Source organism: Actinia tenebrosa, unplaced genomic scaffold (genome assembly GCF_029948245.1).
Source record: "Actinia tenebrosa isolate PJP-AT-01 unplaced genomic scaffold, QUT_ActTen_1.0 PGA_scaffold5__44_contigs__length_20552954, whole genome shotgun sequence".
Classification (NCBI taxonomy): domain Eukaryota; kingdom Metazoa; phylum Cnidaria; class Anthozoa; order Actiniaria; family Actiniidae; genus Actinia; species Actinia tenebrosa.
In genome coordinates, this window is record NW_028292582.1 from 5,681,857 (window position 1) to 5,753,945 (window position 72,089).

At 38.0% G+C, this 72,089-nt stretch overlaps 4 protein-coding genes, 2 non-coding genes and 1 pseudogene across 8 annotated transcripts in view; 2 read left to right on the plus strand and 5 right to left on the minus strand.

The window, feature by feature from the left end:
• The first annotated feature begins 18,377 nt into the window (after positions 1-18,377).
• LOC148906380 (delta-actitoxin-Aeq2a-like) lies at positions 18,378-42,653 on the plus strand. 2 transcript variants are annotated; one of them, XM_089038315.1, is made up of 3 exons: positions 18,378-18,471; positions 42,111-42,180; positions 42,380-42,653. In XM_089038315.1, exons 1-3 carry the CDS (start codon positions 18,466-18,468, stop codon positions 42,532-42,534), a joined length of 231 nt encoding a protein of 76 aa, XP_088894441.1. In that variant the 5' UTR covers positions 18,378-18,465; the 3' UTR covers positions 42,535-42,653. The 2 variants fall into 2 exon arrangements, with proteins under 2 accessions (XP_088894441.1, XP_088894442.1); XM_089038316.1 differs by having other exon boundaries at positions 42,383-42,653.
• LOC148906381 (uncharacterized) lies at positions 18,830-19,779 on the plus strand (annotated as a pseudogene).
• LOC148906382 (uncharacterized) lies at positions 37,305-39,073 on the minus strand. Its single transcript, XM_089038306.1, has 2 exons — positions 38,959-39,073; positions 37,305-38,142 (listed from the first exon to the last, which is right to left on the minus strand). Exon 2 carries the CDS (start codon positions 37,863-37,865, stop codon positions 37,455-37,457), a length of 411 nt encoding a protein of 136 aa, XP_088894432.1. The 5' UTR covers positions 37,866-38,142; positions 38,959-39,073; the 3' UTR covers positions 37,305-37,454.
• Positions 42,654-55,761: 13,108 nt separating the features above from the next.
• Trnat-agu (transfer RNA threonine (anticodon AGU)) lies at positions 55,762-55,834 on the minus strand. Its single transcript has one exon. It is a non-coding gene; the product is annotated as a tRNA-Thr (tRNA).
• Positions 55,835-56,664: 830 nt separating this feature from the next.
• On the minus strand, positions 56,665-56,736 carry Trnae-cuc (transfer RNA glutamic acid (anticodon CUC)). The gene has a single exon. It is a non-coding gene; the product is annotated as a tRNA-Glu (tRNA).
• A 7,900-nt stretch (positions 56,737-64,636) lies between these two features.
• Positions 64,637-65,256, minus strand: LOC148906383 (uncharacterized). The gene is made up of 2 exons (XM_089038015.1): positions 65,102-65,256; positions 64,637-65,060 (listed from the first exon to the last, which is right to left on the minus strand). Exons 1-2 carry the CDS (start codon positions 65,254-65,256, stop codon positions 64,637-64,639), a joined length of 579 nt encoding a protein of 192 aa, XP_088894141.1.
• Positions 65,257-69,747: 4,491 nt separating this feature from the next.
• Positions 69,748-72,089, minus strand: part of LOC116308851 (hatching enzyme 1.2-like) — a 13,611-nt gene continuing 11,269 nt past the window's right edge. The window contains exons 12-13 of one of the 2 annotated variants that reach the window (XR_016121238.1): positions 70,624-70,683; positions 69,748-70,067 (exon numbers count right to left, since the gene is read on the minus strand). The gene's annotated coding sequence lies outside the window, so the exon portion shown is untranslated. Of the gene's footprint in view, positions 70,068-70,541; positions 70,684-72,089 lie in introns of those variants that run through there. The other variant, XM_089037348.1, reaches the window with a different exon arrangement.

A 72,089-nucleotide genomic window follows, 5' to 3' on the forward strand; every position in this document is an offset into this window, starting at 1 on the left:
AAGGTCATTCAAACTCTGCAGTATACTTGCATTGGTTCTTCATATCTATTTCTTCGCTCGGGCTTACAGCACAGCTAGTCGTCATTATCAGATGCCAAAAGACGTTTCTCATTTTTTATACGCAGTTTAACGTTTTGCTGCTGAAGTTTGATTGAATAATTTCCACGGAACTCAGTAAAAAAGAGAATCGTAATCAAACCACTTGACTAAGTCAAAGTCAAAGTTCTTACCTGAACCAGTGCTATGCGCTATGGAATCTTAAAATAATCCACTTAGCAATGTTTCGTTTGCAAATTCTTTTATCACTCTCTTTCGTTTTAATTTTTTCTCTGCAACTTCATTCAACTGAAAGCGCGCGCAGGGTAATTGGTTGATTATCTGATTGATGACGTAATGCGCGCTGTCGTATCCAGTATCTCGCGTCTCTTTATTGGATGATTATTCTTACCTGAAAAAGTGGTATGTGCATGCTATTGAATCATAAAACAATCTGCTTGACAGTTTTTTACTAGCGAAATCTTCTATCACTTACTTTTGCTTTTTGTCTCACTGAACAAATTGATTCAAAGCGCCCAAGGTAATTGATTGATTATCTGATTGATAACGTAATGCGAGATCTCTTATCCAATATCTATCGTGTATTATAATCTTTATATAATTTAGACAACTAAGTTTGACGTTTTACGATTTGAACATAGAATATCGTTTAAGACTATTTTGTATTCTAATTTAACATTTGTTATATTTATTATATACATTAAGGTGGCTGGACCCCCTCACGCTTGACCTCTACCTTCCACGTTTGGAACGCTAGTGCATAAACGTGTTTTTCCGATTTCAAATCTTTTTTGCACATAAGTCACATAAAGATTGAATTAATGTTTGATGCAATTTTTAATGAGATCGGACGTCATAACACGTGATTATGATGAAATATTTGTTTTCGTTTAGAAAACAATTTTAGCCTTGCAGAGCGTTCAACACTAAAATGCTTCGTACCACATAATTATATACTAGATGCCTCCATTTGTAGGGATTTTTGAAAAAATCTACCTAACTAATTATGAGATATTCGAGATGCTTTAAATATAGTGCATAATCTACTTCAAAACTAAACAATGGATTTGATACGGCCGAAATTAATTTTTTAGAGCAAGGGCACTAGGACACCGAATGTGGTTGGATTTTATAGGTTTTTTTTTCCTTTCGATTATTTGAATTAAATCAACGTTATACTTGTTTACTTATCTTGCGCCCGTGTTGCTTCGTTCGCTGTTGTAATGCAGACGTTTTCATTCCAAAGGTCAAACAGTTTGAATAGCCTATGAGCGTTACTTCTTTAACGGCCGTTCCGTACTTGACTCTGTTTGTACTATACCAACAACAACGCGACCGCGCGATGCTCCTTATGTCAGTAATATTCAACCGTCCAGAGTTAATATGGTTAATATGGAGTTCGTGTTACCCCTGTCTAGGCTCGGCAGTGGTTCGTACACTAGCGTTGTTGCTGCATCTGTCATCGCTGTGTAAACACACTGCCACCCCACCTTTCAAAATAATTGGATTAAGCGAGCAGACGAGAGAACAATGGCAAGCAGGCTAGTAGCCTACCCCGGGGCTCTATATGGAACTTAAGGTGAATTTGATTAACCATAGTAACTCTGGACGGTTCAATATTACTGACGTAAGGAGCATCGCGCGGTCGCGTTGTTGTTGGTATAGTACAAACAGAGTCAAGTACGGAACGGCCGTTAAAGAAGTAACGCTCATAGGCTATTCAAACCGTTTGACCTTTGGAATGAAAACGTCTGCATTACAACAGCGAACGAAGCAACACGGACACAAGATAAGTAAACAAGTATAACGTTAATTTAATTCAAATAATCGAAAGGAAAAAAAACCTATAAAAATCCAACCACATTCGGTGTCCTAGTGCCCTTGTTTAGAGCTATATACTCACAAAAGTCATTGCTCATTTAGTTTTACTCTGTATCTAGTTTTAAAAGGAACATTTTGAAGGTAATCGACTTCTGCGATTTTGTGAAAACGTATAGTGCGTAAGACGGGGAAAACATTTGATGCGCACTTTTCATCGCAGTTTTCTAGTCAATCTTACTAGATCTTCCATTATTCTAAAATTCGCTGATAATTTCTCTCAAAACGACGTCAGGATACAAATTAGAACTTAAACTAATATTACACAAAATTGCAAGACTATTGAACTCATTTAAAGCGATCTAGAACGGTATCATCTCGCTTGGTAATACACAGGTTTTTTTATTCAAACGTGGGACGTTTGTCACAACTGTGTATTACCATGCTTCGGGAGTAAATCGGAAAGCGCCCAAGCGAGATCAGACCGTGCATGGTGCGAAAGAATTTGTTGTTATGGTTATTTGCAAACAATAGAATTCCCAGAGCATCAAATCGTTGGGAAACGATCAATGTTTCTGCATTTCTCGTTTCCTTGAGACCGCTTTAAATGAGTTCAATAGTCTTGCAATTTTGTGTAATATTAGTTTAAGTTCTAATTTGTATCCTGGCGTAGTTTTGAGAGAAATTATCAGCGAATTTTAGAATAATGGAAGATCTAGTAAGATTGACTAGAAAACTGCGATGAAAATCTCTCATTTTACGCCACAAAATGTAATAACTCGCACAAAATGTAATAACAACGCAAAATGTAATAACTTTTGACGCAAAATGTAATAACTTCAATAACGCATTTTAAATATCCAGAAAATCAATATTTGCTCGGTATACGAACCATACCAGATGACTTTAACTTGAATTTCGCATGAATCGTTAAGATAAATATTCATGTTGAATACGCGATTTCAGCGTGTGGATTTTACAAGGCAAGTCCACTCAATCCAACAGTAGTATATTTGAGGGGAAAATCAGCAACTCTTTATAAATATCACCAATATCAAGACAACTCAGGATCAAAATACTTCAATTATTTTAATGATTGAAGTAAGTTAAAACTATGCTATTGAATCTCGACATGTCTCATGGATAAGGGCTAGTTTATTATGCATTATTGTCAACTTGTTAATCATTTTATTGAGTAAATAATACTTTTAAAAAATTACCACATTATGGTGAAAAACGTACCAAATAACATAAATTAATTAGTCAGAATGTTCATCAACTAGCAATAAAAAAATACATAAAAATTAGCATTTAATCTTAGCAAAAAGTCACGGCATTTGTTTAATATTTCTTAATTTGAATGTAGTCTAACCAGTTTCTTTCTCCAGACGATTCTCTATTCTGTTCTGTTCGGTTCTACTGTGTCGTTTACGTCCATTCAGTAAACATTGATTTTAAAATGCGTTAGAGCAGTTATTACATTTTGCGTCAAAAGTTATTACATTTTGCGTTGTTATTACATTTTGTGGCGTAACAGCCGGCCCATAATAGTCTTCGTGCGTGTCATTTAGCTGTCAGAGTTTTGGACCTAATCCAATCACATGCAATGGGAAAATGTAAAACATTTCACCATGCGGAGTATTTCGGAGAGTAACTAACAGTTGATATATATTTTGTGACGCCAGCTTCCCATATGTCGTAGCTTTGTGTGCATCTGAAGACATGTTTTTGGTATCAGCTATTAGTCTAGGTTCTAACAACCAGTGCGTACTTTACGACTTTAAAGATAGAAGTCTGAAATCATCAGTTTTCATTTATTAATACTCTGATTTAAAGTATTACTTTCTTGGATTCGGTAATACTTTTGAAGCACGAAAACTGAAATGTAAATTGTGAGTAGATTGGTGACGGTGCACTGGTCAAAGACAAGCCTTGTGTCTTTTCGTTCGAAAATCTTTTAAAGGTATGGTAAAAAAGCTTAAACATTTATCATTAAATGTCAAAGCGCACAATGAAGGTTTAAAAAGTATCCTACATTCAACATAACGCGTACAGTAATGCTCATGCGCCAAAGTATTTTTGCACTTTGTACTCTGCTCTGTGCGATACTCGATCATTGTTTATATCTATTGTCGGGATCTCTCATTTGTTCGGCGAGACGTTATATGTATGTACGTTGCCCTGATTTTCCCCAAAACACTACGATGTTTCAAAGCAAGAACCACTAAAATCTTCAAAAAACTTAATTACGATGTGTTTCGTCCAAGAGAGTTTTATAACAAATGTTTCCATCGAAATTTGCGTAAGACTTTGCAGCGTGGAAGCGTACCGTGTGATCGCTCTGGTCTGCCATTTTCAAAATACAGGAGGCCCAATCATTACCACAGCAAGACCAAAATTCTTTTCAGCAATGCCACACAATAAATAGATAACCGGCCTAAACATCATCCCTTTTGAAGCGATATAGGCTTGTTAGACACTATTGTTATCGAGTTGTGAAATTAACTCTGTCACGCGTAAACTATCAATTAATTAAACAAAGCATATTTTCATAACTTATATCTGTTAATCACCAATACAGAATCACATATAAAGTAGAAGAGACCTCAAGGGAAAATTTATCTAAGGCTGGGAGAACATTGTGGCTTTTTCATCGAGAAAACGGGGAAAACGTTCATAAAAATATGATCGCCATTTTGTTTCAGACACGGAACAGTTACACAAAATGAACCGGCATAACACAGGAAGCCCAAATTAATCAATATCACCATGTAATAAAAAGCTATACCGAAACATTTACTTTCAACATTTATGCTCTTTTCAGCAACACCACTATTTCAATTACCTATATATACTTTATATATCTCAATAGTTAGCTACCAACTTCCATTCCTTTCCTGTATAACAATAATTTCTTATGGCAGTAGCCACATGCGCTTATTGAGCACCTATTTTTTGTATATTGGTTTCCTTAATAAATTCTAAGTAAGACCATTCCTTGCATCCAGTATTCGTTCTCACTTTGCCTTATCCTAGACTTCGGTTTATCTTTGCCCGATTTTACTTCGGCTGGTGTCAGATCCTGATATATACATACTTCCAATTTGTATCTATTTTCGCGTGTTGCGCTCCTAACGCTCGTTCTAGAGTTTTCCTTTTCATTAACCATGGGATTCCACTAGTGTGTGTCTCCCCACCTGTTACACTATCAACCAAGCCATGCTCTATAAGAAGAAGGAAAAAGAGTATCTTTAAGGCGGAATTATGCCTCCATACATACTTAGTTTGCGCCAAAGTGGAAAATCCCGCTATAATGTGGGGAACACTTTCTAGGTCAGTTCTGCACAGTCTACACTTCAGGTCGTTTTCAGGTGCTGAGCCAATCTTCTTGGCATAATACAACTTAGTTGGTAGTAGTTGGACATAAAGTTCATGCATACCTGCTATGACATGCGAGGGGCATGAGTTCCACTTCTTCAGCCACCCAAAACACTTATTTACGTTGATATTGTCATAATTCCATCGTTCGATCATTAGTTTACCTTGCCACTTTTCTTCTTTTATGGTGTTTCTGATGTGCATGCTGATCACTATGTTTTTTGATTGCAGTGCTAATTTGTTTGATGGGGATTTCTTTTCCTTCCGTGTTAAGGCATGATGGGTTAGGATAGAGTAGCTATAATGTTAGTCCCAACTCCTCCGCATACGTGTTTGCATCCTTCATCAGAGAATATGGTTGCCTTTTTTGCCTGAGTTCTCTTCAAACCGTCTGACTGCATTCATTGTTGGGTCGCTTTTGGAGTATAACTTCACTGCAGTTTTGATCTTGGTTGCTTTGTACATGTTCTCTACAGATTGTAAACCTTTGCCACCTTGCTTTCTTGGGAGATGTTAACAACAATCTTTCTAACTTCTCTGTCAATTCTCCTTAGTTCTGCAAGTGGTCATGTCTGCGTCCACATTAAATAGCTTAGTATAGGCATTGCAAATTGATTCGATGCAATTACTCTGTTCTCGTCAGACAAAGGACTTGACCATATTACTGACATCCGCTTCAAGAATACCTTTACAGCACACTCCAGGGACAGTTTCTCTTTTTGTTTGACGTTCTCTAACACGCCTAGAAACCTATTCAGTGAAACCCCTATATACCGGAACCTCAGTATACCGGAACTCTCTCTAAACCGGACAATAGTTTTGGTCCGGAAATTTTTCCCATATATCTTTTGTAAAATACACCTCAGTAAACCGGAACCTCTCTATTCCGGAAACCGGACGATAATTTCGGTACCAAACGCTATTTCACAATAGAATTCAACCCCGCTAGTCCGGAAGAACGTACCTTTGTTTCGGAACTACCGTCACTAGCGTATTTGCGGGTGTATAAATTGAGTCTACAGGGGTAGCTTCTAAACTCACAAAATCAATGAAAATTTTCTTTAAATAGTAAATCTTGTTCACAAATAGACCTATAAAGACTAATTAATTGTTTTCAATATATAAAGGTTCAAACAGAATGCATTAGGAAGGTTTAATAGTATTGAGATACACTAAAGATCGAATGGTTCGCGAGGTTGCGGCCGCCATGTTTTTTCATGTCACATGGCTTTGCGGTTATTCCCAGTCCATTTTACCGGGGATTTTGTTCAGATCGTATTTAGAATGTTTCTTCTTGGCGTTCTTTTAAACGTTCGTTTACGTGTTTGTTTATACTGACGCCAAACGATTAGACACAAACATATTTTCAATAGGTGTGATATCGCACCTATTCAAATCGAAAACAAAAGTAATTTGCAAAAACCTCAGTATACCAGAGCCCCCGCTAAACCGGAAATTTTTATCGGTCCCAGCACTGTCCGGTATAGAGGGGTTTTACTGTCACTGCGAGCCATCTTATAAGTTCTTTACCACTTCTTCTTTATTTAACTTTACATCTATACCTTGTACTTGTTGACCTCTTTTGATGTTGATTACTGAGCATTTCTTTGGATTCCATTTCAAGCCAACATCTCTATCTTATCTACGACTATGATGTCTGGTCTTCTTGCTTCAATCTTCTTATCCGTGTAAACATTAAAATCCCATAGGATCTTGACCTTTTCGTTTTCCTCTACTTTCTCTGGTTCGTGATCCCACCAATTGACTGTAGTACATTGTATTTGGTGTTTCCTACATAGGTGCCAATGTATTGTTCTTGCCACTTTGTCATGTCTGTCTCGGTACTCTCTCTCTCTGCCAGTATTTTGCATCCAGCTACAAAGTGGTCCACAGTTTCCGTCTTTTCATTACATAACCGGCACAGCGATGAATCACTACTGTTGTAATTACTTCTCAAGTAGCTGGTAGGTAGTGCTTGGTCCTGTGCAGCAGTGAGTAGTCCTTCCGTCTCCATTTTAATGTCTCCTTTTTTTAGCCAGAGCCAAGTGCTCTCCTTATTCATCTTGTCATCGCACGTCTTGATATAGTTTCCGTGTAAACGCTTGGCAGTGCAGCTCTCAAGTCTTTCGTTCTGCCTGCGTTGTTGGTATTCTTTTTTGGTCTCTTCTGATTCCTTCACGGTATCCTTTACAATGTTCCATATAATTTCATGTTGGCTAACATATTCTTTCAGTGAAAGTTCTTCCTCTCTTACAGTGTCCTCTACGGTCGTAAGTCCACTTTCACCCATAGATCTTGGAAGATAGATGCGATCTATATCCGCACGTGGATGTAGCCCTCGATGCATGGTTACTATTTTACGCGTCTTTCTATCTAGAGAGTGGAGTTGTTTGTTTGACCAATTTACTATTCCAGCTGTGTATCTTATTGCTGGAACCGCATAGGCGTTATTAATGGCGGAAATCTAATTGTTTCTTCCTGATAACTTTGACATAAGAATTAGTCTTAATCTCCTTTTGAATTCTAGTTGGACGCTATTCTTTACTTTCTGATGGTTGATATCTTCCTTCTCTAACACTCCAAGATATCTATAGTGATCATTACCGTCCAAGTTCATTATCTGCTGACCATAGGGTAGCTTTGTCCCATCCCTCTTTACCTCCTTTCCTCTTCTTACTCCTGCCCTGGCGCACCTCTCTACCCCGAATGTCTTCCCAATGTCTGTACTAAATGTTTGTACAGAGTGTAGTAGTGACATAGAGCTTCATATCATCCATGTATAACAAATGATTCAGTACATGACCATTGTTCAACTTGCAGCCTTTCCTTGTGTTGTTCAGTATGGACGTCAGTGGTATGAGACATATGATGAATAATAACGTTAACATCGAGTCTTCCTGGAATATTCCACGCTTTATCTCAGAATTATTATTATTATTATTATTATTATTATTATTATTATTGTTATTATTATTATTATTATTGTTATTATTATTATTATTATTGTTATTATTATTATTATTATCCAGATTCTTGCTATAAAATTTTGCAGGAGTGATCTAAACAAATGCGCTTTCAGGTTTTTCCTGTGTGCAGAAAGCATCTAGCCACACAGCGAGATTTTTATAGTTCATTTCATTTTATATATATCAAACATCTAATCAAGTAAACATTTCTTTTTTCGTGTCACTGCATTTTGATATTAATAACAATATTTTAAATCCATGTTTCTCTAAGAACGTAGGTTAAAATATCGCCTTCTAATTAAACAAAAAGCGATATAAAAACCTGAGGATGCATTATGAAGGGTGTTTAGAGAAGAATCAAGAAACATCAATTCAATTAGCGGCGTTGATATCGTGGGCGCGATCTATCTCAAATTTATATTATATTATTCATTAGAGTCTTGCCCTAATTAGTTTTTTCAAATTACCTAGCTACGTGTCTTTAAATTTCAAAGCGACAACACCGAAATCACTTCTCGGTAGTGGGGAAAGAATGTTTAAGCTTATAGCACGTACACAATGCAAAATGAAAAGCCGTAACATTGAAATAGTTTCCCATAACAATAGTTATCGTACGCTTGGGAAACATACGGTAGTGGGGAAAGAATGTTAAAGCTTACAGCACGTACACAATGCAAAATGAAATGCCGTAACATTGAAATAGTTTCCCATAACAATAGTTATCGTATGATTGGAAAACATACGGTAGTGGGGAAAGAATGTTAAAACTTACAGCACGTACACAATGCAAAATGAAATGCCGTAACATTGAAATAGTTTCCCCGCAATAGTTATCGTACGATTGGGAAACATACAGTAAAGTCTTACAGCAAGGATGCCGTAACATTATTTTTTACATCCATTTTGAAATCACAAGCAAATCCTGCAATCTGATTGGTTCCCTGCAGCAGTGATTTCAGCATAAATTGCACGATTTTGAGCTCTAAATTGCACGATTTTGCACATCATCTGATATGAACCAATCACAAGAGAGACATGTCATTTTCTAGCCAATTATATTAAGGAATCCATTTAAGTGTTGAGCTCGCCGCTTCTTGCGAAAAAAACCGCCACGGCTCAAAAAAAAAAATGTAAAAAGTCGTAAAAAAAGACTTAAAAAGACCAACTGAGAACTTAAAATTGTCAAAGGCATCTTTGTAAAGTAACTGCTAAGTGAGTTGAAGATATTACAGCGAAAAGCAGTGGGGAAAATGCAATCGGCATCTTTTGAATGTGACTTCTTGGCGATTGATCGTGGAAATTGGTTTCCTTTTCAATCTTTAAAGCATAAAACACATCGACAATGCAGTCATTAAAAAACGTTTTTCTTAAGAAGAAGATTATTGCTGAGCTACGTGACTTCTTAAGAACAACCGAAGGACTAAACAACCTTCGATTTTTGCTGTTTTCTCGGCACAAAGTGTGATCTTAAAATGTTGAACAGAAATCGTAAAATACAAGCAGTGAGCATTGGCTGTATGGACAACAGCCAGTTCATTACAAGCCTTTTGGGCAGGATTGCCTTGCTATTTAATGTAAGTAAATGATGCTTAATACATGTAATGCCTTTTAGTCCTCTATAAATTTATTTTAGTTTTGGATTGAAAGTGTTGGTTTTCAAAATGAGAATCATTGCTCGATCAGTAGAAACAAGTTCTCTTGACCGCATGTTTGAATCAACTGCTTGTAGATCGTAAGTCATGTCGGTTTAACTGGGGGAAAAAAACGTCTTTTTCAAAAAAGATTTCAAAATGGATATAATAAAGTGGTAACTGAACTTCGTGTCGTGCAATTTTGGTCTGAAATCAAACTTGCAATTACAAATCGCACCCCCGCTACGCGGTCGTGCGATTTTGTTATCGCGCGTTTGATTTCAGACCAAATTGCACTCCACTCAGTTCAGTTACCATTATAAAACAGCCTTTCTCATTGCCAGAAAGAGCGATTAACTATCAGTGAATGCAGAACGTTTGAATGGCATAGCAGTAAAACTCCCTAAGATATTCGAAATCAAAGTTGAAGAGTTTTGTATAGTGTACTGAGGATTGTGGCCTTGGTGGCCTCGTTTTAACGTTTTTTCCAAATATTAATGTCCATATAATTCTTAAACAATTTCAATATTTTGTATTTTTTCAAAACTCGACATGTTATTTTAACAAACACATTCTATCATATGAGAAAGACAAATTGCCATGAATAATTTTCAGGGTAAGATATTGCCTTAATAGTGAAATATGTCAAGCTAGCAGTATTAGAAAAGTGTAAGTAACAATAAAGAAATGCGGCCTTGACTAGTAAATTGTGCAGTATTATTTAATTTTAATTTTCATGAGCGGTCTCAGAGCAGCGAAATATGACCAAAAATGTGCTACTCGAAATACATGAAATCAATGATACTGCAAAACAACCTTGAACAAAGGAAAGGCTAATAATCCTAAATTCAGGTTGCTATTTCAGCCGAGTAGGATATTTCGGTCTCTTTCAAACTTGGAGGTCTTATTGATAATTGCCTGGACTGCCAATAATAAAAAATTAAAAATAAATCTATTACGGAGTTTCTTGGTGATACTTTCAGAAGTAAAAATGACAATATTGTAGAAAAAACGAGCAACAATAATATTGTGTCTCATACCCTTCTCAATCAAAATCGAGAATGCCAATTTTCTTGAAATTCACAAAGAATGCAGAACTTTGAATGGACAGTCATATCTGGAAGCAAGTATTTTGGCGTATCTTTTCAATGCTTATTTATCGTAAAAGCAAAACAATCAATTTTCGTTTTCTCTCATATGACTATCTTTTATATTTAAGGAATGGATAATAAGTAGCGTGCGTCCATCGAGTTATGGATGCACGCGGGAGGTTGCTAAGCACGAAGGAAAGCGTAAGAGTTGCACGACGCGAAGCACAGCTACTTATGATCCATTGCTTTTATAATATAGTAGATGGTGAGCGTGATATTTATAGTTAATTACTTTGGAAATACTTTCGTTGAATAAATACACGATAACAATATTTTTGTATTTGTTTAATCATTGCTAAAAACCTTTAAATGTAGACACCGACCAATTTGTGGTTTGCTTTGTCTTTTTGGAGTGACGCTCTGACACAATCTTGTCCAGCTCACTGTTTGAAAGTGATGCAAATCTTGACGTTTTATTACTAGGCTGATCAAATGACAACTCTATACTAAATGTCGGAGATTGATGAGTATTTTCGCTAGTTTTTTCAGTCACTTTCAGTTATCTTTTCTAGATAAATTGTCAGCAAAAAGATACAAAAAGTTTTTTTTTTCGCCGAAGCAAAAAAAGCTGACGTGAGCGTGCAAACCATGGGCAAATGGTTCATGCTTTTCAACCTATCATATCGCGCGGATTTACTTGACTATATTATAATGATGGGTTGCCAACTTCACTCACCTAAAAATAGTGCTTCGTCGGCAACCCGGTAAAGGAAAAAGCCAAATATACACTCGAAAGCTGTAATAACCTGCTTTCTTTTGTCAATCTTCGAATTTCGAAAACAGCAAACGCTGAAGCGAGAATAAATATAAACTCTGGACCCCAGGGTAAACCGCCCACCCTTGCTAAAAAGACGTTTGTCTAGACATATGCAAATTACTAACAAGGGGAAGTTCTCTTTCTATGATCTTGTTAAATTGTTAAACCTGTGAAGTTTGAAGGAAATAAGTTCCAAACTTGCCAAGATATGAATGTTTCAAAAATCGAAATTTCGTAGGAAAACATTCGTTTATAGGAAAAGTCTGCCAGCAAAGGTTTTATTACAAAATTAAATTTAAAAAATTAATTGAAAATACCCTAATGAAAGTTCATTACCTCATTAGTTGTTTTGATACTATAGTTGCATACTAATGTGGTTAATTTAAACCCTTCGTTTGAACATTGATCATACAAATAGCAGTACCTATGACTATAGCCTTTAGTTGATATTTCAACATCAAGCAGTGCACACCAGCCATCTTCTAAAACCACGTATCTGCAGAGACTCTTGAAGGTAATATTTAATACTACATTTGAAATACATTAATGCTTCGTAGAGCACAAGGCACATGGCACATGATGAAACATAGAAATCCTTATTATTTTTTCCATTGATACTCTACTGTATACTTAGAATACTTGGAAGGGTTTGTTTTCTGAAATATTATTTTAAATGCAGAAAAATTATCAAAACGTGACTCGGACCCGAGATTCGTGAAATTAGCCAAACAAAAACATTGTGTGAAATAGCCTCTCGTAAACTTCGCTCTGTTCAATTCGTATCGCAGGAAACATGATTTTAGTTTTGAAATGTGTTATTAAAATGTTTGTGAAGAATTTGAGTGCAATTATAACCCTTAAAATTATTTAAGCCTTTATAGAGGTTTTGCACTACCATGTGACCACAGCCATGTTAGATGGCAGGAACAATACGTAGTTTTACATGAGAAAGAGCTCAATTCCCAAGAGCAAAGGGATTTTATTGTTCTGGCATCTAACCACAGGCAGTCCAAGCTGTATTATGGGCGCCGACACGTGATGGCGCAAAACCTCTATTGACTGCTTGTTCGAATCCAACAGCTCTTTAAAATCTATTATCTACTAATATATATATTTAGGCACTGTCTAAAAGCGGAGCTTGCGATACGGAAGAACGGAAGATACAGGGAGAACAATTTGAATGAAACTGAAAGGTAAAAATAAGAATCTTCAATTATTTTTTATTCGAGATGAAGATAATTTCTCCCATAATAAAAACCATGCAATGAAATTGAATCGAAATACACTACATTGTTTTGTTTTGTTTTGTTTTCGCGAGTATACTCTCCCATTTAGGAATTTTGTATACAACTCACCACCACCCCCAGGGGCTAGTTTTGTTCTTGGAAGATTCATCGACAAAGTTTTCCAAGGCCGACACTTTTAGGCTTTTAATCTCTTTTGCTTAAAAAAAAAAAAGAAACATATCTATAGATAATCTAATACAATATCAAGTTTAGTGAGACTTACCTCGGATGCTTTTCATTGAAAAGGAAAATCTGGACATTTAGGGCAAATCAAAACTAAAAAACAGACTTGAAAACTGTTTAAGGTGGCTGGACCCCCTCACGGTTGACCGCTACCTTCCACTTTTGGAACGATGGTGCATAAACGTGTTTTATCCGATTTCAAATCTTTTTTGCACATAAGTCACATAAAGATTGAATTAATGTTTGATGCAGTTTTTAATGAGATCGGACGTCATAACACGTGATTATGATAAAATATTTTATTTCGTTTAGAAAATAATTTTAGCCTTGCAGAGCGTTCAACACTAAAATGCTTCGTACCACATAATTATATACTAGATGCCTCCATCTGTAGGGATTTTTGAAAAAATCTATCTAGTTAATTATGAGATATTTGAGATTCTTTAAATATAGTGCATAAAATACTTCAAAACTAAACAATGGATTTCATACGGCCGAAATTAATATTAATAATGGTAATTGAACTGAGTGGAGTGCAATTTGGTCTGAAATCAAACGCGCGATAACAAAATCGCACGACCGCGTAGCGGGAGTGCGATTTGTAATTGCAAGTTTGATTTCAGACCAAAATTGCACGACACGAAGTTCAATTACCACTTTATTATATCCATTTTGAAATCTTTTTTAAAAAAGGCGTTTTTTCCAGTTAAACCGATATGACTTACAATCTACAAGCAGTCGATTCAACATGCTGTCAAGAGAACTTGTTTATACTGATCGAGCAATGATTCTCATTTTGAAAACCAACACTTTCAATCCAAAACTAAAATGAATTTATAGAGGACTAAAAGGCATTACATGTATTAAGAATCGTTTACTTACATTAAATAGCAAAACAATCCTGCCCAAAAGGGTTGTAATGAACTGGCTGTTGTCCATACAGCCAATGCTCACTGCTTGTGTTTTAACGATTTCTGTTCAACATGTTAAGATCACACTTTTGCCGAGAAAACAGCAAAAATCAAAGGTTGTTTAGTCCTTCGGTTGTTCTTAAGAAGTCACGTAGCTCAGCAAAAATCTTCTTCTTAAGAAAAACTTCTTTTAATGACTGTATTTTCGATGTGTTGTTATGCTTTACAGATTGAAAGGAAACCACTTTCCACGATCAATCGCCAAGAAGTCACATTCAAAAGATGCCGATTGCATTTTCCCCACTGCTTTTCGCTGTAATATCTTCAACTCACTTAGCAGTTACTTTACAAAGATGCTTTTGACAATTTTAAGTGATCAGTTGGTCTTTTTAAGTCCTTTTTATGGCTTTTTCAGTCTTTTTTTACGACTTTTGACGGTAAAATCGTTCTTCAGAAAATTTTTTTTGAGCCGTGGCTCTTTTTTTCGCAAGAAACGTTGAGCCCAACACTCAGATGGATTCCTTGATATAATTGGCTAGAAAATGACATGTCTCTCTTGTGATTGGTTCATATCAGTTGATATGCAAAATCGTGCAATTTAGAGCTCAAAATCGTGCGATTTATGCTGAAATCACTGCTGCAGGGAACCAATCAGATTGCAGGATTTGCTTGTGATTTCAAAATGGATGTAATAAATTAGTAAATCGGAAAGCAGCCAAGCGAGATGAGACCGTGCAAGGTGCGAAAGAATTTGATATTATGATCATTAGCAAACAATAGAATTCCCAGAGCACCAAATCGTTGGAAAACGGTCAATGTTTTCTGTATTTCTCGTTGGCTTTAGATCGCTTTAAATGAGTTCAATAGTCTTGCAATTTTGTGTAATAATAGTGTAAGTTCTAATTTGTATCCTGACGTAGTTTTGAGAGAAATGATCAGCGAATTTTAGAATAATGGAAGATTTAGTAAGATTGACTAGAAAACGGCAATGAAAAGTGCGCATCAAATGTTTAACCCGTCTTATGCATTATACGTTTTCACAAAATCGCATAAGTCGATTACCTTTAAAATGTTCCTTTTAAAACTAGATACAGAGTAAAACTAAATGAGCAATGACTTTTGTGAATATATAGTTCTGAAATATTAATTTCGGCCGTATGAAATCCATTGTTTAGTTTTGAATTATTTTATGCGCTATATTTAAAGAATCTCAAATATCTCATAATTAGCTAGATAGATTTTTTCAAAAATACCTACAGATGGAGGCATCTAGTATATAATTATGTGGTACGAAGCATTTTAGTGTTGAACGCTCTGCAAGGCTAAAATTATTTTCTAAACGAAATCAAATATTTCATCATAATCACGTGTTATGACGTCCGATCAAACATTAATTCAATCTTTATGTGACTTATGTGCGAAAAAGATTTGAAATCGAATAAAACACGTTTATGCACCAGCGTTCCAAACGTGGAAGGTAGAGGTCAAGCGTGAGGGGGTCCAGCCACCTTAAGGTGAGCAGAAAATACGCTTACTTAATTACGTCTTTTACAGAGCGAGACGAAGTTTACATTTAGTTAAACTTCACAAGAACAACTTCAGCGTTTTTAAATGTTTTTGAATATTTTTTTAGCTTTTTAAAGTGAAAGCCTAGGTCTTTATACAATAACATCTCTCAACAACACAAATTCAAGCTCATTTTTTGTTTATAGATCGTAATTTGTGCTTACGTAATTAAAGCTATAGCTCCCAGCATGCATTGCGCTACTATGTTTGCCTCGTGCTTGTAATTTTACAAGATAGCGGAATAAACACGAAGTTCCTGTTTTTACTCCGTTTCTTTTCGTCTTTAAACGCTACTTAACCTACGCAAATCAACAGTTTTATGATCATACTAGCTCGAACAGCTTAATAAACAGTCAAATATTTGGTGTAAATTTATATTTCAATCAACAATTAAATATATTATCTGCAGAAAGATATAAAATTATTGAATGAAATTTTTCTTTGTATTGCCGATAGTACACCGCGATAGGAGGCGAGCAAAGCTGCATTTTTCTTGAACGAAAAACATACGATAGTTGGTTAAAAACAACCGAATTATTAAAGATTTACAAAGCTACATAAAGCTACATAAAGGACGAATATTTGTTGTCGTAATATACTCTCCGTATTATATTTCCTCCAGCATTAAAATCAATTAAGCTTATCTATAGAATTATAAAAAGTTTTGAGAGAAAGTCTTTGATTTGTCGATTCGTCGAGAAAATGCTTGTCAAAAAAAAAAAAAAAAAAAAAAAAAAAAAGTATATATACATATATAGATTGTTTGGTAAAAAACACACACCTGTATTCTTGAAGAACACTTCTTGATCCATCTTTGACTACATGAAGGTTTTTTTGTTTTATAATACTGAATATTGAAAAACTATTAAAACAATTGCTATGAAAGCATGAAAGTAAAAAAAGAACACAGCATTTATTGATTAACATCTTATTCAATTCAGTAATAACAGGAAGTAACAACAACAGCAAAAAAATTTTATAAATTAAAATAATATTGACAATAAAACTACTGAAAGTGCTTACCGGTTCAGTTATGTATGAGCTATTCTCTTCCATTTCGTGCAATTGATGATCTGATTTTTGATTCTTAGCACATCTGGCTTGTGTACGTTTAATAAGAGTGATGTAGGTAAATTTGGAATAACAGTTCCTGTGATAGCGTAAATTTTCTATTGCTTTTGAACTGGCGTCTTCCATACCGACTTTTTCTTCTAACATTTCTCTTGCTTTTTCGTTGCTGGCTATCGAGAGAAAGCCAGAGTTGTTGACTTATCTTGAATTTATAGAAAGAGATAAATGAGAAACATGTTAGAGAGACCTCCTCCCCTATAAAATGAATTAAACAAGAAGAAGATGCCATTTTTGCAAGCTTTGTTGGTTTTCTGAGCCAGCCATTTTCAGCGGACTTCCCATCTGAAACTACAACTGCGCATGTCAATTCAAGATGGCGGACATCAAAATACGAAGCAGATTTGATGAACTTTGAAGTCAGCGCGAGCGGAGCACCATACTTTAGAAAAAATGGTAAACTATCGAGTTAATTTTTCATGGCTTGACTGACGTCCCTTCCGTCCGTCCGTACGTACGGCCGTGTATACAACACAGGAATCCCGCTTGATGTCAAAGTAAAAATACTTACAAATGCGGCTCTCAGATGCACAGAAAAAATCGCTCTAGGACAAGTTATAGACCAAAAACAATTAAAAAAACCTTCATGTAGTCAAAGATGGATCAAGAAGTGTTCTTCAAGAATACGGATGTGTGTTTTTTAGCAAACAATCGTATATATATATTTTTTTGACAAGTGCTTGTCAAAAAAAAATATATATATACGATTGTTTGCTAAAAAACACACATCCGTATTCTTGAAGAACACTTCTTGATCCATCTTTGACTACATGAAGGTTTTTTTAATTGTTTTTGGTGTAGAGCTAGCATTTTCTCGTCGAATCGACAAATCAAAGACTTTCTCTCAAAACGTTTTATATTTCTATAGATAAGCTTAATTGATTTTAATGCTGGAGGAAATATAATACGGAGAGCTTATTACGACAACAAATATTCGTCCTTTATGTAGCTTTATGTAACAAGAAAAATGCAACTTTGTTCGCCTCCTATCGCGGGGTCCCATCGGCAAAACAAAGAAGACTTTCATTCAATAATTTTATATCTTTCTACAGATAATTTATTTAATTATTGAATGAAATATAGATTTACACACATCTTTTCATTTTTTATTTTTTATTTATTCAACTTTTTATTAAGCTGTTCGAGCAAGTATGACTATAAAAATGTGTTGTTGAGAGATGTTATTGTATAAAGACCTAGACTTTCACTTTAAAAAGCTAAAAAATATTCAAAAACATTTACAAATGGCAATTTACTGACAAAGAAATTCGTCATTTTGTATTTTGCATCGGCCTTTTGCATTATTTTCTATTTTGTCTTAGTTGTTCTTGTTAAGTTTAACTGAATGTAAACTTCGTCTCGTTCTGTAAAAGACATAATTTAGTAAGCTTATTTTTCGCTCACCTTAACCAGTTTTCAAGTCTGTTTTTTAGTCTTGACTTGTCCTAAATCTCCAGATTTTCGATTTCAATGAAAGACTTCCGAGGTAAATTTTACTAAACCCGATATCGTATTGAATCACTGTAGTTATCTTTATTTATTTTTTTTAAGTAAAAGAGATTGAAAGCCTAAAACTGTCGGCCTTGGAAAACTTTGTCGATAAATCTTCCAAGAACAAAACAAGCCCTTGGGGATGGTGGTGAGTTGTGTACAAAATTCTTAAGTGGGAGAGTATACTCGCGCAAAACAAAACAAACCAAACCAAACCAAACCAAAACAAAACAAACAAAAAAAGAACAACAAAAAACAAAAAAACAACAACAACAACAAACAAACAAACAAGACAGTGTAGTGCATTTCCATAATTATCTTCATCTCGAATAAAAAAATACTCGAAGGTTTTATCCCTGATCTTATTTTAACCTTTAAATTTCATTCAAATTGTTCTCCCTGTGACTTCCGTATCGGGAGCTCCGCTTTTAGGCAGTGCCTAAATATATATTTGGGTAGTTAAATTTTAGTGACCGCCCCATTGTAGCGGAACTGAACGATAATAGAGAGTTTAAGATAAGACCGCTACGGTAGACTACTACGGTTGAACGCGTCTGGTGAATACTGGATCGAGCATACCGTATACGGTTCAGTGGTCGCAAAAAATGATATATTTTGATTCGCAACCGAGTGCTATCCGAGTGTTGGCTAGCAGAAATGTCGTTTGAAGATATAAGAAATGCAATCGTCATTGCCTTTGCTGATGGTATTTTGAGAGAGGATGAGTTCTTGATTTTATATGAAGAATATAAACCCTCTAATCCTTCTTATCCATTCTGGAAATACGACTCCTTTTGCTTGGATGACTTGAGTTCTAGCGAGTGCGAATCTAACTTCAGAGTCGCAAAAGAGGATATACCAGTGTTAGGGAACCATCTGCAGCTACCTGTACGCTTCGTTTGTTCTCAAGGGACTGTCTGCAGTGGATTAGAGGGCTTGTGCATGCTGCTAAAGAGATTGGCCTACCCTGGTCGGTATTACGATATGATTCCTACGTTCGCTCGTCCAATACCCGAGATATGCATGATAACAAACACTGTGCTTGACTGGACTTATGAAACTCATGGTTTCCGTTTATCCTCCTGGAATCAACCTTTTCTCTCCAGAGCATCTCTTCAACGATATTCAGAAGCCATATTAAGAAAAGGCGCTCCTCTAACGAATTGTTTTGGCTTCATTGATGGGACTGTCCGTCCAATATGCAGACGGCTTACACCAAAACGTACCATACAACGGACACAAACGAGTTCACGCGCTAAAGTTTCAAGCATTAGCACTTCCAAATGGTTTGATAGCCAATCTTTACGGTCCAGTGGAAAGGTGCCGACATGATGCAGGGATGTTAAGAGACTCGGGACTCTTGGGAACCCTTGAAAGAATAGCTTTCAACCCAGCAGGGAACGTTCAGCAGCAGGTAGGGGGACTCGCGATCGATGCCAAAGATTTAGGGGTTTAACCCGCGGAATTACGAAGATGGGTACAGCAGATTTACGGGTATTTTACCAAGACCTAAAGTTATTTTGGTATCGCAAACGGAGGTTAAAATATTCCTTAGATATACATGGCCACCATCAACGACATTCAAAACAAAACTGTGCGCAGGCTCGGAAATCAGGTGATGGATAACTCAGACGCTGACTTTGTCTTCGCTACATTTATGGAGGGAAAGACAGACAAAACTATGAATCACAAAATGGCTGAAAAGATAATCAACAGAATGCCGGCCGGTGACTACCGTTTGGAGTTGACATTCGTAAAGTACTTAGACGGTGAGTGGATAATAGAAAAGGGTCGTAATCCTATCAGAGCGTCTGGTAAGCAGAACCTGTTCGTTTTGAATAAGCACACACGACCGGGAGCACTTGAGGGAATAGACATGCTCTTCTACGAGGTCGCTTACCCGGTTACCGTGGTCATTTACGGTGCATACGAGATTAAGAAGCCGGACGTTAAGAAGTTGCGACCAATGCGACATCCTGGTAACTGCGTTGGGAAGCTGGTTAGGGAGTTTTTCGAGGATTCCTCTCGGGGTGGTAAGCTTACGCCAAAAAGAAGAGAAGCCATCAGGAAATGGGAGCATTCTACACGTAAAACTGGAGGCTCCATCGAAAACATCAAAAAGTTAGAAACTGCCTTAGAACGCCGCATACACGTGAAGGACATCACCGACGGTTTCATTTACGGAGGGACGAAAAAGTATGGAGGCCGGGGAGCGCCTATTGTTATCTATCAACACAACGCGCACGCATGGAGAGAACTTAGGTTTCCAAGAAAGAAGGAGAAAAAGGTCTACGAGGGGTCACCACTCATAGATTTGATCCACGAGAATTCCATATGGCTAATGGATTCGGAAGGAAATCAATTCATGACGCAAGACGGCACTCTTTACCGGCCCGAGAGCGAACACCAGCGCATCCAAAGCGCCTGCGAAACCCTTGGTGAGGACTTTTCAGATGAGGTCCTTAGCTCCCGCAGTTTGGACTTCCTGGCCGCAAAGAAAAGAAACGGCTGGAAACCCACCCCAAAAGAATTCGGAGACATAGCCAAAGCCTGTGTAGAACACGGCCATGGAGGTCTGTGGAACATGGAGAACGACGAAGATCAATACGTATCCCTGGATATGAAACATTGCTACCCTGCCAGTTTTAAAGGCCTTGGGGATTGTAAGGAGTATTACGATAGATACGGGCATCCCCACTCACAATTCTTTCGTGTCGCGTTAGACTGTAAATACGACGCACCAGCAACAGGATTCGTCAGACTAACCACATGGGAGTTGGCAGAAGACTTACATCCAATAATGTACGCGTGGTACGGGAAACATCTACAGGAGAAAGAATGGATCCCCGTGCCCCTGCTGAAGTTTCTCGAAGAGCGTAAACTCCTCACATACACAGCGCATGAAGCCATACTTTGCCATAGCGCCTTCACACAATGGCTCCCAGAGCACAACCCCACAGCGCGGGTTGTCATAGGAAAGTTCACACAGGGCGCTAAGGAAGGAGAAAAACACATGCAACGGCGTTTGATAACAGACGACGGTGAGTTGAGCTTCTTAATAAAACGCGCGCATGAGCAAGGAACCATGGTGTCCGTAGAGAAGTGGAATTATTTCATAGAAGGCCAAGGGGAACGGCAATGGAATGCGCTGTGTTATTACCAAGATCATCGCCCGCAATATTACCATCTTCGGGCCAGCATGTTAGCATATGCGCACATTAATCTATTGTCAATGCTGTTGCGGTTTGACAAAGAGGATATCCCACGCGTAGCCACGGATTCTTTGTATGTAAAGCCAGAAGTGTTAGAAAAGATGCAGGAATTCTATACAGAGGACGAACTTGCAGAGAGCGGTCAATGGCGCGTCAAAGACGAAGAAATAAAGGCCTGGAGAGAACGCGTAGAATACCACGGGGAACACACACATGGTTCAATAACGCCCACTGTGGAGCCTTTACCGTCGGTTGCCAATCCAATATCTTACAAACGCTTCTCTTACCTCTACGGAACCGGTGGCAGTGGTAAAACTACGCGTGTCTTGAAACTATTTCCAAAGATAAAGGTGTTAACACCAACGCATCGTCTGGAGCGAGAATTAACGGAGATGGGTTACGATGCGCAGACGTACCACAGCTTCTTCCGCTGGAATGGTCAAAAGTGGGTACCAGAAGCCATCCACGGCATACCCCCGGTGATACTTTGGGATGAGGTTTGCACCGTTCCTTTAGAAATCCTGCAGGAGTTCGTAGAATTCCTCCGTGGAAAGTGTCAAGTGATATTCGCCGGAGATCCTTGCCAGCCTCCTCCAATAACCGGAGAGATGCCCCATAAATGGTTAAAAGAAATGGTAGACCACTCCGAAGAAATTAACACCGACTACCGCAGTAAGGATCAAGTAAGAAACCTAAAGGCGGAACTTCGTGGCCGTAGCGATGCCGGACAAAACAAGATACTTCGCAAACGTGTACGAGCAAAGAAATACGAGGAATTCCTTCACGCGTGGCATCCAAAGGATTTGGTGTTGAGCAGCAAGCGCGCAGCACAATCACGCATACAGAAAGACCTGCTGAATATACACCGCGAGCGATTCCCTACATATCCCGTGCCCGTCTGCTATAAACCCCACGACACCCGAATGCAAAAAAGAGACGTATGGGTGCCAGGCACCGACATCCAACTGCAGAATGCCGTAACTCACGATAAAGCCTGGGTGCCCATAGAAAAAGTAGAAAGAATTACCTCACACCCCGATTGGCGCTTAGGTTATTGTATGACAGTCCATAGCGCGCAGGGACTTACCATAAAAGAAACCTTATGGGTCATAGACCAGCGGCTGTGTTGGAGCAACCTTATCTACACCGCCGTAAGTCGTGTGGAGTATGCCAAACAGTTAAAAAGAGCCTGGGGGCCACAAATGCGTTACGACCGCACCCCAGAAGACGTAGCCAAAGAGAACATTGCTAAGAAACTCCTTCGCTACAAGCGCCACGACGAAGAAAAGAGCGAAGATCCCCGCTATGCGGGGATAAAGTTTGACCTATGCGTGGACGACGTCTATAAGAAAGGCGCCCGCTGCGCAAAGTGTAACATACCTCTACTATGGAGGTTTGACCCGAATGACGATCAGCAGTTCTCCGTGGATCGCATAAATAATAAACGCGGCCATTGCAGAGGTAACGTAAGGTTGACATGCCTAGAGTGTAATCGGGCGCGTGGAGCAGCACTACTCTGAGTCTTTGGGGACTATGAGCAGCTCTTCCATGACAAATCCACGACTTGGGCCATTTAGGTAATACAACACGGGTTGCCCTTCCTTGGTGACGGACTTCGAAATCTCATACGTTTCCAAAGACCAGTTAGGATCCGTGGCTCTCTTTCTGCCACCTTCGAGTTCCCCCGGCTGATAGAGGTATCTGACCACTATGTCGCGGGATAGCTTTTTTTCCTTCAGTCCGACCGCCCTTGAACTTCTGACGTAGGACTTGTGTTCCACGTGTTTCTTTTTTATGGCATCCTTGGGTTTTATTCCCGTAGCCCTGGCCGCCTCGTTGTTCAAAGCCGCGACGACCTGGGGGAGCCTCTGAGTCCATTCCCTGTTGCGTTTGGAGGGATCTTCCAGCTCTTTCCAATACTGGTACCCAAAGAGACGCTCGGCCAGGGTCTTATTGAATCTTTCGACGATGCTCTGACCCCTGTGATACTCAGCTTCAGCTCTCCTAATCTTAGTGTCGTGGTCTTTCAGGGTCTTAGTAACCACGCCCATGAACTCTGTCCCCGCATCCACTTGCAGCAGCTTAGGCCATTTCAAGACGCGCTTATAAATCCTACCTATGGCTTCTGCGACTTCTCCAGAATCCTTGCTGGTTATGGGTTCGGCGTCCTTGTATCTGCTTGCGATATCAACTACGGTCAAAGCGTACCTATAGGTCTTCTTTCTCACCTTGTCGTGCGGTAAGAAAAGCAAATCCGCCTGATGAACTTCATTGGGGGTATTTACGGTAAAGCTGGGTCTGGGAATGTACTTAGGCACGGGAAGATAAACCTGCCAGAGGGTTTGTTTTCTTAGCCAGTTCTTAGCCGTTTCTTCTGATACCCTGGCCGCGGTCGCGAGTTTCTTGATGGCCGACGCTCCTTTCCAATAGCCTTCAGGCCCATAGTAAATCCTCTTGAGTTTGTCCTCTACGCGGCCCATTATATGAATTCCAGGACAAGATTGATCTTGCGTCCGTTGAAATCCGCCGTCTTTCCGTCCACTTTAATGGTGATGTTTATGCTTTCTACCAAATTAGACAAGTCATAGCTCAAAGAAATGGGAGTGTATTCTACTGGGTCAAATGGATTACCTTTGGGCAGGAACTTAGACATAAGAGAAGACTTTTCTCCATTGTTGTAACTATGGACTAAATCGCAATAGACTTCGTAAGAGGATGCGACTTTCCATTTCACAGGTATGGCTGTGTTGGTAATTGTCTTGCCCGAGGCACATAATAAAGATCCCAATGGGTCAGACTTTCCAAAAGTCATTGAATAATTTGACATATTATGTTTGAGGGTCATTTCGTGCGGCAATCCTGTGGTGAGAGTATAACCGTGTTTTGCTAATTCCTTGGCCAGTGTGATTGGCGAATAATGTCCATCGGGCAGCAATACGGCTTGATAGTTAGATCCTCCTGTATGCTCAGTGACTATGCCCCTAATCAGGTTATACCAAGAATTGTACAAAGAGCAACTTATGAGCCGAACCTTATAGGCTTTAATGGGGGGATTTAAATAAGTGGTAAAGTTATTTTTATCGCTTTCCAAAAAGACGATCATTATATTAGATACGCCAAAGCTACGCCTCCCGCCAGCCCTGCGACTCCTACGAAGACCAACTCATTGTCTTTTTGTTTCTTAGAAGGCTGGTAGTAATTCTTGAACTGAGGCTTTCTCATTCTAAAGTCGGGATGCGCCTGCGCATAGAGCTTAAAGGCGTAGTCTGTGTTTTCAAAGTTCTTATCCGCCTGCATCTTGTCTTGGTAGTTCTTGTCCAACCAATCCCTGTAAGCTTGTCTTTTTTCATTCCAAGCCGCCACGTCTCGCTGATATTTCTCCAGCGCTAAGTCGTGTCTCTTCCTTTCGGCGGCCAAATCTCCGCTGCGATCACCTCTAACTAATCTATCCAAATATTGACCACCATAATTAGCTCCAGTGAATGCTAAGGCTGCAATAACTCCACCTGCGACCACGCTAGCCATTTATATGTTAGGTAGGTACTTTTCCTTCTGTAGGTAATTCTTTGCCATGATAGCCCCGCCTACGGCAGCGGTCATCTTAGCAAAATTAGCGAAGCTCTTGCTTGGGTCTTCAGTAAAGTCTTCTTTGAGCACTTTCTTACCTACCCAACCAATACCCGCAACGATGGAAGTAATGATAGCTGCTTCTTCAACAGTTTTCAATAACGCGGTTGACATTATATTACAAAGCGAGAAGGAAAATCTAGGTCGCCGCGGGTGATAAATTTACTCCATTTCAGGGATCTTACTTTTTCTAACCTCCACAGGTGCGTGCACGGGCGCGTGATATGTTGGTGGTTCTACTTTTGGCTTTGCTGCCCGCCATTGTAAGTAAAGGCTGCCTGCTGCTATAGCAACTCCTAACGCGCCAATGACGTATCCCGGATTAATAAAGGATTCCTCTTCTTTTTCCTCCACCTTTTCTTCTTTTTTGGCTTTGTTCTTTTTATTCATCTCCGCGAGCTTCTTTCCGGCAGCGACTCTGCCTGGAGATTTAGCCTTGGTAATCTTGGTATCTTCTACGGGTGGTTGTTCTTCGGTGCCACTCATCTTATATTAAGGGACTTGAAGGACTTGACAAGTAACTTGATGACGACTTGACAATGACTTACGGGCGACTTGACAACGACTTGACTAAGTACTTGAGGCGACTTGACAACGACTTGACTAAGTACTTGAGGCGACTTGACAACGACTTGACTAAGTACTTGAGGCGACTTGATCAGGTTCCTGGAAGACCTTTTCGACTTCTCTGTCCTTCTTGAAGTCCTTCCAAGACACCAGTACCTCCTTCAAGTCGACATGCTGAGCTACGTGAAGTGCCGCAGAGGCGACTGCCATTAACTTACCGCACTTCAAAGACAACCACCCGCAGGTTATCTTAAGTTCTTGGGATATGACATAGTCATCTCTTATGTCCTTCCGCAGTTGCTCCACGTCGTCTATGGGCAGTGCAAGTCCAAGCAATTTAGTCGCAAGTCGGATAGCGGAATCTGCGACGGCGTCCGTGGTCTTACTTGCAAGGGCGGCCTCGTACCTCTTATGGAACTTCTTAACTTCCTCTTCTGACAACTTATTAACTTGCTCATGGGTAAGTTCCTTGCCTATCATTTCTTTACACTTCCCCGAAGACACAAGGATGTTAAGTTGTTCCTTAAGGTTACTTCCGTCTAACTGCGCGGGGACTTCATCTAAGAGCTGCTCAATGTCCATATATGTTAATGGAATACGGAAACCTCAAAGAGAAGATCATCTTGGAATGTTGGTGCGTTTTTAAATGCCGCATGTATTTGTGTAACTGTTCCTTGGATATCTCACCGCCGTAGTCGCTTAAGATGGTTTCCAGGTCAGACTTACTTGGAGTATAAAATACTACGAGAGAGCCTATGTTTTCCCTGAAGGGCTTAGAGACACTGGTAAGCTGCTGGGAAAGCAACCAAACGCTGATATTGTCGTGTCTACCGCTGAAGGCGAGCTTAACGAGCTCGGAGGTGCGCTTTTTTACGTCGTTCCCGCAGGCAATGTCATCCAATATGAGGAGCGTCTGCGTATCTTTAGGGAATTGCTTATGCCAGAACTTCAAATGGCTGGATAACTCGTTAGGGTCTAAGATATCTACAAAGAAGTCGTCATCTTTCACTCCTATGCCCGTCCAGGTGCGGTTATTCACGTAGGTGGGGCATAATAGCACGATGTAGTCGAAGCGGTATCTAAAGGGTCCTAATAGCTGCTCCACGACGAACTGGGTCTTTCCGCAGCCGGTGGGTCCTACTATCAGAGCATTGCAGGGAATATGGTTCGGATCCATTATATATACGATGGACCCAGTGGACGCAGTAAGAAGGATTGCCACCGACGCAAAAGATAAAAGAGACACCATAGAAATGCAAAGGGAGGAGATCGATCGGCTGAAAGAGCGCGTGCAGGAATTGTACGATGAAATGTGCGGTCTGAAGCGCGCAGAACGGTTTGGTGCGCTGATAACTATGGCAACGTGGGCTAAGGAGTCCGTTAAGGACTTCATGCGATATCCCCTGTAGAATGTTAACAATAAGGTTAAATCTTTGTTAAGTATATGTGGAAACTATTCCAAAGAGTGTCTCAGAATGTTGACGTTTAGGTTAAATCTTTGTTAAGGATGCCTGGAAACTATTTCAAAGAGTGTCTCAGAATGTTGACGTTTAGGTTAAATCTTTGTTAAGACGTGCCCTTCAAAGGGGTTATTATTTTTATTTATTATTATTAAATATCCCTAATTATTCTTAATAATAATAAATAAAAATAAGAATGGGATTTGAGACTCTTTGCACGAACCCTACTTTACTATTTTAAGCCGCCTACTAATCCTTACGGGCTTTCCACATATACTTAACAAAGATTTAACCTTATTGTTAACATTCTGAGACACTCTTTGAAATAGTTTCCAGGCATCCTTAACAAAGATTTAACCTAAACGTCAACATTCTGAGACACTCTTTGAAATAGTATCCGGGGCAAAAGAGTCCATTAAGGACTTTATGCGGTATCCCTTATAGTGGTTATTAAATCCTTATTATATATGGAGTGCGTGCACTGCAACAAGGAGTTCAGCTCGAAGCAAATGTTAAAATACCACCTGGAAAAGAAGGTATGCGCTAAGAAGGCACGCGAAAGGCGTTGTAAGGAGTGTAATCGACTCTTTAGCAGCGCGCAAATGTTGGATTATCACGTGGATAACCGCGTTTGTCTAAAGAACGTATGTGAGCGCTGCGAGGAGGACAAGAACGACGAATGGCATCGACATCGGTGCCGCGGCAATTACGACCTACTGAGCGTAGCCTGTGAGGAACACGGCGACGTTGCTGCACGATGTTGCCCAAAGGAAACCCAAAGGAAGTTAACGCGCCGGAAGAAGGAAATTGACCAGCGCTTTGCGGAGTTTGACTGCGTCGAAGGCGTAAGGTGGGAGGATAGAGAATATTGGGAGGCGCCCTGCGAGCGTTGCGGCTGTCAAAGGAGCGGTCAACATATTTGGCAGTGCCTTTACGACGGCCAGGGCGGCTTTAAAGAGTACTTAGATCGCTTCGAAGCTTGGCATGCCAGCAATGAGGCCGCAAGGAAAGCCCGTAAGGATTAGTAGGCGGCTTAAGATAGTAAGATAGGGTTTGTGCAAAGAGTCTCAAATCCCATTCTTATTTTTATTTATTATTATTAAGAATATTCGATAATAATGAATTAAGGATATTTAATAATAATAAATAAAAATAAAGACCCCTTTTAAGGGCGCTTGCATAATCTAATAATAATAAATAAAAATAAGGACCCCTTTTAAAGGTATATGCTAGCCTACGCAGCCGCCTTCTTAGGAGGATTCCTAATCGCCCTTTCAATATATGGACTGTATTACTTGCGAACTACCTGCCGACTGCATTACCCCTTGTAAGCCGCCGCGTAAAAAATACACCTGCCTTCATTGCAACAGGGTATTCTCCGAAGGATCCTTTGTGGGGCATTGGTGCTCCGCGGATCCTAAAGCGCAGCGGACTTTAGCAGACGCGCTTAACTACAAAGAGGAGATGGAGTGACTCTTCTTTCAATGTCAAACTTCCATCGGCCATTTACCTTACCATAGCTGCGTAAGTGGGTGAATTCCTCGCCCTGAATTACGTACCGCACGCAATCCGGCGCCCAAAGGGAATATTCCTTGCCTTCTAAGTCTTTGAGGACTAACCGTAAACGGTCGATGTCTTCGAAGACGACGTAATTTTTTATTTCGTATGCTTTACCGTGGGCAAGATCACGCCAATGAATTAAGTTGAGCTTCATTATACCTATGAAATATTTTTAGGTGCGTTTTCAAAGTGGCGTAGGATTTGAACCGCTTTACGCAGCCCTTACAGGGAATACGAATGCCATCCGCGTAATCCATGAGGGCACGACAGATGACGTCGTAATCGTTGCTAACCATAGTTAGGTAACCATTTACGTCAAGCTGTGAGATTTTCTTAGATTGCTTCGCGGATAAGACGCCGTTTCCTTTTGGGGTTTTCAACTCAATACACAACCCGCGGTATTTCTTATGCGCATTTAGGATTAAGAGGTCGGGTTGACCGGCTTGGTAGCCTTTTCGCCAGCAGGTTATTCGCTTGCTGTCTGAATCTTGAAGCTCGCCAAGACCCGGCGCTATGATGAAATCGGGGTAAAACCTACGTATGTAGTCGACTACCTTCGCGTGTAGGTCGGCTTCATTTTCGATCTTGAATACTAACTTGTTTGGACCGTCGAAGCGCTTGTTCATCGCATATTTACCCGTCTTTCTCAACGCGGGTAGGACTTCTTCGAGGACCCAATCTTGGAATTCTTCTGCCTTTGCCATCTTCGAGGAGAATATCAACTGATACAATCCGGATTCGTTCACATACAGGGAATGTGGGTGTGAATTGGAAGGGAGGCGATTCACCTCCATTCTAAGTTCGCTAAGCCTTACCTTGTATTTATCGCGAACGTGCACCTTAATTGCATCTTTTGGACGTTCGTAGCCCAATGCGGCCGCTACTTCCTTTGCTTTGAAGTACAATTTATCGCCTTGCACGACTTGCAGTTTCGTACCGTTGCTTTCAAATACGCGAAGCATTGTATATTCAAGAAATATTTTAACATTGACGACTTCATTCCTCAGCCGTCCTAGTAGGCAACGCTTTTCAATTGGTTCATTTCTACGCTTAACTGCGCGTCAGACACGACGAAGACGTAGCAGTTTATTTTATCACCGTCGCCCGCGGAGGCATTCTTGGTGCGTTTGATCTCCAATGTTATGCCATCCTGCGTATTTACTAGACGGAGGCCTTGACCATGTAGGTCTTCGTCGTTAATGGTGCGCATGTCAATCCACAGCGCATATTTGTCCTTAAAGAATTCCTCAGGGCTAATTTGGTCGCCAAACTTGCGCATGGCCTCTCTGTACACGTCTGCGGGCTTTATCCCCTGGGAGTAGACCTTGTTTGGAACGCCGTTTATGTTGACCCCCACGTTAGTAATGTTGGGGTTGTGAAAGGCCTCGGAGTCGCGCTTACCGGCTTCGTAGGGTTTGGCAAACACCAACATCAGCCCCGTGAGACTTCTTCGGGGGAGGTTAATGCTTTGGTTGATAACCTCATCCGTCTTATCCAAGAAGCTAAACGTCTTATACATCACTACGTGGTCGTAAAGGAATGCCTTGCCAGAGCTGTATTCCATGCCGGCGCTACGGGCCAGCTCTTCGCTGTACACGGTCTCATACTGTAATTCTAGATTAGTGATAGAATAAGGATCAACGGCCCCGCTAATTGCGGTGTCCATTCCTCCTATGACGTTCGTAGTGTCTGCCAAGGTTACTTCAAACTGTAACTCGGATAACTGTCTGGGGTAGTACACGCCATGACTCGTAATCACTTCGAAATCCAAAGGGATAACGTACTTGCTACCGTACGCAGTTACTACCCTTGTTGCGTCTGCTACTGCGGTTGCTCCACTGGAGTCTGTAGGCGCCGGGTTGGTATCGCTGCGAAGCTTACGAAGAATAACGCTTCCAATTCCCTGCTCTATCTTTTGTGCACGGTCGAAGGCTGTTAGCCATAAATCTTTATACGTGGTGTACAGATCGTACCTATTTAAGTCTAAGAGGGATTCCCCGGCGAACTTGATTCTCATCTTAGAGACGAGGTTCCTACCCACATTATTGACGGTATAGCGTTTGTCCTTGGTGCTGGGTTGTATTGCTAGGTCGAACCTTAAAGCCAAGGTACCAGGAACCAATACTAGGTTATCTGTTAGGCGGGGCACGCCTACGTACAGCGTTTCTCCAGGCTTTGCGCTACTGGGGGTAAAGGTGACCCGGTGAAAGGTGCGTTCTGCTTTCAGTCCGCCAACCTGCTTAGGTAATACGTTGGGATTTAACTTTGAGCTTATCATATATAATGGAAGTAGAAGGAACGGATTTTGACCCCCTTACCGAGGAAGGCCAAGTCGATATTAACGATGAAGAATACGATGCATGGACTAAAAACGCGGGGGCAAAGCCTTTGCTTTACAACATAGCCTTGATAAGCAAGTATGGCAATAGGTGGAAAAGCTTCAAGGCAGCCTTGAATCGCATGTGGCAATCAAGGAACCGCGGCAGCCCCGTCCCCGAGTACTTGGAACTTCAAAACACAGACGAAGCAGCCGCGCGGGAAACCGTAGAGTGGGCAATGCAAGAGCTAACGCAGCGCTACGACAACTTTGATGCTGACGACGTAAAGCTTACGGAAAAGGGAAACAAAGTCCTCATAAGCGTCCAAGACTTAAGATTTCCCGACAAAGACCGCTGGACAAAACCGCAACCCCTCTTTGATGAGGAGGGCAACGTTAGGGGCGACGTCTCAAGATTAAAAGGCTTTCAGCAGGCTACTAGGAGCATGTTAGAAAGGTTGCAAACCCTGAATGAAAAGGTTGCGCTAGAAAGGCGCGCTATCGAACTGCAAAAGGCGCTGGAAGAAAAAGAGGCGGCGTACGAAAAGCAAAGTCGACTACTTGCTAATGCTGAGAAGAAGTTTAGTCAACGAGACGTAAGAATGGAAGAAATGACGAAACACTTAGATCAGGCTTTACGTGATCGGGATAAAGCAGAAAGGGAGTTGGAGGAGGCTAAGAAATCACATGCTCCGACGGCGGCGTTAGAAAAAACGCTAAAGGAAAGGGAGTCAAGCTATAAAAAACAATTGTTGCGGCTGGGTCAAAGTAAAGACGAAAGCATACTGCAAATTAAACGAGAAGCCGAAAAGGCTTTAGATGAAAGGGATACAGCTCGACAGGCTTTTCGCCTTGCTCTGCAGGACCTAAACATGAGTCAGGAGGAAGTTAGGAAATTACAAACCACCATAGAGGGTTCTTTGGTGGAGCGGCGGCAGTTAGTTGCTGAAATCAACATTAAAGAAGAGCAAATCCAGCAAAAAACTCAGGCCATCGAAGACCTGGAAAAAAACATATCCGAAAAGCAGGAAATAATTGCGGACCTAACTCGTACCGAAGAAGAAAGGGAGGCAGCCCAAAAGGAAGTAGAAACCCTTCAGGAAAGAGTCGCGGAATTACAAGCGCAAATAGAAGGTAAGGAAAAGGAGCTGGGGCTTACCACCAAGGAAAAGGTAAAAAGAGCCCTTTTGAAGTATGGCGTTCCACTGGCATTTGCGGTCGCTATTTCAAGCGTAGTAGGCGTGATCTTGTCCGCGCTTAAGGCTACAGGCGCGGGCGTAAAGAAATTAGGCAATGGGCTGACGGACTTGGGAAAAAAGATGGCAGCCGGTCTTCCTGGGCTGCTGGGTTCGGTTGTTTCCTTGGCACTTAGGGCCGGCGGCGAACTGTTGAAGTTCGTGGGGAATAACATTTGGATCTTGGTCGTCGCTATTGGAGTGGTACTCCTGAAGAAGATGAAGAGGTAACTCCTATCCGACAGGCGCCGCCTTCTTAGATGGTTTCTTGTCCTTCTCATTGGGGGCCCTGGGCATTCTCGGCTGGGGATAAGTAAATATGGTATTAGCCCCGGGCTGATAATTTGGTGTTAAAGGTAAGACGCTCATGGTGCTAATGGCCTTATGACACCAAGCAGCGTCTACAGCCGTTTCAAGCTTACCATTTATTCGGAGGTTACCGGGGTTGGCGCCAGAGTTGGCGGCATCGCTGGGGCGAACCTGAAGCTTTGCATATTGACAATTAGCTATCATATGAAAAGTTATGGGCGTTAGATCTTCTTCGCTAAATGGATTGGGTTCCGACGAAAAATGGACTGAATGCCTATTACCTTTTGTCCTATAAGGCGCCAATGGGGTATTGGTCTCGTCTACGATTCTAAAGCCGGCATTACAACTCCACCCCGTGTTAATGCTAATAGTACATATTATCATTCCTAAGCCCCCAACCTTTACCCACAATCCGGCGTCGTACCAATTATCATTTTTGTACTTTCTCTCCTCTAAGTCATGAAGAAACCAATATTCCTTTATGTGTGGGTTCATATATTCTAGGCATAAAAGGCGTCATCTTAGAGGCTTAACACCGTAAGAGTGCTAATGGTTGCGTGATTATAAGGTCGATCCCGCTGATCTTCTATGCTATTTACCGTAACCGACGCCGTGTCATCTACGCGTATTTGCAACTTTACCTTCCCGTGGCAATCGGTAACCATGTGTAAAGTCCAAACCGAGAGATTTTCGGCGCTGGCGTCGGTCGGTTCTACTGAGAAATGTACGGGCTCTCTGTTGTTTGTCTTCGTGCGCATGGGCTGTAATACTCCATTATCGTCACAGAAACGAAATCCTACGTTTGCATCACTCGCCGTACCAATGCAAATACTGCATATTATCAACTTCTTTCCTGAGTAGTTTAAATTCACTGACATACCCTCAACGTCCACCCAAGACGCCTGGGTGTATTTTTTCTCGCCTGTGTAAGTCGTATAAACACAATCTACTCCAGCTACGTAGGGGTTGTTCATCGCCATATATAATAACTCAGACCAACACCCGCGGCGGCTAAGCCGGCTTTTAGTAAGTTATGGTCGTATTCCTCAGGTATCGTAGGCATAACATGGGCCTTCTTTGATGGTTTCTTAACTACGGGTAGCTTCGCTTCGTGTGACTTTTTTGGCTTCTCTACGAAGTGAGGAATGTTCCTAAGAGTGTCAGAGTTCACGTCATTCACCCCAAACTTCATATCCTTAGTAGCTCGCTGCAGCTTGTTGTTATAACCCACAACGGAATGGGCGTTGATGACTAAATTACTCGGCATTAACCAACAACCAGGCGATAAAGCGTAATCCAGTCGCACTTTAGACTGCTGCACCGCTAATTGATATCTCTGCACCGACTTGGATATGTCGTTCTCTATTATTGCTGACTCAAATAAAGTTAGGAATTCTTCTTGCGTTTCCCGCGAAGCACCTTGGGATCCAACGATGGGGCTGCGGGTATTTACCTGCGCTCCTAAGATGCAGTACACAAATGCTTCAATGCTGCGGTTAATCCTGGCTAGGTTCCTTAAACCTTTTCCTTTCATCAACACGAATGGATCCCAAGTGCCGAGGTAGTTCGATTGGATTCTGGTAATTAATGAATTATTGCTCTTATCACCACCCATATCACCTTACTCTAACTCATTACTTGGGTATTCCTGATGCCCATAATCGGCCGGCTTCTCACCGCTGGCACCCCAAACGTAAACGATGCCAAGGCCATGCGTCTTACCCTCTTTGTAACGAAAGTCTCTTTGCTGTGGTTTGAACTCATTAATTAACCTTTCTAGGGCTGCGGCGTTATATCGGTTATTCATTGGATTAAATGCCTTATCTCCCGGTAAAGGTACGTTAAGCTCCTTCAACAACCTCCTTACCGTAAAGGCAACGTGAAACCGCATGATCGGAACGTGAAACATATCCGCGGCAACGCCACAACCTTTAGTGGCGGCCCAGACAGCAAAGTTTAACTGCTGCGGCCAATATCGCATATTGGGTCCTGCTAACCATTCCCTGGCCTCTTTACCCGACGTATGCTTTAACATCGTATCCCCATAGATATTCCTTACTACTACATCAAATGATTGCCTACCCACTGAAATCTTCAGGAACGTTACCATCGTTTCAAAGTCGTTTACACCACCTTCAGCATCGTAAAATGGGTAATCTTCCGTGGTTAACAATAAGTTTCTAGGAAAATTGGGCGCTTTATGCACGGGTGCCTCCTTCGTTATTGGCAAATGCTGTGCCTTTTTCCTCTCCTCATGCGGCTCCAAGTCCGTATTGCTGTACATTCTTTCGCCGTTATAGTAAATCCCATCGGGTCTTCTTTCGAACTTACTAGGGTCTGCATGCGGAAACATCTTCCTAAAGGCTCTCCAGTTGGCATAATCCCGGTTGTCGTGATGTGGCTGCTCCTCAATATCATCCCCAAAAGCGTCGTACATTAGTATATATAATGGATGTTATACCTTCAGCACCTCAGTTGTACCCAGATGTTCCCAATTATCACGCTACCACTAAGGATACAGGTCCTAACGAATTAAACGCTGAAAACTTTAGGCTCAACAAAGTGAACTTAATCCTGGCTTACTTGGAAGGGCAGGCAAAACACTATGAAAAAGTTAGAAAAAAGTACGTTAGAGCCCGGAGTACGCTACATAAGATTGCGATAACTTCAGGATCCATATCTGTTGTGTTAACGGGCTCTGGCGTTGCTACTTCGCTTACTGGGCCGGGAATAATCGTTGGAGTTCCTTTGGCCGGCGTTGGGGCAGCTTGTGGTATCATTTCGGCTGTTGCTACGGGCATTATGAAAAAGCTATCCACGAAAATATCCAAGCATGACACGACAATAGCTCTGTCAAGGGCTAAAGTAAATACAATTACCGATCTTGTCTCAAAGGCTTTGCGTGACAGAAAGATAGACGACGTAGAATTCTCGCTTATTCTGGCCGAAGAAGACAAATACGAGAAATTAAAGACGGACATAAGGAATAAAAAAACAGTCGTAAAAGATCTTTCCGAGGAATCTCGCAAAAAGATCTACCAGGAGGCAAAAGAAGAGCTTCAAAGAAAGCTTGCTCAGTAAATATCGTGACAGGATTCTATTTACATATCGAACGACAGTCTGGAAATTACGCGTAATATTTATGCTAATTCCACTATCTTCTCGGAATCCATCCTAACAGGGGGTGGTTGGGGTCAATTTCGTAAAATATTTCGTAGATTACGTCAGGGTAATAAGGAATATCCTTATCCAGCCGACAAAACATCCACTCGGCTTTTGTCATATCAGAAACCTCGGGAATAGACTTACCGGTAATTTCAGACAAAAGATAGGGAATAGCTTTGTAATATTTCCCTAGTCTTAATTTTTTCAGCGTTTTCCGTAGGCTTTGTGGCGTTGGTTCTTCTAAATAGTCTATGATTTTCTTCTTTACTTCGTCGCTTAAATATATCGGATGTAAACCTTGGATATGACTCATCCAGTCCCTGAAGTATTTTAATCTCTTATATGGCGTTTTCTTACGACCTCCATTGGCGTAATATTGCTCTCTGGTAGCATTTGGTACGGCATTACGAATATTCTTACCACACTCGTAACACTGTGCTGACGTGTCATCTTCTATTTGCATTTTTTTACCACAACACCAAAAGGGTTCTGGCTTAGGTACGATAACTTTAGGTCTTAGACAAATTATGCAAAAGTCGTTAACGAACTTCTTACATTCGTGCATCGTATATTTATAAGATATTTTTTACCTCCGTTTGCGATACCAAAATAACTTTAGGTCTTGGTAAAATACCCGTAAATCTGCTGTACCCATCTTCGTAATTCCGCGGGTTAAACCCCTAAATCTTTGGCATCGATCGCGAGTCCCCCTACCTGCTGCTCGTTCTCTGTGTATACGGTGACCAAGCCTACCCTCTCCGCCCCAACTTGATGTGTCCCTATCGCGTTGGAGATGTTCCTGTTCTAACACCTGATATGAGGGCTTTCAATGAAGCTATGAGCTCAGTCCGAGTCTCCGTGGAGTGGTTGTTTCGGGATGTCTCGGACTACTTCAAGTTCATTGACTACAAGAAAAACTTAAAGATAGGATTAAGTGCAGTAGGAAAGCAGTACATAGTAAGTGCATTGTTCAGAAACATGCTCACTTGTTTGTATGGTAATACAGCCTCTGAGTCATTTCAAGTTGAGCCTCCAACATTAGCTGACTATTTAGCATAAAGCGCATAATATCCTGTTGGAAATATTGCAACGCTCTTCTGTTTGTTTGTTGTTGTTTTTAATAGAATAAAGTACGTCATTACACCCCTGAAATAGATCTTATTTAATTTGATACATTTTAGTTTACCCCAATTGAAATTCCATCGGTTACATCTATTTTCTTGGGTTTATTTGCCTTCTGGTAATACAACTTCATAATTACATTAATAATTGTTATATTATAATAATAGTTACTATAACCTGGTCCAATTGACTATTAAGCCTGGTTCACGCGAGCAACGCAAGTGCTTGTGTATTTGCGTTGCTACACTTTGATCAGTAATAAATATTTATAAATACTTAAAATTATTCAATATATATTCACAATAATATTTTTTCTATAAGTTGAATAATGCAGTTTTGAATAAAAAGCTTACATACGTAACACACGCATCTTGGTTTCTCATACTTTAGTTTTGTTTTGTGACTGATATACTGTACAATATCGATAAAAGCATTTCTAATAGAACAAAAACACTAGCTAGTGGAAAGTATTATTAAAGTGCGTTTCACATTACATCAAGTAATGTAATTTAACATACAAATCCAAACAAGAACCGAGTGGTTTAAAAGGCAAAAACTTATTTTGCTAGTCTTTTGACAACGTCAGCCATAAGTTGCATCTGTTGCTGTTTCAATTTGTAATGTTCCTTTTGCTGTTCTGCTTGAAGACGCATTTCTTCTCTGCGTAATTCAAGATCTTGCTTTCGCAGAGCGGTTTCTACTTCTGTTTTTTCAGCCAAGTACTGCAGTGCTTCTGACCCTCCTTTTCTTGTTTTACGTCTTTTGGTCAAGGCCTGCTCTACTTGGCCGTTCCCCTCTGAACCCGAATCACCACCTTCACTACCACTCTTTCTTGTTTTAGACCATGTCTCCATTGCATTGTTCCTAATGAATATGGCATTTTGTCTCTTTTTTTCCTGATTGTTTTCATCCCTTGCAACTTGGATCAGCGGAGATTTCATTTTTTCGACTACTTCTTCCAATATCATCTCATTTTCTGTTTGGTCATCAGGAGCAATGCCACATGCAGACTCTTCATTCCTGCTTTTTTTCTTGAAGTCTGCCAACAATTTGTTGAAACGTTCCCTCACACTGCGTTGATCTCTAGGTTCACTTGAGAAATGAGCATAGCAGTTGATCCGTTCTGCTACTTCTGTCCACCTTAGACCTGCTTCTTTAGTCCCAGCTTTGTAGGCAAAAGGCTCGAGGGATACTATTTGTCGTAGAAGAAGTCTATCTCGTTCCTCTGTCCATCTAAATGTTCCACTGTAAAGTGAAATAAAAAAAGAAATAAAAATTTTTTCATGCTCTAAACATAATTGAATACCAAGTTATAATAAGCGAATGATTAAGTGCAAATATATTGTACCCATGAAATAGAGAAAGGGCTTCCATTACATCTGTGTAATAGTTTGCTGACAAAATCGCAAATTTAATTTAGTGCAATTTTTTTTACTGAACAAAGACTAGCCAGAACTAATTAGTGCAATTTCTTAAAAAGTGTCTCACGGATATAAGGAAAATACTCTAGCAAAGCACCTCTCTCAATATATTGCTCATAATTGATTAGTGCCAAGAAAGACAAAACTTTATTGAGCCGCAAAAACAAAATTTCCTGCATAGAATGATAAAATTAGGAACAGAAAGAACGACACAAGAAGGAAATGAAAAAGTTTATCAACATAGGTTTTTTTTCCAGTGAGGATGTCGCGAGTGCATGGTTGGTTTATTCCATGTTAGATGCAAATTAGTTGTTGTTAGTCCAGCAAAATATTTCATGGTTTTAATCTAATTGCATTTAAACAACAATAATGATGACAATAATAATAATAATAATAGTAATAACTATAATAACAATAACAATAATAATAGTACATTATTTTCCTACTTCGTTTCCTAAGTGTCGTGGGATTGAAAGTATAAATATAAAAATATTTTAGAGCGAACATCGCTCGTTGCAATCAAAATAAGGTGATGTGACAATCAACCCCAACTAAGAAAAACATCTTAATGGACTTTATTCTCTCTCTGCATTAACTCTTGTGAAAGAATTACAAAGTAGTTTTGATTGTTTTTACTTACTCATTGCGAAGAGAACCGGTGACATCCGACTCCACACGTGGAACATTGCATGGACTTGTGGAACTAAAAAATTGCGATATTACAGCGTGTTAAATTGTAGCAAGCTATACAATACATTCTCCTCATAAATTTAACCTGATATACGTACGCATTTGCCAAAAACTCATGATAAACACTCACCAGTTTCATTTTCTGCATTCGGCGAAGCCATGGCTGAAATAGGAAGCCAAAATGATAGCGGATTCACTGCTAGCCACTGCATGCATGAATTTTCAGCCATGCGCATTAAAACTCGTCCCAGATCACGAACCGCGTTCAACCGTAGTAGTCTACCGTAGCTGTCCTATCTTAAACTCCCTAATAAGTCACAGAATACGGCCTATAACTGTTCTGGTTGAGTGATATCGACTAATACACATTAAAGCGTTTATCCAGAAAAATATATATTTTCAAAAATACTTATATGTGTGAACAGTGCAGCTGTATGCCGGTTGCCGTATTTTTGAATATTCTTTTCGGAGATTTAAACAATTGAAATATCAAAACGCAAATGACATGATATTATAATGTCATTACGATTTTGAGACGGCAGTACCACGAAATATTGACGGCTAGTTGGGAGAAAATATATTCGGCATTATTCGTCAGAAACCTCAACTTTGAAACGACAATACCACAAAATATTGCTGTCTCAAGAATATAAGAAACTATTTAGTGAATCGCGATACCCATTATAGTTCCCAAGGCCTTCTCAGCTTTCTAACGAAAAATCAATCCCTTCGATTTTTCAGTGAGAAGGATCTGGGTACGTGAATGAGATAATATACACCCTAAATAGTTGTGGGTTTAGGTTTTGAAGCATCACACACGATTAACGCGTAGCTCTTGGCCAAAACGATAGATTTGATCAGATAATCGACTTCTCAGCTTGTAATGGCATACTTCTTTGATTACCACTCTTTTTGTTTCGGCCCTCAGGCCGAAACAGTCACTACGTTTGGTTTGCCGGCCCATAATAGTCTCCGTGCGTGTCATTTAGCTGTCAGAGTTTTGGACCTAATCCAATCATATGCCGTTTCCATCATAAGCAATGGAAAAATGTAAAACATTTCACCATGCGGAGTATTTCAAAGAGTTGCGGTGAATCTTCTCAGTGTAGACTATATTATACCTTTTCGCATGACGCCATTTTTTGGAAAAAAATATATTATTGATTAACCCTACGACAATGCGTATTTTATTCCTAAGTTAGTATCTAGGTCCAAGTCGCCAAGTAAGTTATTGAAAAGTTATCCAAAAGCTTTTGTGATTGTGCGGCAAATCAAGGCAACTTGCCAGTCTCAGCTGCCTGTGAGCATAAGATGAGAAAACTTGTGAGTTTATCTATGTAACTAACAGTTGATGCATATACATTTTGTGAAGCAAGCTTCCGATATGTTGTAGCTTCGTGCGCATCTGAGGACATGTTTTTGGTATCAGCTATTATTTAAACTAGGTCCCACAAACAAACAGTGCGTACTTTACAACTTTAAAGATAGAAGTCTGAAATCATCAGTTTTCATTTATTAATACTCTGATTTAAAGTATTATTTCTTGGATTCGGTAATATTTTTGAAGCACCAAAATATGTAAATTTTTGAAGCACCAAAAGATGTAAATTTTGAGTAGATTGGTGACGGCGCACAGGTCAAAGACAAGCCTTGTATCTTTTCGTTTGAATTGAGACTTTCGCATTGTCTTTAAGCTATGACATAAGAGCTAAATACATTTACCATAAATGTCAAAGAGCAGAATGAAGGTTTAAAAAGTATCCTACATTCAACATAGCGCGTACAGTAATGCTCATGTGCCAAAATATTTTACACCAAGTACTCTGCTCTCTGCGATACTCAGTCATTGTTTATATCTATTGTCGGATCTCTCGTTCGTTCGGCGAGACGTTATATGTACATATATGTTTTTCCCCAAAACACTACGATGTTTCAAAGCAAGAACCACTAAAATCTCAAAAAAACTTAATTACGATGTGTTTCGTCCAAGAGAATTTTAAAACAAATGTTTCCGTCGAAATTTGCGTAACACTTTGCAACGTGAAAGCGTACCGCGAGATCGCTCGTCTGCCAAGACCAAAATTCTTTTCAGCAATGCCACACAATAAATAGATAACGGGCCGAAACATCATCGCTTTCGAAGCGGTATAGGCTTGTTATTGCTACGTGCTGATCGACAAAAAACAGTCGCGGTAGGGAAATTGGGCAATACACTATGTTCAATCAAATAAATTGGTCCGTATCTTTGTATTCTCTGATTGGCGGCAGTGAATGCGAGTGTTTGATCAGGGTTTCCAAACACCAAAAAATAAAAAAATAAAAAAATGACAGCACGAGGCTGTTAGTCCGAGAGCTTTTATTGTTTGGAGTTGTTTGGATTCCTGATCAAACTCGAAGCACGAGTTTTTGAACTTACTTCTCAAACCCATTAAAATGCATTTGTTCTTGAATCTCGTGAGACTAAAAATTCCATCCCAATTATTTGATTATTCGTCAGTGTTTTGATCAGTGTCTTGATCCGTTTTTATCAAGTATCAAGGTGCGTGCACGTGACTACAACGAGAGTCGCCAATGGTGATTGACCTAATAAATTGTTAAAATGAGTTGAGAAGATGTAGAGGAACTTGCTAGCACTAATAAGTATTTCTTAAATTCCTACTAACTTGGGAAGCGATGTTTCATTTTTAAAGCATCTTCACGATGTTTGGAAAGTATATAGACCTATCTCTTCTGGTCAAAGCCGTTTAATTTGGACGTAAATACACGAATCTTGACGCCTGCCTTTAAAATATTTGGTTCTTGCGCACTAATCGATATTTGCCTTTCAACCCGAGACCAGCCAAGGGTCTTGATCCCATAAACCTCTTTACATCTGCAGTAGAAAAGTGTTCCCATAGTTGACCGAATTTTTTGCTAATTTTAACATAGATTTAGAGATTAATATAGGAGATTAAAAAGTTTAGTGTACGCGTATATATATATATATATATATACATATATATATATATATGTATTAAATTTGTTGTTGTTTTGACACAACCCACAAGTGACTTCTAAAATAACCAAACTATCAAAATTGTAAATTTGACTATTTTTTTCCAGAATTTTATCATGAATCGCCTGATGATACTGTTATTTGCAGCCGTATTCTTCGCTCTGGCTTCTGCAGATGGTAATGATGGTGATGTTTTTGCTTAACATAAAACACTGTCAGTTCGCATGCATAAATTTGAAAATATTATATTGAAATCTAATAATATATTAGAATTGGAATTGGGCTATCTATGCATTAGGCGTTAAATTATATTACCAACATCATCATATCCAATTATCCGCATAGTTATTTTATTTATTTGAACTTTCAATTTCAGAAGAAGTCGACATAGCACAGAGGGGTCTCGGGTGCCGATGTAAAAGTGATGGCCCTGAATTGAATGGCGTAAAAAATTCAGGAATATTCTGGTTGTTTGGCTGTCCTTCAGGTTGGCATTATTGCGGCGAAGATCCCAATTGCTGCAAGCAGTGATCGTCTGCACTAATCCATTGTTATACAACTAAGATTTCAGATGTAATGTTAGATTAATGGGACAATAACAATAAAAGAAATATTACAATAAATACAATAGTTCGGAACTTTAAACCTGAGGATTTGTTGTTGTTAATTCTTGTCTATACATTGCATTAACTTCACTGTTTGGAAAATGCTAAACAAAACAAATTGAGCAATAATTCCTTTCGGTGAATGCTGTCAAATCAGCTGGATGCTATTCAATTTTTATTCCATTTTGCTAGGAACACTCCAGAAGTGATAAATAGAGAATACTTCATGAAGAGTGCGCGCGTACGGTTTTTATTCAAGAGTTGTGTAGTATCAAAAAAACGAACGAGCGAGTCTTCGAGCGATACTGAGAAATAACCTACTCAAAACGACAGTGTAATATTAAACCAATACAGAATTGCTTTCCTTTAATAATAAAAATATAATGGAAATGTGACAACTTATGCTGCACTTTTATGAGAAAAAATTGCAAAAATGTTTGACTCACGCTATTCAGAATCCGAATCTAGTACACTTCTTATCCGCTTCCATTTTCTCTTTTCAACAATTCGTGAGGTTTTGTTTTGCGAAGGAATAACAGGAGAAGTATTCAGAGTGTTAACTGAAATATTGAAATACCTGCCACTTATACTTGCTCCTTCAAATAACTTCAAAGTAGTTGGTTGTGGTGTAGAAGATGCACAAGATGCACCATGATCTGTGGTTTGTTGTTGAAGTGTCTTTGACTCGGTGTAGCTCAGAATTTCAGACATTTTACGTTGCTGTTCTATGTTAACGGAACTATAGTTCACTATAGTTTGTAAGTTTTTGTGACCACTTAACTGCATGATATGTGTTGGAGGAATGCCATTGTCATTGAGTTTCTGAATCATTAGCTTACGAGCACTGTGATTTGTTAGCCGCTCATTTGAAAGGTTGCACTTTGTCGCCATCGCTTTCATAAGCAAATTTAGTCTGTTTACACCCATTGGGGCAAACTTAAACCACTGTTTGTCACACGTATATTCATTCTTTGTGTGACTTATCCCCAAATAAAACGGTGAGTCGGCATCTAACATGTTTTGAGGTCGCTTTTCACGGTAGATTTTTTACACGCTCACTAGATCACGTTCTGTTGAGAACATCTTTGGCGGTACTTTATGTGTATTAGAAGGGTCTTCTCCAGTCCTTGTTTTCGTTTGCCTTTCCTAGTACTGTATTCTTTTTCATGTGAGTCATGATCACTGGTAAGTTTGGCATCTCCTCAGCACATTTGCCGATGCTCTTGACAGCCACGTAACCCAAAGTTTTTCAGTGAGTATTTCTCAGCATGTGTATGATAAAAGATACAGCAGACTCGAAAAGACCCTTTTTCTACCCTAAAATGTCTACTAAGGTCTATGTAAAATAGATACTTTATATGATCTTAGATATAATGAATTAGCATGACTAACCCGTTACAGCCGAACTCGCTAAGACTGGTTCAGCTTCAACCTGTTACAACGGCTTCTGAATATACTAAAAGTATACGACGGATTTATTCAATCCGTTCTAGCGGCTTAATGTTTTTTGCCATTTTTATGGTGGAGTATATGCTGACGCTATTCTATGTTCGATAAGAGTACAGACCATAGAGAAGAGACCTCGATTTCTTAACTCGAGTAACACGGTTTGGCGCAAAAATTCACGCCAAATGCACAGGTAGCCCAGCGTAATGGAGAAAACTCTTGGGGAGTGGTCGCCCCTTCCTCTCCCCCCCACCCTCCCTCCCTTACTACGCATCTGGCTTGCCCTCGCTGTCTAATATAAACACTCCCCAATTAGCGTGCCTTACCGATGTGGTTTTCTTTAACTGATGCTCTGGTTCATCGACATATACCGTCCCAAGATTCGTCATATGCTCTCTACATTTTCTACATACCCTGTGTACTTAAGCGTCGTTCATGAAAGATTAAAATAAACCAAGTCAAAACATGAAATAGGAAATTTTTACCTGAGCCACAGTAATACATTACCGCTCTGAAATTAGCAACCAACTCAATATTTCAAAATATTGCCTCGAATGCTAAAAATTACGAATGGTATATCCAAAGAAAGGCTTTTGATAAAAATTAAGTTATAACTATCAAAATAATATTAATATCTTTAATATATTGCTTATTAAGAGAGAATTCTTTTCGTATTCAAGCGGTGAGCGCCAAAAACTATTTTCTTGAAGAAAGGCTGTTGTAAAAAAGCAAAAATTTAAATCGAAAATCAGGTTAAGGCCTTCATTTGCTTATTTCCCATACATTTTCTACTAAAAAGCCTGACAAAGCAACATTCTAACACAAATGCAACAAAACATTGTACAATTGAAAATACCGCTTCAAACAAGCATTTTATCATAGTACATCAGTTTCTAACTGTTAAAAAAAATAGTTTTGAGTGTTAACCCAAAACGAAAATTGGGATCAAAACTCATACAAAGGTCTAGTTTTTGGCGCTTTTTGCCTTTACTGCTCGTTATTGAAAACAAAAATCCTCTTAAGTTTTAGGCCTGGGTCTTTCTCTATATCACACAATGAGTAAACTCAAAAAAGAAAAGAAAGAAACACATCACAGCATTTATTAATGAAAAATGTGCAATATATAAATCTCCAACGAAGTTGGTTATTAACTTTTGCAATTGAAAAAAGTGACATTTATAATCACACGAAATCAAGAAACTCAAAGAACGTGTAAACATTGAATGAAAAGTCACTTAATCAAAAAATCTTGTAATAGCCTTTAGCCCCTACAATCGAGCTTTGTAGAGTGAATTCTAAACAATTTAAACGTTAGATGTACTACCAGCCATCGTTACTGTGACAATCGCAGCTTAGGTCAGTTTTGTCCCAATTTCAAACAAGTCTAAAGACAACGCAAGACCTCTTAAATCTCTTTCATTCACACATTTAAAAGAAAGTCGAACTGACGAGCCTTGATCACATCGTGTTTCCTATACACAGATCCATCCCTTATCATCTCTTACTGCTATTGCAGTTGTGGATGTCAATGAAAAGGTCACACTGTACGATCCTTTGCATAAAATTTGTGATTTTTTGTGATGTCTGCTGGAAGCTAAAATGATTAAATGTTATCTATCAGCAATTGCAATAGTAAGGGGATATTGTGATTTTTTTGACGATTCGAAACTTTCAATAGATAATCACCACCCAAAAAAAAAAAAACAGACAATGCTGTGGTGTTTTTTTGTTTAAAATTTGATCGAAACCAAATTCTTGGGTTATCCTTTGACGCCGTTCATCGAGCATCAATCATGGATAATATTTTACAAGACAAAAAACTGACAATTGTCATTGGCTTACCCAAACGAAAACAGTGCGAACGTGGCTCCAAATGTACTCTTCGCTTTCTTGTAAAAGATTATGCTTTTCTAAGGTACACTTGGAAGAATGAAACATCAGAAGGAGAGATCATCACAAGAAACCACTCAATAAGCTATTCTTATACTGTTGATCAAAGCAGCGATGGATCATACTTTTGCGAAGTGGAAAGTAGCTTGGAGACATTTGTACAAAAACCTACATCATGACGTCAACAACCTACTCAACCTCAATTGCGTACAGAATGTCAGCAGTAGTCCGTGAATCCCCGAATCCAAATAAAAGATGTAGAGCAAACAATCCAAAACATCATCGGGTTTTGTGTTAGAGATTATAAACACACCGACTTCTGAAGGATCAGCGGACAAATTCCAGCAATTTGTTAGGGGATAAAGGCTATTACAATCTTTTCCATACGTCTGATTACTCGAAGTTCCATTTCTATTTGCAGCTGTTTTACCCTTAAATGTAATAACATCCATCAATGTAATAACCACACAAAATACCCACACTAAATTACGAAACTCAAAGAACGTGTAAACATTGAATGAAAAGTCACTTAATCAAAAAATCTTGAAAAAAAGAATATACAGGGCACCCACTATAGAATAATATCTAATAATAAGTAATGGGCTATTTATAGTTAATAATTATGAATTCACAAATAAACTGTATAAGATAGAAGATCGAGACTGGTTATATTTAAATATGTGTTACTTTCTTCTTGCAAACTCAAAATTAATTCAAAACCGAAAAACACACAAGCACAATTAATTCATTTTAAAAAATCACACACATTTCAACTACCTCTCTAACGAATTTAATAATTAGCTTTTACTAGTACTTTTACTAGTACTTTTACTTTTAAAAGTGAATAAGCTTAAGGACCTCAAAGAAAAAGTAAACATGGAAGGGAACACATCTTGAAAAATTCATAAGCCACCTATAAATATTTACCAATTAACTATAGCCCATTTAATAATTTTAAATTCAAGATAGAGGCCGCACAATATATAGATAATTTATGGGGCTCGCAATATATATTGAAAAAGTTTTCGTCTTCTTTTTCCACAAACAAAACAAACATTTGCCAACATCAACAGTTGCTGTATTACCCTTAAATGTAATGACACCCATAAATGTAATACCCACCATAAATGTAATAAAAAATCAACCATAAATGTAATAACAACCATTTATCATATACGGGGCAAAATTACTCGATGCTGATTGGCTAATGAAGGAGGGCTTTTTTAAGTAATTCGGGGCCGAATTACTAGAAAATGATTGGTAGTTCAGTTGCTTAGCAACGCTCATCAACTGCAAACTTTTCTTTTTCAAAATGGCTTCCATTTTGCATTGGCAAACGATAAGAAAACTAAAAAGGTCAAGCGAAAATAAGAACACTGGAAAAAGTACAGGTGTTTGTATAATTTTTTCCGTAAATGGGCCTCGAAAAGGCTACTAAAGTAGTCCCAAATGTGAACAACTTCACCTGCTCCAAATGTGACTTTGAACGTCATCGCTGGAAATAATTCTGCACAATCATCCTAGTCTGGAGTTAAAACGCCACTTTAATCGACTTTTTCCTTTGGATTCTGATTCAGATAAAGAACTTTGTTGGTAGTTTATGCATGTTTTTATGTGTTTTGACGGGATATTTTACATTTGCCATTCTTTCGGCAAAATTTTTTTTATTTATATTTTTTAGCATTTATCCCTAAATATTTGTTAGAATTATTATTGCTACAATTTTATATTGCTACTATATTATTATTATTATTAATATTGTTTTTTAATTATTATCATTATTATTATAATTATATATATTTTTTATGGTTTCAACATAATTACGTAAACCCATGGGCTACGATAAAATTTTCAATAAAGATCTATCTAAATCTATCTAAATCTAAATGAATAAAGTAACACAAAAAAGTCTTTATTCCTGAACAAGAGTTAGGGTTAGGGTTAGGGTTAGGGTTAGGGTTAGGGTTAGGGTTAGGGTTAGGGTTAGGGTTAGGGTTAGGGTTAGGGTTAGGGTTAGGGTCAGGGTTAGGGTTAGGGTTAGGGTTAGGATTAGGGTTAGGGTTAGGGTTAGGGTTAAAAAGGGGAATGCTGTAAAACATTGAAAAATGACTTCAATTTTTTCTTTTTTCTTTTCTTACGTGTGGTTTATAGCATTGTCAGATACTTCTTCCAGTGAAAGTAGTCACATTCTTTGAAGTTTGCCATGTTTTTACCCTTCTTTGTTAGTTACCAAGGTACTTGTATAACTTATTGCTTTTGTTGAAACCAAAAAACATTCAATATAATTAGTAAATAATCACATCGTGGAATGAGTATTAATAATAAAAGATCAAGGTTCGATGGTGAGCTTTTGCGCATGTCTATTTTTCAAGTAAGATTTCAAAACACCTCCCACACGGACTAAGGAAGCATTAGGAAGGTAGACACCAGACAGACTCAGCACACAGTGCTAATCATAGCAAGGGGTTTTTGGTAAATGTTTTTTATCGTAAGCAATAAAAACAAATAATCCATTGCGTCCTTGCCGTTGAACGTTCGGTTTAGTATGTGGTCAAAGTTCTTACCTTTTAACAACTCATCTCTTTTCATTTTTACGGCCTAAACTACACATGGTCCCATTTATATATTTGAACATCCTCTCGAGTGATATTGCTAAAACATTTGTATAACATTGAACCCTTTAATTGAGTAAAGTAATGATAGCGCAATTAGAAGCGGATCTCCCGCGTGGGCCGAAGGCATTACATTGTGGTCATCGCATGGGAACCCTGTGCGTAACGCTAAAAGTGTCGCCCGCCAGGTGCACATCGCGTTTCTGATTGGTCGAGCTTGCAAATCACACGTTACTTGGACCATGTCGACTTTTTTTAACGAGCTTTTTAACTATCATTCTTTTTTTTGTGTGTGTGAAAACAAGTGTTTGTTTTCCTTGGAAGGGATGTATTTCATGGTAGAATGTCATATAGTCGCTACGTATACTCTCCCATAGAAGTATTCCACACTTATACCTCACCTCTCCCTCGCTACGATTACCTGTTCCTAGCTATGATCAACCGGGGCTAGGATAGTTGATCATAGCTAGGAACAGTTGATCATAGGTAGGGACGGTTGATCATAGCTAGGAACAGGTAATCATAGCAAGGGAAAAGTGAGGTATAAGTGTGGAATACTTCTATGGGAGACTATACGTATGAGCGACTATATGAAATTCTACCATGAAGTACATCCCTTCCAAGGAAAACAAACACTCGATCGATCGATAAAAGTCAATAAAATACACAAACTGGACGACAAACTCGATGGAGATTCAATGTTTTGGCTGATTTCAGGTGGTTTCAAGATGGTTTCAGGTGGTTTCAGGTCGTTTCAGGTCGTTTCAGGTCGTTTCAGGTGGTTTTAGGTCGTTCCTTGTTTTAGTAAATACCAATAGTACTATTTTAGATCAATGACGCAGTAGAAATTCCTTGCCCGCCCCCATTCAAGCTTACGGCATGAAATACGTTTTTGTCATGAAAATATTCGACTAGAAATAAATATGTTTTGCTAATCAAACCTAATATCATTTTTCTTGCTAATAAAATAATATAAAACTCGTGCGAGTACTATTTTACATCAATGACGCAGTAGAAATTCCTGGCCAGTCCATTTACAATCTTTTGTTTACGTAACTAATTCGAGTTGTATCAAAAAACAAAAATCGCACTTAAAGTTTCTAATTTAGCTCCAGTTTCTAATTATCTGCTTAGAACTACCAAATTAAGTTTAAAGTAAGTTGGATTCAGGCACTCTTACCACGAAAACCACATATGTTCAACCTCTTTCACCTCCTCCGTGTCCCGATCTTACAGATCTCAACATGCATTTTCAACTCGTGTTTTACCAATGTCAATCATGACGAGGTCCACCAATGGCATTCGTAACACTAAATTCCGATCATACCTAACTCACCAAAAACAAATGTACTGTGCCCATAGGCCCAGCACAAAAAGTGTATGGCTCATCAGTCAAAATACGTAGAGAGACCTGAGTTACCAAAAAGTCTTACATTTATAGCTGGCATTTAATTTCGAACATGAATGCTTTATTACGCCACTAGGATGACAGATAATTGATTTGAAGCCGAGATCTTTGCAGTCCAATATTTTTTTACACGCAGTGTCTAAATACCCGGCAGCCAGTCGCGGTCTAAAATTGACTAAATGCCCGGCAGTCCAAACTTTCACCAAAAAAAACGAGAACTGGCTACAGCTAAGGGTATCAAACTAGTCTAACTTCATTATGGTATATTAAGCGCTTCCTGTAGTCTGGACTGATTCGAAAAAAGATTGTCTGTATTCGCTCGGCATAGAATACGAAGCACTTGGTTCATGTCACTTAGAATATTTTCGCCAACACTGCCGGTCGCAACTCTCGCAAAAAATACGATAAATTACCTACGTTAATGAAGCCAAACTAGTTTAGATTTATCGAGGAATATTAAGCGCTTCTTGTACTCTACACTGCTTCTAATAAGGATTGTTTGTCTTTTCTCGGCATAGAATACCGAGCACTTGGTTCATGTCACTTAGAGTACAAGAAGCGCTTAATATGCTCGAACCTACATTTATAAATACTCCTTTTGGATTAGGTATATTAATATATGGAACGATCTGCCAGAACATTTAGTTCATTGTAATTCTCTTATTAAATTCAAGAAAGGTCTTAGAGATTATTTGTTCAAGGAAAAGCACTAAATTTTTATCCTATTCATTTCCTTTCTTCGTATCTAGTATTAAATTATTTCCATATTTTTAGTTCCAATAACTATTAACGATTTTATAATATATTTATATTTTATAGTTTTTTAATCCTTTTTATAATTTGTAATATTTTTGTTTTTCTTTTCTACCAGTGATTTCATTGTTATTAGTTAGTGGAGACCGCAAGGTTCACGTTCTGGATATAAGGTCTCTCTTTTGCAGACCAATCCGAGTCGAAGACACTGTCAAGTTTGGAGTTTGGCGGGGGAAGGACATCTGTCAAGTGATAACGCCAGGTGTACTAAGGTGAGCTCAATGAGAACAGAAATCTCATGTAGTGCAAAAGGGTAAAAGCTCACTCGACTTTGATTTTCGGTATGAATACAAACTGTGAAAGCATGGTCTATCAGTCCTTTAGTCTTTAGGAGTTTTAAGTTAGAGGTGTCAGAAAAGTTGGCACAGGGATAACTGGCTTGTGGCAGCGATTAACGTTCACGGCGACGTTGCTTTTTGATCCTACAAAGTCGGCTCTTCCTATCATTGCGAAGCAGAATTCGCCAAGTGTTGTATTGTTCATCCACTAATAGGAAACTTGAGCTGGGTTTAGACCGTCGTGAGGCAGGTTAGTTTTACCCTATTGATGAAGTGTTCAGTACGGGTGGAACCGCAGATTCAGACAATTGGCATTTGCATTTGACTGAACGCATCTAAGTCAAATTCCGTGCTAGAACGCAACGATCTACCTCCAGAAGATTTAAGGCAAACAATACCCGCCAAGGCACGAAAGGATATCAAAGTTTAAAATTTGTGGAGCTAAATCCTTTGCAGACCAAAGTTGTGGTTACGACCTTCTGAGATATAATTTTTGTTTTTCACCCAACGCAACATACTCCTCCTTGAGGACACTTGGCATTTCTTGGCCTACCTTCATCCTCTCGGGCGTCGTGAACCAGGCCCGGATCTTGCGTTCTCTTGGACGATTAACTTCTTTACCTTTTGATTATCACTACGTCAATTCCCAACATACACTCATGTCATTCAGGGTTAGTGTTAAAAAGGGGTAATACTATAACCGTGCTGAAAATGAAAGCAAATGATCGGAATTCGGATGTTGCACACCGATAGCACTATCCTACACAAAACATTGGAGTCATTGGTCAATGTTTTACAGCATTCCCCTTTTTAACCCTAACCCTAACCCTCACTCTTGTTCAGGAATAAAGACTTTTTTGTGTTACTTTATTCATTTAGATTTAGATAGATTTAGACAGATTTTCATTGAAAATTTTATCGCAGCCCATGGGCTGAGTTACGTAATTATGTATAAACCATTAAATATATATATAATGATAATAATAATGATGATAATTAAAAAACAATATTAATAATAATTATAATAATAATATAGTAGCAATATAAAATTGTAGCAATAATAATTCTAACAAATATTTTTATATATTTTTTATATATGTTTGTTGATTGAACACTTTGGTTGACTCTCCGGAATACTTAGGTTATTACATTTATGGTTGGAGGGGTTATTACATTTATCGTGGGTTTTGATTATTACATTTATGGCTAAATTTTATTACATTTATGGTGGGGTCGATTATTACATTTCTGGTTGACTGTTATTACATTTATGGTTATTACATTTATGGTTGATTTTTATTACATTTATGGTGGGTATTACATTTATGGGTGTCATTACATTTAAGGGTAATACAGCAACTGTTGATGTTGGCAAATGTTTGTTTTGTTTGTGGAAAAAGAAGACGAAAACGTTTCCAAAATAAATTGCGAGCCCCATAAATTATTTATATATTGTACGGTCTCTATCTTGAATTTAATATTATTAAATGGCCTCTAGTTAATTGGTAAATATTTATAGGTGGCTTATGAATTTTTCAAGATGTGTTCCATTCCATGTTTACTTTTTCTTTGAAGTCCTTAAGCTTATTCACTCTTAAAAGTAAAAGTACTAGTAAAAGCTAATTATTAAATTCGTTAGAGAGGTAGTTGAAATGTGTGTGATTTTTTAAAATGAATTAATTGTGCTTGTGTGTTTTTCGGTTTTGAATTAATTTTGAGTTTGCAAGAAGAAAGTAACACATATTTAAATATAACCAGTCTCGATCTTCTATCTTATACAGTTTATTTGTGAATTCATAATTATTAACTATAAATAACCCATTACTTATTATTAGATATTATTCTATAGTGGGTGCCCTGTATATTCTTTTTCAAGACTTTTTGATTAAGTGACTTTTCATTCAATGTTTACAAGTCCTTCTAGAGTTTCGTAATTTTGTGTGATTATAAATGTCGTCACGTTTTTCAATTGCAAAAGTTAATAATCAATTTCGTTAGAGATTTATGTATTGCACATTTTTCATTAATAAATGCTGTGCTGTGTTTCTTTCTTTTCTTTTTTGAGTTTACTCATTGTGTGATATAGAGAAAGACCCAGGCCTAAAACTTAAGAGGAATTTGTTTTCAATAGCGAGCAATAATGGCAAAAAGTGCCAAAAACTAGACCTTTGTATGAGTTTTGATCCCAATTTTCGTTTTGGGTTAACACTCAAAACCTTTTTTTAACAGTTAGAAACTGATGTACTATGATAAAATGCTTGTTTGAAGCGGTATTTTCAATTGTACAAAGATGTTTTATTGCATTTGTGTTAGAATGTTGCTTTGTCAGGCTTTTTTATAGAAAATATATGGGGGAAAAGCAAATGAAGGCCTAAACCTCATTTTCGATTCAAATTTTGCTTTAGGTTTAACACTCTGATTCAACTTTCATCGGTCATTCCACTTCCAAAGAAGTTAAACTTTCTAAATAACAAGATTCTAGCCTTGCACAACAGCCTTTCTTCAAGAAAATAGTTTTTGGCGCTCACCGCTTGAATACGAAAAGAATTCTCTCTTATATTAATAATTAATATATTAGAGATATTAATATTATTTTGACAGTCGTATCTTACTTTTTATCAAAAGCTTTTCTTTGGATATACCATTCGTAATTTTTAGCAGTCGAGGCAATATTTCGAAATACTGAGTTGGCTGCTGAGTTGGCTTCTAATTTCAGCGCGGTCATTTCATTACCAACATTCATTTTTATTTATTTCTTGTCAAGATGAGATTCTTATCATTGAAACTTTTTTGTTTGGAATAATTATAAAGCGTTCTTGTTGTTTGTTTGGGGTCAATATTGAAGTCTAAAGTCGAATGTTTATGGATTTCGCACCTCTTTTAAAGGTTATGATAAACTGATAAACTTTGCATTGTAAATTTAATAGTTTAGTTTCTATTATAGTTATATTCCGCGAACATGACAGTATTTCCACTGACTCAAACAGGAAAGTTTTGATTGTTTGGGACTTTGATGATATTGAAGATCAGACTGACTGCTTTACCGCCACTGACTGACTAGGGGTCTGATCCACACGCTGAAATGCCCTGGTTGGACATTAGAAATTGTAACTGCAATTGTTCTAAGTTTCCAGAAAGAGGAACAATTCCTCAAAATAGTCTTGAGACAGATGTTGTGAATGAAAATGAAGAAAGTAACAGCACGCAAAGTAACGCATTGGAGCAACGGCTGACTTGTGAGGGTTGATGACAGTTCTCAGTATTCTGACAATTCTCAGTATTCTGCCTATATATTTTCCAATGAAATCACTAAAAAAATCAATAAAATAAAATGATAACAAAATTACGATTTCATGTGTCTTATCTGAAACGATTTAGTGGTGCTGTTTTCATGTGAATGAGGATAATAGCGTTACGCGGGTAATTCCCGCCATCTTGACAAGATATGCTTGATAGGTGACATAGTACCATGCACAACATTCAGAATAACTCGGAAACGGTAAGAGGTTCAACGGGGTTCACCTCGATATTTTTGATCATTAGGAATTAAAGCTTCAAAATATCTATAAATACGGACATGTTATCCATCGTAAAACCAGATGACAAGCGATAAAAATGTACGATATTTCAACCTTCAGTGTCAGCGTGTGAAAGCGATGGCCATCGTAATGTTATAAATTTACATAGAAATATGTCTTATCTGGAAACGAGACTTGGTGTACAGGAATTACTGCCATTAATCCATGCGACAATTAAAAAATATGAGGTCATGATAAGTAATATGAGGGGAAATTAATGATTCTTTACGACGACTATGAAATTCTTGTGATATTTTTTGTTGCCTGTGATCATGATTGTGATTGGTCGATTAGGTCACGTGCCACTTGATCACCCTCCTCTGTGCGATGCCCAATCAAACTGCAAAGCCCTTATAACCCCTCTAAGCACCCAAACCTCAAAATAACCCAAAACTCACAACCCCGGAGGAGCGATGTGGGAATTACAAGCTGCCATCCACTGAGTCCGTTAGCTTCACAAGGATTTCCATTGACGTCAACCCAACCAAGTTTTTTCAACTTCACATAAACAGGTCGAAAACTGGAGTTTTTTTCCGAGACGGGGAAAGAAAAATCGACGCGCCTGCGTTTTGAAAGAAGGCTACGATGAATAAGAAAGGAAAACTTGCGCACGAGGGAAGGGACTAAGTGGATGACAGCCTTGAGCATCAGTAATCCGAGCAGGAATTAGACTCTTGTTCAAGACTGCCACCCCAGAGCGCTGCAAGGGAGGAAGAGAGGGCGAATCAAATGAAAAACAGAGATCAATGATTCAAGTAAACAAGCAATGGTGTTAATGTAAACTACTACGTTCATATGGAAGTACATGGACTGGCCCTGGGAAGAATAAGGCTTATAGTAAGGACGCCTAGATTAGGCAAGAATAGTAAACTTACGGTAAACATACGCATGGGGAACAGAAAAATTATCGAAAACTAGTCAACTACAAACATCCCATGCGAACAAACAGTAAAAATAAGAAAAACACGTGCATGGGGAACACAAATTGGATCCAAAACTAGTAAAAAGCAACTTCCCATGCGAACAAATAGGATACTATTTACTTAATGTAGAATCAGTACTGAAGGTATTGTCGAAGGGTTCATTTGCACTTTAAGGGGTGGGTTCGTACTGAAAAATAAAATTAAAAGCCTTTGGAGAAACTCGAACTCTCGACCCCTGGTTTACTAGACCAGTGCTCTAACCACTGAGCTACAAAGGCAGTTAATTATACAATAATAAGCAAAGATGTGTATAAAGACAACGAGATTTAGAACATGTAGACGAGTAAACCTGTGACGAGAATATAGCTCGTTAATAGACCTGTATCACGCAGGAGCCGTGCTTATTGGCCGATCAAACTCATCCTGATTGCGCTTGATTACGAGGCTAGATGGAAAACATGATTAAAAGGAGCAAAAAGAAGAAAACACAAAATGGAGGCATATAAAAATAAGTGGTTGTCAGAGCAAGGTTTTAATCCTTGGACCTCTTGGCTATGGGCTCTGCTTAACACTGTTAGTGTACAAGTGATAAAAGCAAACAGCACCGTAGAGCAGAACAAATACATATGGCTCAATGATAATCTAATATTATACATGCAACAATTTTAGTTAAAGTAGATGGATGAGCTACATAAGTTGCAAAGGCAACTAGGCATTTAAATAGAAGAACAAATGATGCAAAAGTTAATTGAACTTGCAGAATCCGGGTATCGATCCCGGTACATCTCGCATGCAAAGCGAGCGCTCTACCATTTGAGCTAATCCCCCTCATTCTTAATATTTACTTAATAAATACTAATTGCGCTTTCATTACATTACTCAATTAAAGGGTTCAACGTTAAACCAATGTTTTAGCAATATCACTAGAGAGGATGTTCAAATATATAGGATGGGACCATCTGTAGTATACGCCGTAAAAATGAGTAGAGATGGGTTGTTAAAAGGTAACATGGAACTTCAACCACATACTAAACGGAACGTTTAACAGCAAGGACCAATGGATTATTTGTTTTTGTTGCTTAGCGATAACACTGTACCAAAAAATAATTTCCCACACCGGTAATCGAACCCGGCCCACGGCGGTGAGAGCGCCGGATCCTTACCACTAGACCATGTGGGAATTGGATTTATTCATTAATGAAAAACGTTCTTGCACCTTTTCCAGGGCCCATTTGTAGGAAGGGTTCATAGCGCTATTGGATAAATTTTATTCAGCGGATAAATTCCTTATTGGATAACCGCATCGACTTATCCACTGGATAAGATTTATCCATCTGATAGCACTGTACAACCCGACCCAGAGGTGAAGGAAAAGATAGCAAAAAGAGTTGAAATTGTCCAATTTTATTCTTTTGGCAGCATCTCATAGCTAGCAGTTAGTCCTCGAGCCCCTGATCTGGATTTGACTAAAGCCTTTGGAAAAATAGACAGGAAATATTGAAAGTTGGAAAACCAATGGCATTTGTTATTCTGATCGAAAAGGTCCGAAAACTCGGTCCCTTCCGATTGAGGGAATCCACTTTTCCCGCTCTTTTCGGTTTTTCGGTAGACGCGTGTAGCATTTGACGGTAAAGTCAAAGTTTCAGCTCTTTTATTTCTATTATATAAAACAAATTCCCCACTGGATGGTTTTAATAGTAAGCACCCTTTATCAACATGAGTAAAATAGTTGAAATTTAGGTTTGAAAGAAGGAGGTAAGGAAAAATTGTAAAAAAATAACGCACTATAACAATAGCAAAGCAAGTTTTCGATCCTTGGACCTTTGGGTTATGGGCCCAGCACGCTTCCACTGCGCCACTCTGCTGATGAGCTGTGAGAAAAGCAACCAACATGGTAGAGCAGAACAACCACTATTATCATTCGCATTCTTTCTTTCGTCGTTTTTATTTGCCCAGATAACAAGCTCCAAATAACTACCCTCATATTATAAAACTTTGCGCTGTTTTACAATTTTTTCCCCCATTCCGTGTTTTCTTTATTGTTTCTCACTCTTTTTGAACTGCCATTCGAGCTAATCCCTATTTATGTTGTTGTAAGTTACAAATATTATTACGTTATCATAGAGTTGCTATAATTAAAGAGCGGATGATGCATTACATATTTCAGCGAGGACTGGTGTAAGTTTAAATACAATAAAGCTCAATAAGTATAAACACCTTGCACTGAACATAGGAGGACATAACAGTAGGCTTCCTAGTGCTTTCGAGTTGACCACTCTGCTTGGATTGAAATATTTTCTCTTGATAACGTGAAATTAGGCAGTTACATACAAAAATGTTAAAGTGATGACGTCAGGTAAGTCATTTGAGTGTTGTAATAATAATAATAATAATAATAATAATAATAATAATAATAATGGAAACTTTATTCTTTTTCTTAAATACAGTTGCAAATCTCTCTACGTATAGGCAATTAACAACTGACTACTTGAAATTGATTGATATATAAATTATATATATATATATATATATATATATAATATATATGTATATATTTCAAAAACATTATTAAAATTTCATTAAGTCTGGGCTTTCCCAAATCTTATTTTTACAACAAAATATATAATACGTGGCTCTAATGGCAAGATTCATTATTTTTTTGATTATAAAGTGTTGTTTTTTGTCGACTCCAATGTCATTCATCATGTCTAAAAACATAGAACATTCGTCGGACAGGACGCCAAGAGAGCTCATCAAGTGGTTTACAAATTTAACGCGATCGAATTAACTGGTCAAATCTTTAATCAAATTTTTGTATTTTTCTCTTTTACGGACTGCAATGCTATCAAGTTTAGACTCAAACCCAACTGTTAGTTCCAGAACATAAAGGCACTTGGACTGTATTAGGAGAAGGAGATCTGGACGAAAAGTGTCACCAGTTATAATTGAAGGACTCAGAAAACCATTTACATCAGCATAGAGTAAAGAGCGATGATTAATTACAGGTTTGAGCGAGTTGACAATGAAGTTAAGAATTGATTCATGTCTCCATGTAAAGCGTTCGAGGTAATGGTGACAACCAGCAACAACATGGAGGAGTGTCTCAGGATTAACTATGCAAAAGGAGCATTCAGGACTTTGTGATAATCCCCATCTTGTCAGATTCTTACGTGTAGCAAGGGAGTTATTTATGTAGCGAATGGTAAAGTTGTAAATGTTCTTGGGTAGGTTAGACTGAACAGAAGACCAAATAGAATTAACAGATGACAATGAAAACTTTATGACATTTGAGAAAAAGAAACCTTGTGATATTAGGTGGTGTTTCAGTTTATTTTCTTGATGACAACGAAAATCTTTAAGAACTTCCTTGGTGGAATTATACACATCGTATTGAACATTAGTGTGACTGCTTGATGACTTCCAGAAATCTCTTATAGGAACATTTCTTGACTTTTTTAAGGAATTACGGTGAACAGTTTGGCACTGAATGAATTTAATGGAGGACAAATATTGAGACCAAATTTATTGCGTTGTAGAAAACATTACTCAGTGTACCACATATCGGGATATCAAGCCATTTACGAATATAGCCATTCACTATTGAATCAAGATTTTCTATTATCCAGGTTTTAGATATATCAGCTACAGTAAGATGCCAGGAAAGTTTAGATAGGACGAAGCGGCTGTGCAGAAGAAGTTTATTTTTAGGATACAATGGCTTCATATCAATGTCACACATCAAGTCTTGTCAATTCGGACATGTGTCGGTTGTCAGACACGTCAAAGTCAAAGTAGCGACCTAAGTATCGAAATGATTCACCCATTTTGACACAGGGAACATTAATCAACAGTTTTATTATAATAATAATAATAATAATAATAATAATGCAAAATAATAATAATAATAATAATAATATATGAATATAATAAATTGCAATAATATGAGTACTAAAAAAGTTCTAACAAGTCTTGACACGGGAAAACGTGTCAAATGTGCTGGGCACATTGGATACTTTGAATAGAGTAGAAGACTATTTGGGATTTAGTCATTGTAAGACAGAAGAAAGTTCGTGGATTCGGTTTGAATATTTTTTTTACGGTCAAATTGAACCAGTATAAACGAATCTTGGTCGCAAACCCCAAAGCAAGCCTCCGTCTCTCTGAGAACCAGTGTTATGGTGGCTCCATCGGCTCAAAAACACCACACAAAACATTATTGAACAGAAGATTCTCCATCTACAGAAAAAGTTTGTTCTCGAAAATTTACCTCAGAATACCTTGCGAGCAGAGTCTCCTTTACCTTCCCCCGAGTGAGAGAAAGGAAAGAAGACTTTCCTTTCTCTCACTCGGGGGAAGGTAAAGGAGACTTTGCTCGCAGGGTAACCTCAGAATGGAAATACTACGAAAAACGTATCTTTTTCCCTACGCTTCTTAGTAAATTTGCCCCCAATAAACAATATGGCGTCGGAAACCGTGAAAGGAACTATAAATAAACTAATATAAAACTCGTGTGAGTACTCTTTTATGTAAATTATGACGCAGTAAATTCCTCGTCCACCCACTCGTTGAAGGTTTCGGCATGAAAATCCCTTTTTCATACCGAAAATATTCGATTAGAAATAGATACGTTTAGCTAACCAAAACAAAAATCATTACTTTAGTTAATACAATAACATATAACTCGTGCGGGTACTGCTACTAAAACAAGGAACGGCCTGAAACCACCTGAAACCACCTAAAACGACCTGAAACGACCTAAAACCATCTTGAAATCACCTGAAACCAGCCAAAACGTTGAATCTCCATCGCGTTTGTCGTCCAGTTTGTGTATTTTATTGATTTTTATCGATCGATCAAGTGTTTGTTTTCCTTGGAAGGGATGTACTTCATGGTAGAATGTCATATATTCGCTAATACGTATAGTCTCCCATAGAAGTATTCCACACTTATACCTCACCTCTCCCTTGCTATGATTACCTCTTCCTAGCTGATCAACTGTTCCTAGCTATGACCAACTGTCACTAGCTATGATCAACTATCTCTAGTTTCTAATTTAGCTCCAGTTTCTAATTATCTGCTTAGAATACTACCAAATTAAGTTTAAAGTAAGTTGGATTCAGGCACTCTTACCACGAAAACCACATATGTTCAACCTCTTTCACCTCCTCCGTGTCCCGATCTTACAGATCTCAACGCGCATTTTCATCTCGTGTTTCACCAATGTCAATCATGACGAGGTCCACCAATGGCATTCGTAACACTAAATTCCGATCATACCTAACTCACCAAAAACAAATGTACTGTGCCCATAGGCCCAGCACAAAAATATATATACATATGTATATATATATATATACAGGCATATACACACACATGTATACGCATATATATATCTATACACACCCGTACACACAACGAACATACATACATATGCACGCATACATGCGATGATTGTTACGCCACAAAATGTAATAACTCGCACAAAATGTAATAACAACGCAAAATGTAATAACTTTTGACGCAAAATGTAATAACTTCAATAACACATTTTAAATATCCAGAAATTCAATATTTGCTCGGTATACGAACCATACCAGGTGACTTTTAAGTTGAATTTCGCATGAACCGTTAAGATAAATATTCATGTTGAATACGCGATTTCAGCGTGTGGATTTTACAAGGCAAGTCCACTCACTCCAACAGTAGTATATTTGAGGGGAAAATCAGCAACTCTTCATAAATATCACCAATATCAAGCCAACTCAGGATCAACATACTTCAATTATTTTAATAATTGAAGTATGTTAAAACTATCGTATTGAATCCCGACATGTCTCATGGATAAGGGCTAGTTTATTATGCATTATTGTCAACTTGTTAATCATTTTATTGAGTAAATAATACTTTTAAAAAATTACCACATTATGGTAAAAAACATACCAAAATAACATAAATTAATTAGTCAGAATGTTCATCAACTAGCAATAAAAAAATACATAAAAATTAGCATTTGATCTTAGCAAAAAGTCGTGGCATTTGTTTAATATCTCTTAATTTGAATGTAGTCTAACCATTTTTTTTCTCCAAACGATTCTCTATTCTGTTCTGTTCGGTTCTACTGTGTCGTTTACGTCCATTCAGTAAACATTGATTTTAAAATGCGTTATTGAAGTTATTACATTCTGCGTCAAAAGTTATTACATTTTGCGTTAGAGCAGTTATTACATCTTGCGTCAAAAGTTATTACATTTTGCGTTGTTATTACATTTTGTGCGAGTTATTACAATTTGTGGCGTAACACATCGGCCTAAAATTTGACTAACACCTACAAAATACCAAATGAAAGCTGTGATCAATAATATGGTTGAATTTTATGAAAACACGGCTTACTTGTCTTAAACAATCTACACCGTACTATCGACCAAGTACAACTACGAGGTTCCATTTGTAGTCATCTCTTCGATGTCGCATCGCTTACTCTTCGGTAAGAGGGAGATTTTTTTATTTAAGCCGTGATTGGTTCCGAAGTTTATCTATTGTTACGGACTTACTTACACAAACTCGATGACATAGAAGCTTAGCCGTGATTGGTCCCGAAGTTTATCTATTGTTACGGACTTACTTACACAACTCGATGACATAGTGGCTTCGCCTCTACGAGGCAGCAGCCACAAAAATACCTATACGACAACAATGAAAATACATCATGACAGAGATAACTAAACGACTAAATCTTAAGACGATAAAAACGCAATGACAAGTAGAACTACGTGAAACGAAACTAGTAATTTGTCATCGGAGTAGAATTACTCGCTTAGAACACAACATATTTCCGAGTCACGAAAAACTTAACTTTAGTAACAAGCCTTAATATCGAAATCTATGTCAACGATGTACTTACAAACGGGTTAAAATGGAACGACGCGGCATGACTGACATAGCAAGGCTAACTCCTAGCTCTTGGGGCGATTTTTTTTTTTTTTTTTTTTTTTTTTTTTATCTAACCCCATCCAGCTTTAGTTGCTTGAACTTGCGTTCGGTACTAGCTCTCGCTAGAACTTCTGCTCTTTCGCTGCTCTAGTTGTCCCAAAGCTGTCGTACTATATAGGGGCTATATCTATGAGTACGTGAATAGTGGCTAATCGAATTAGGATATGACCTCATGTCACGTAGAATTGCAAAACAAGCTAAACATCCACGCCGCGGAAATCAGCGCATTCCAATAGTTAAGCGTAATCTAAACATTGGCAATAGTAGAACTGTTTACGAGGTAGTCCCACAAAGGAAACTATCTAAATGCGAGATAAATATTGGTTTGAACGAACGATTAGTTCAGGAAATAGATCACATAGCATTGCTCGTGTCTCTTTCCGTAGAACGATTAAATTAAACTGACGTTCGAATGTGTTCCCTAACAAAAATATATATTAAATCCTTTATAGTAAATACTTAGGATCACCACAAACGAGCAGTTCCCATAAAACTACTTGAAATCGACATTCCAAAATTACTAAAGATTAATGCAAAGTGACCATGTCACAATAGTGTACCACCTTGGTAATCGCCCGTAGTCCCCAAGCCTCTGTACGAAAATGAGGATTGTCAAGCTTTTTGGGATGTTCCTGTCTACGCAGAAAACACAGAAGTAAGAGCTAACAGAATAGACGTACGCATTATCAATCACAAAGACAAGAAGGTAACAACTCTGGAAATGAGCAAGAAAGACGACGAGAAGACGCGCAAGTACACAGCACTTAGGTGGGAATGTAGCAACAGCTTAAAGGATAGAAGATCGAACAGTACAACAACATAATAGACGTTTTAGGAGGATATTCAACCGACTTATGGAAGAGTGCATAAGCAAGCTCTTGGGAAGAAAAAGAGGAAGTGACACACTTATAAAGATGCAGAAAGCTGTCATTTCATCTACACTGAACATTGCACGTACTTTCAAATCACTGCTATGAGACTTATCACTATAGGCATTTGACATTGAACATTGAGCATTACAATTATATAGATTCATAGTTATTTATTAGGTTGTTATGATTTAGCTTAGACTTATTAGATCTTAGTATTTCAAGATATAGATCCAAACCTTCAAAAATTCTTTATTAAAATAGCAAAAGCTGTAATCTATAATCACACATTTGTAATAAAATATTAGCATAATGCTATTAAAATATCAACATGATATATACGTAAATTATTGAAAAATCATCAATAAAGTTAAAGAAAAAGAAAAAAGTTTTGTCAAAAGTCAAATTATTCTTGGCTGCTATCACTACTTTCAATAATGTACCGTCGTTTCTTGCGTTGAGATTCGAGCACACTGACAGAACTTTCTTCTACTGTACTCGGAACCACATTGATATCAAAATCACCTCCAGCAATGTAGTTTGCGTGAAACATCGCTTGTAGACTGTTTTTGTTAACATCTACGGCAGTTGAAGTCGATGAAGTTGAACTCAAGGATTGAGAGAAACACGGTTGGCTTTGAAACGGCAAATTTCGTTCAGCTTGTGCTATCGGGAAGATTGAATTTGAGGCTGGTGTTGACAAAATATGTGATATATTTTTCATTTGTCTTTCGTTGAGAGAACAGTAATTGTTTACAGATTGAAGGTTTTTATGTCCGGATATCTGTATTATTTGGTTAGGAGGTATGTCGCTGTTCTGAAGTTTTTGGATCAATGTTTTTCGCCCACAGTGGTTTGTTTTCGTTGGGATGTTGGCAGCTTCGGTCATGTCTCTCATTACACTGTTTAATTTGTTTTAACCCCCATTGGTTGAGCCTTAAACCAACTACAGTCCTTTGACATTAACTCGGCTTCTGTTTTGAAGACATTTATAGATAAATAGAAGCTAGATTCAGGATTTAGCATCGTTTCAGGACGTTTTCCTTTGTAAATCTTGTAAGCGTGCACGGGGTCACGTTCTAGTATGGCAGGATTGGCGTACATTCTTGGCTTCACTTATCGTTGGTCCCGTGGATTTACACCCGTTCTTGTTTTCGTTTGGCGCTCAGAATACTCAAAATACTCTTGCCCTCCGACCTCAGCTTTTAAAGCTATGTCTCCCTAGCATAATACTCTTTGATCGACTCCTCCTCTCAAGTCAAAATGAACCATGTTGTTGAACCACACTGTGTTATGAAGCGCTTGAGGGGAGCTCGTTCCCAGCAATTTTTTAGAGTACAAACCTTCAATTTCTTCATCCGAAAGAGCTGATGTTGCATGCGGTCTGTTTCCACGACCTTGTCTTTTTAATTCCTTTTGTTTAGCTTTCAATGCATCTCTAGTTTTTTGAAATTCATAGTCCTTGAAGATGGATTTACCGTAGTTGGCCTGGCTCAAGTTACGTTCAACGCTCGATAAGATACCGCGAAGTGAGGATGGCTCGTAATTTTGTCCTGTTTTTGTTCTCGCTGCCACTATAAATTGGCTTAAAAGACCATTCAGCTCATTTGGAGGAATATCTTCGATTTCTCTCTCCTCTTTTTGACTTCTTGCATGAATTTCTTAACAAGTTTTAGGTCGTAGTACGTCTTTCGCTTAGCATTTTTGTTTTGCTCTCCTTCAATGCGTTTATCAACGTCATGATCAGTAACTTGAAAAAACCTTCCTTCATCCTGTTCCTCTGCATCTAGATCTGGAAGAAGTTCTCCTAGCACGTCAAAATTAACATCAACTTCTTCCATTTTCAAATTTAAGTGGGCTCGAAAAAAACTGTAAAAAAAAATTCGATGAATCCCCGCGCCAAGTTTGAAAGTTTAATTTGATTGGTTGAAAAAAATACGTTACTATGTCAACAGCGATATCTTCCCCTGGTGAAAGATATCAAATTTTCGAAACTAGAGAAAACCTGGTATTTCATCGATATCTATATAATAAATCAGATTAGGTATATAATACTTAATATAATTTTAAGCAATCACAAATTATTGAAGGATTTAGAACTTATCATTTTTATTTAGATCTTCTAATTCAAATAGATTCATTTAATTTTCCTCACCACTCTAGTTGAGTGCTTTTAGAGATTAGGATAATATTTTTTTAAAGTTTTGATAACAAAATATTAATTCGTTTTAGGATATAGCTATTGTGATTAGGAACATCACTATTATTATAGACAAGAGTCACTAGTTCATCATATAAAGAACAACTGTAATTAGAAGCTTTTTAGGGTTAGATTGGCCTTTAGGTTACGCTTAGCGCCCTACTGTGCCACTTGTATTGAGCATACTAAAGTTTAACACTGCTGTCATAATAATAATAATAATATATATATTTAGGCACTGCCTAAAAGCGGAGCTCCCGATACGGAAGTAGCAGGGAGAACAATTTGAATGAAACTGAAAGGTAAAAATAAGATCGGGGGAAAAAATCTTCAATTATTTTTTATTTGAGATGAAGATAATTTCTCCCATACTAAAAACCATGCAGTGAAATCGAATCGAAATGTACTACACTGTTTTTTGTTTGTTTTTTTCTTGTTTGTTTGTTTTTTTGTTTTGTTTTGTTTTGTTTTTTTGTTTGTTTGTTTGTTTGTTTGTTTGTTTGTTTGTTTGTTTGTTTTTTTTGTTTTGTTTTTTGGAAGGGGAAATTTGTACATAACTCATCACCACCCCCAGGGGCTAGTTTTGTTCTTTGGAGATTCTTCGACAAAGTTTTCCAATGCCGCCCTTTTTCTTTTTTTTTTTTTTCTTTGAATATCTTTTACTTAAAAAAAAAAAACGAAAGATAACTACAGCTAATCCAATACAATATCAATTTTAGTGAAATTTAACTCGGATGTCTTTCATTGAAATCGAAAATCTGGAGATCTAGGACAAATCAAGACCAAAAAACAGACATGAAAACTGGTTAAGGTGAGCAAAAAAAAGGTTTACTTAATTAGGTCTTTTACAGTTTTCCAAAAACAAAGCTTACATTCATTTAAACTTGACAAGAACAACTGAGACAAAATAGAAAATAATGCAAAAGGTAATACAAAATACAAAATGACTCATTTCTTTGTCAGTAAATTGCCATTTGTAAATGTTTTTGAATATTTTCTAGCTTTTGAAAGTGAAAGCGTCTAGGTCTTTATACAATAACATCTCTCAACAACACAAATTTAAGCTCATTTTTATAACCATACTTGATCGAACAGCTTAATAAACAGTTGAATATTTGGTAAAAATTTATATTTCATTCAATAATTAAATAAATTATCTGTAGAAAAAAATAAAATTCTTGAATGAAAGTCTTCCTTGTTTTGCCGATGGGACCCCGCGATAGGATGCAAACAAAGCTGCATTTTGTTGTTTTTTTTTTTGTTTTTTTTTTGTTTTTTTTTTTTTTTGAATGAAAAACATACGATAGTTGGTTAAAAACAACCGAACTGTTAAAGATTTACAAAGCTAAATAAAGGACGAATATTTGTTGTCGTAATATGCTCTACGTGTTATATTTCCTCCAGCATTAAAATAAATTAAGCTTATCTATAGAAATATAAAAAGTTTTGAGAGAAAGCCTTTGATTTGTCGATTCGTCGACAAAAATGCTTGTCAAAAAAAAAAATATATATATATATATATACGATTGTTTGCTAAAAAACACAAACCTGAATTATTAAAGAACACTTCTTGATCCACCTTTGACTACATAAAAGTATTTTTTAAATTGTTTTTGGTCTATAACTTGTCCTAAAGCGATTTTTTCTGTGCATTTGAGAGCCGCATTTGTTAGTAGTTTTGCTTTGATATCAAGCAGGATTCCTGTGTCGTGTACACGGACGGACGGACTGACGTACGGAAGGAAGTGACGTCAGCCAAACCATGAAAAATCAACTCGATGGTTTACCATCTTTTCTTAAGTATGGTGCTCCGCTCGCGCGGGCCTTCGGGCTCCGCTAATAATTCCAATGGGAAGTTTGACGTTTGAACTGAGCCTAAGACAACATTCAGGAGGAAAAAAGGCATTGAATAGGCTCGCTAAGTTCACGGCTATCCTAGAATGCTTAATGCTTACTTCCCCTTCCCCTTTCCCCAATTTTTCCATCAAAATCTAGTTCATATGTTGAATATATGTTAAAATAATTTTCAATATCTACAATATTTTTTCTGGTTATACATGCTAGTAACGATTCCAAACGCTGATCTTATATTTAATGTCATTAATTCTATAGTCAAGATTTCGAGCTGGAACTTACCCTTACGCCCTCTTACTAAAGTTGAGGTGCTCTTTTCATTTCTGGAGATTGTTTGACTCATTTGCTCGTTTCAAGCCCTCTTTCCTACAAACTTAAAGTAAATTAAGCTTATGACTGCTAGAATTCTGTGTCGTTTATAATAGTCCCCACACACATCTAATTGAGACGAACGGTGAGCTTGGAACGATAGAGACATGTGAATTATTGTTAAAAGGTGCGATGCAAAGGCACGGCTAACTTTCAAGATGGCGCAGGGAACTGTGAATGGGGCTATTGGTTATTAATTACATTGTTAACTCATGAAATTAGGGATAAATTTCACTTGTGTTTGTCCATATCTGCTTAATTTTTGAGAGAAGCCTTGAGCAAAACAGGGGGATCCAGAAGTGGTAAAAGGGGTGACTAGTCACCCCCTTTTATTCAAATTTCTTAGCATATCGTTAGTAACAGTCACATCCCTATTCCTCGTATTCCTGGTACAACCTTTATGTGATAGAATTAGTCACCCCTCTTCTAAAATTCCTGGATCCGTCCCTGCAAAAATTAGTCATTAGTTCCTCTTACGTTTTTGAATGATGCATTTAGATTTAGCAGAAATTTAGCGACTCGCTACATCAGTTTAAAAAGCAAACTGCAGTTTAAGTGAATCTCAGTTTAAACAGCAAACCACGTGATGTCTACGTCATAATTGCGTATGCTGAAACTCGAACTGGAATACTACGGTTGAATTTGAATTTGAATGTCAAGACGGATATTTTCGATAATTTTGATTTCATGACAGCCTTTTTACCCATCTTGGTAGTTCTATCACTGTATTTATTAATTTAGCAATTCATTTTCACAGTAGATCCTGCTCTCAGGCTCGTGTTACCAAGGGGGTTGCTAAATTGCGAGTCTGCGAGCCCGAGTCTTTGATATGCGAGCCGCGAGCCTTTTTTAGTGCCAATACAAAATTTCGCCCCAAAACATGAATATTATGGTCTAGAGTTCAAGATTGAGGATGCCTCTGAAAAGGTGAGTAAAGTAAACTCTCATTTAGTTAGAAATCTGCTTAAAAATATTGGATTTTTTGTCTTAAAAATCAAAATCCTTTAATGACCAAATTATATTATTAGTTTATTTGTGGAACTGACCCTTGTTTTTTGCGATTTCAGTCTGAAGTTTAACGATGAATCGCACTGCAGTGTACATGTGGAACTCTGCAATTTTATTATGCACTTCATTAATCCATTATTTACTGCCTAAGACGACATTTAGAGAAAAGATTACCCCCAGGGGCGGAACAAACAGAATGAAGTGTTAAATTTTGTCATAAAGTCGCTCATGCTTAAAGCCCTGCTGAGAGAAACCATGAACCTAGCCTTCCTCGGCAAAAATTTCACTGGTGGAATTTGTTTTAGAGGTTCAAACCAGATAAATATGAATGCGCAACAACTTTATTCACTAAGCAGGACGTAAAACTCTTGATCATTTTTAAGTTAGCAGTAACTTAAGGTAATTTCCTTGTTTTGCACTGCGCATTTTTCTGCGCATGCAACTAAAAGCATGGAACTAACAAAGTGTAGGCATTTTTCTTTCGGAAACTAAATAAGAAACATGTTCAAAACCAATCTTCATTTTTTTCTCTTTTTTGAGTAGAGAAATTGTAATTTTTATCTGACTCGCCCCAGTCTCCACTCGGAAAAGTGTCAGTTTTCGACTATTTTGAGTTGTTTTTTCAAGATAATTGAACGAGAATGGTGACCCCCATTTTTTATTTCAGAATTTTGATAAATGCGATGCTCGTCATTATATATCAAAATATGAAGGAAAGTTTATTGGATAAATTTTGAAATATTTTGATGGAAATAGCTGACGTGCAATTTTTGGACGTTCGTAGAGGCGCACATACCTGCATTTTTTACTAATAGTTCAAGAATCATAGTCATCCAATGACTTTGATGAATTTAATAGCATAGATTATCTAGTAAACTTCGAGTTATAAGTACGTTTTGTTATATTTTGAATATGTTATATTTTAAGTGTGAATAAAGGTCCTTGATTACAGCTTCCGGTTGCTACCGCATTTCACTATAGAACCCATAAATTGACATATTTTGAGAGCATCTAGCGAAAAAAAGCGAATCGTGACCCCATCGTTTTATTCCAGTTTTTAAATGTCCATAACATATTTAAGGTTCATGCAAAGTTTCAGGACAAAGTTATTGGCAAAATTTCTTTCAAGGGAATTACCTTAAACGGCGTCATACTCAACTTATCAACTTATTTCCCGGGTTCGTGCATCCACCATGTGAATATGAACCAGGTAGTAGTCTTCTACAAAAAAAAAAAAAAATTCAAAAATACAAAAGTTGTATGCTTAAACTGAAGGCTCGCAAAATAGGCTCGTGGCTCGCACACAGAGGCTCGGACTCGCAGACTCGCACTTTAGCTAACCTCGTTAAAAAGACAGCCCTTCTCCTGTAATATTTTAACACACTGAGTGTTGGTGCGGTCGAGGCTTAAATCACGACCTCCCGCACAACAGACAGACGCTATTACCAATTGAACAAAGGAAGTGGCGGGATTCTTATTGCATAACATTTCAGTAATATTAGAACAGTAATGTTAACAAGGTAAATTATACACCGTGAAAAGGTAAAAAATCCTTACTAAAAGTAAGTTTTTTTCATCTTTTTACGGTGTATAATTTACCTTCTTATCATTACTGTTTTATTAGAAACACCAACGCAGCTCACGCTAGGTTTTGGCTAGTTATCTCTTAATATTAGAACAAAACGTTTGGTCAATTTTCTTTATTATTGGTACATCTACTTAATCATAAGATCGTTTTCCCCTTAATTATGTAATTATTTGAAGGACATTTTAGTACTTGTCTATTTCTCCCTTTATCCACGGAAGGAGATACTTGACCTTGGCATAGACATCAAATCTACCAGGAGAAAAACAAGAAAAATCTTTATAGAGCTGCTTTTCGTTTTGGACCCAGAAGTCGTTTTCCCTACGAGTAACGTCACAGTTAAAAGCTCAACGTTTATTGTTTTGCTTTTCTTTGACACTAGCTTATTTTCTTTGAAGCGCAATCCGCTCATCAAAATATTCTGGCAGTATAAAAGTATGGCTTTAGTCTTGCGGTTAATCAGACTGGTCAACTGCATTCTTTAAACCACATGCAACTCGAAAAATCTTGGGTTTTCTCTTAGCGCTTTAAAGTGCTTGAATTCTCCCTATGTGAACATTTTGTTATTTATACAGTATCTATTTCATATTTGCTTCGTTTTCCCATTAACTATGGTTTTCCAGAAGAATTCAACCATTTTGAAGCCTTAAAAAAAAACTAAATTTCTTCTTATAGATGGTAGGAATACAGTTAAACAGTTTGATTGACAGCCGACTAAAAACAAACTTCTTATTTTCCGAAATAGACCTTTCTAGCTTCGTTGTTTGTCGTGCTTATTTAAGGTGGCTGGACCCCCTCACGCTTGACTGCTACCTTCCACTTTTGGAACGCTGGTGCATAAATGTGTTTTATCCGATTGCAAATCTTTTTTGCACATAAGTCACATAAAGATTGAATTAATGTTTGATGCAGTTTTTAGTGAGATCGGACGTCATAACACGTGATTATGATGAAATATTTGTTTTCGTTTAGAAAATAATTTTAGCCTTGCAGAGCGTTCAACACTAAAATGCTTCGTACCACATAATTATATACTGGATGCCTCAATTTGTGGGGATTTTTGAAAAAATCTATCTAGCTAATTATGAGATATTTGAGATCATTTAAATATAGTGCATAATCTACTTCAAAACTAAACAATGGATTTCATACGGCCGAAATTAATATTTCAGAGCATGGTAATACACACTTTTTTTTATTCAAACGTGGGACGTGTCACAACTCTGTATTACCATGCTTCGGGAGTAAATCGGAAAGCGGCCAAGCGAGATCAGACCGTGCATGGTGCGAAAGAATTTGGTGTTATGGTCATTAGCAAACAATAGAATTCCCAGAGCATCAAATCGTTGGGAAACGATCAATGTTTTTTGTATTTCTCGTTCGCTTTCGACCGCTTTAAATGAGTTCAATATTCTTGCAATTTTGTGTAATATTAGTTTAAGTTCTAATTTGTATCCTGAAGTAGTTTTGAGAGAAATGATCAGCGAATTTTAGAATAATGGAAGATCTAGTAAGATTGACTAGAAAACTGCGATGAAAAGTGCGCATCAAACGGTTTACCCCGTCTACTGCACTATACGTTTTCACAAAATCGCATAAGTCGATTACCTTCAAAATGTTCCTTATAAAACTAGATACAGAGTAAAACTAAATGAGCA

What these genes read in the sequence shown, in the direction of transcription:
- LOC148906380 (XM_089038315.1), top strand. An exon ending in CGCTCTGGCTTCTGCAGATG is followed by an intron (nt 42,181 to 42,379) that starts GTAATGATGGTG and finishes TTTCAATTTCAG; the next exon opens with AAGAAGTCGACATAGCACAG.
- LOC148906382 (XM_089038306.1), bottom strand. Translation starts at nt 37,865, where the DNA reads ATGATATTGGAAGAAGTAGTCGAAAAAATGAAATCTCCGCTGATCCAA.
- LOC148906383 (XM_089038015.1), bottom strand. Translation starts at nt 65,256, where the DNA reads ATGGAAGAAGTTGATGTTAATTTTGACGTGCTAGGAGAACTTCTTCCA. An exon ending in AAAAATGCTAAGCGAAAGAC is followed by an intron (nt 65,061 to 65,101) that starts GTACTACGACCT and finishes TCATGCAAGAAG; the next exon opens with TCAAAAAGAGGAGAGAGAAA.